Here is a 72089-nt window from a genome sequence, read left to right as displayed (position 1 = left end):
CAGATTTTCTCTTTCTCCTGTAATTTTTTTTTTCTAAGAGGTTGCCCCTATTTGGGGAACATGAAGTTGGAACATTAGATTGGAAGTCCTGTACAAACACTTATAATTATGAGCATTGGCTTTGGGAACATGTCAGCAATGTTCTTGCAGTTTTTACTTTGTATATTTCATACTAAGTATGCTTTCTCTTTTAGGGACGCTAGGATTTCTAAAGTTAGTTTTGGGGCTTCCCAGGTGGAGCAGTGGTAAAGAATCTGCCTGCCAGTGCAGGAGACAGAGTCGCAAGTCTGATACCTGGGTTGGCAAGATTCCTTGGATAAGGAAGTGGCAACCAACTCCAGTATTCTTGCCTAAAAAATTCCATGGATGGAGGAGCCTGGTGAGCTACAGTCCATGGGGTTGCAAACAGTTGGAAACGACTTGGCGATTGCATTTGGTGAGCTTACTAAAGTAGAGAGTTCCAGGTTATATCCCCAGACTTATTTAATCAGTCTATCTAGGGGTGGGATTCAGGAGTCTGAATTTTTTTTTTTTTTTTTTTACAAGCTGTTAGTGTTTTGTTGTGATTTTTCAATCACTCAGTTGTGTCCAACTCTTTGCAGCCCCATGGACTGCAGCACGCTAGAGTTCCCTGTCCTTCACCATCTCCTGGAGCTTGCTCAAACTCATGTCTATCAAGTTGGTGATGCCATCCAACCTCTGTCTTCCCCTTCTTCTCCTGCCTTCAATCTTTCCCAGCATCAGGTTCCTAGCAAGTCAGTTCTTCACATCAGGTGGTCAAAGTAATGGAGCTTCAGCTTCAACATCAGTCCTTCCAATGAATATTTAGAGTTGATTTCCTTTAGGATCCACTGGTTGCTGTTAGTGTTAGGTATGCTCAAGCCTGAGAATCACTGCTGTTCTAATCATTAAGTTGACCTGAGACAGACCAAACAGAGAAAAACAAACTGAATTTTTGTATGGAAGGAAGTTCATAAAAATAGGAGATTCAAAGCAGTGAATAAGCAGGCACCTTTTATACCTCTTAGACAAAGAAACAGTAAATTTGTGAAGAATCGATAGCACGAAGAAGTGTAGGCTTGGGGCAGTAAATTACTGAGGAAGCAACAAAGTTTGTTTATACAACCTTCTTAGCCTTGAATTCCCTATCTCTGATGATAAGGATGTCTTTCTACCCTCCTGGTACATGGAGGGTCACTTCACTTGGGAGACTTATTTCCTGCTTACAGGGGATAAAGGAGGGTCAGTGTGTCTTGCACCAGCTGCTGCTCAAGGGGGTTTAATTCAGAATAATCTATATAGTAACATGGTATATTTTGAGGGGGCATATTTTGTTCCCTTTTTAAAAAATTCATTATTTTTGGCAATGCTGAGTCTTCGTTGCTGCTGGGGGGCTTTCTCTAGTTGTAGCAAGTGAAGGCTACTCTTTGTCGCCATACATGGGCTTCTCATTGAGGTGGTATCTCTTGTTGTGGAGCACGGGCTCTAGGCATGTGGGCTCAGTAGTTTTAGGCCACAGGACTTAGTTGTCCTGCTTCGTGTGGAATCTTCCCAGACCGGGGATCGAACCTGTGTCCCCTGCATTGGCAGGAGGATTCTTAACCACTGACTCACCAGGGAAGACCTTGCCCCCTCTTAATAATAATAATAATGGCTATATTTGCTTACATTATTTTTTTTCACTTATATTACAAAGAGTTCTACTGATTCATTTATAAGTGAGTTTGAATTGTCATTCTGTCTTTAATGATGAGGTCCATGACCTTGTGTTAGTCGATCAGACATGTCCAATTCTTTGGGACTCCATGGACTGTAGCCTGCCAGGCTCCTCTGTCCATGGGATTATCCAGGCAAGAATATTGGAGTGTGTTGCCATTTCCTTCTCCAGGGGATCTTCCTGAGCCAGGGATTGAACTCAGGTCTCCTCCATTGCAGGTAGATTTTTTTTTTTTTTTTTACCATCTACACCACCAGGGAAGCCCCTTAGATGCCAAAAAGACCATGAACCCAGACACATAGTCACCAGTGCAGAAATATTCATTTTTATTCTTACCACATTTAAAGCTAGCTCATATCTTATTTTTATGTATATCTATATATATATATCTATATATATATATATATATAAGAAAGGAGAAAGAAAGAGTCTTCAAAGAGAGAAGCGAGATTGCGGTACACGTTTCTTTCCTCTGCAGGCTGGTGTGCCCTCTGGGAGCCATGCGTCACTGGCTGCCTTGTGCATCTCTCTGGAAATGTTGCAGCCAGCAAGCCACAGTGAGGATGCCTTTTTCTGGGCAGAACTGCCTGCCAGGGACTTCAAAGCAGAGGAAAGGAGCCCCGAGTTGGAGGGGATCAGTATCTGGGATCAGTGAGAGCCCATCCTTGGGCTGGAGCCCAGATCTTCTCTCTGAGTCAGACCATTTCTGCTTGGTCTGTGGGAACCCAGCTGAGTTAGGAAAAGAGCAGCCTGCTTGAGAAGCCTCAGAGCTAAAGGCTCAAACACATTAATATTAGGCTTCTTCCTATCTTGGTGGTCCCCCCAACCCCCCAAAAAAGAGCATTCCAAGGAGATCTCTGAGACCTAAAAATACACCTTTAACTGGGCCTTTCTAAGGAGACAGTTAAGATCTCCCTAACACGTCTGCAAACTGTGTAAGAGCAGTCAGTGATTTCTTAGCTGGGTATTTCCTTCAAATACCCTGGGTATGTCCTGGCTCTTATCAATTTCAGATATTTTTCCAAGAACCCCAGGGAGATTTGCAGAGGGATAATCCAGTTCACTGGTAAAAATGAAACCACTACCACACAGCCGGTGATGCAGTCAATAAAGCAAGTTTAGAAAAGAGGCACCAAAGAAAACCGGAAGGTTTGGTATCTTAAAGAGAAAAACCACAGTGATACAGCTTCAATCTGCTGGATTGGTTACGAGGTTTCTCCACGCACTTACCCAGGGTTTCTGTTACTAATCAGAGCCCTAGTGAGTTGCAAGAAAAACCCAACCACCAGCAAGCTTGACTCTGTTTCCCCTGCATTGAAGACATTAACTTGTATCACTCCATGTATGCTATTTTTCCCCTTATAATCTTGCCCAATTTTCTCCATTTAAACATTGGAATAAAAACCACCACTTACGATGCATGCTGGTTTCATAAATAAGGGCACTAAAGTTCAGAGAATTAAGTACGTTTTCCCAATCACACAGCTGCTGCTGCTGCTGCTGCTGCTAAGTCACTTCAGTCCTGTCCGACTCTGTGCAACCCCATAGATGGCAGCCCACCAGCTAGGGAAAGGCAAAAGAAAGAATAAATGAATGAATGAAAAAAGAAAAAAACATCTGGATGTAATGTAACTAATACCAAAATCCTCGTTCTTTCTTTTGCCCTAGACTTTGTATCAGAGGGGGAAAAAAAAGATACGAGTTACTGTGTGATTGGTTATATTTGATTACAGTGTATTTGTGAGAACAATATAGAGCAACATTTCTTTCTATTAAGCTTCTCTAAAAGTAATTAAAAAGAGATATTACTTTGCCAACAAAGGTCCATCTAGTCAAAGTTATGGTTTATCCAGTAGTTATGTATGGATGTGAGAGTTGGACTATAAAGAAAGCTGAGCACCAAAGAATTGATGCTTTTGAACTGCAGTGTTGGAGAAGACTCTTGAGAGTCCCTTGGACTGCAAAGAGATCCAACCAGTCCATCCTAAAGGAAATCAGGCCTGAATATTCATTGGAAGGACTGATGCTAAAGCTGAAACTCCAATACTTTGGCCACCTGATGCGAAGAACTGACTCATTGAAAAGACCCTGATACTGGGAAAGATTGAAGGCAGGAGGAGAAGGGGGCAACAGAGGATGAGATGGCATCACTGACTCAATGGGCGTGAGTCTGAGTAAACTCTGGGAGTTGGTGATGGATAGGGAGGCCTGACGTGCTGCAGTCCATGGGGTCGCAAAGAGTCGGACACGACTGAGCGACTGAACTGAACTGAAAAGGAACTGTATGTTATAGTAATAATAGATGGGATTTATGGGTCACCAAAGTTATAGATGGGGAAATAGTGGAAACAGTGTCAGATTTTATTTTTTGTGGCTCCAAAATCACTGCAGATGGTGACTACAGCCATGAAATTAAAAGATGCTTACTCCCTGGAAGAAAAGTTATGACCAACCTAGGTAGCATATTCAAAAGCAGAGACGTTACTTTGCCAACAAAGGTCCATCTAGTCAAGACTATGGTTTTTCCAGTGGTTATGTATGGATGTGAGAGTTGGACTGTGAAGAAAGCTGAGCTGCCAAAGAATTGATGATTTTGAACTGTGGTGTTGGTGAAGACTCCTGAGAGTCCCTTGGACTGCAAGGAGATCCAACCAGTCCATTCTGAAGGAGATCAGCCCTGGGATTTCTTTGGAAGGAATGATGCTAAAGCTGAAACTCCAGTACTTTGGCCACCTCATGCGAAGAGTTGACTCATTGGAAAAGACTCTGATGCTGGGAGGGATTGGGGGCAGGAGGAGAAGGGGACGACAGAGGATGAGATGGCTGGATGGCATCACCGACTCATTGGATGTGAGTCTGAGTGAACTCCGGGAGTTGGTGATGGACAGGAGGCCTGGTGTGCTGCAATTCATGGGGTCACAAAGAGTCAGACACGACTGAGCGACTGAACTGAACTGAACTGAAAGTTAGCCTGTAGACGAGGCTCTGCTCTTTGCTAGTAACATGGTTCTGAATAAGCCATCCCTTGACATCATCCTCCTCATTTATAGAGTGAAGGTGTTGAGTTAAACCACCTCTAAGACCATTGCTTACTTTGAGAATTGACCCACATCAGCTCAGAACAAAATTGAAAGGTGGAGTTAAGTGATAAACAGCTACACCTACACAGCGACATTTGACCTATATCATGCTGCTATCATCTCCATCACTATCTTTATGTGAGGGGCACATTCTCAGAAAGGTCTTCTCTGAGCTTTGCAAGATCTAGTTCATAAGTGTCTTTCACTTCCCTTTACTTCCTCCACCTTGTTCATTTCCGTCGGAGCGCTCGTCAGAAGTTGAACTATGGTATGTTTGTGTGTATTTGTCCAGTGCCTCGCTGTCCCCAGGTGATAGGCTCCCAGAAGGCCAGTGGGCTTGTCCATTGTTGTTTCCTAGCACCTCGAACTGTCCCTGCCATAGACCAGCCACTCAGGTGTTTGGTGAATAAACAAATGAGTGATCAAATTGCCTTTTAAATCATGTGGTGGTTATTCTCTGCTTCTCACTTGCAAAGCTGACTTTAGAAGCAGTCCCCAGGGGCAAAAGGCAAGGAAATATTAATTTCTGTGCATTACAAAGAAAATCAGAATGCTGTTGATTACAATGTTGACAGTAGTTATTGGAGATCTGAGTGTTAGGACTGTAGGTAAATTTCATTATCTCTATTTTCCAGAATGTTTTTAGTGAACATAACTTGCTTTGCCATCAGATTTAAGTTTTCACAAAGCGCAGAGTCTTGGTGTGATCTTTAATTTGAAATTTTTCTAGTAGTTAAAGCTACAACCTGGGCACCAGGACAGGGGTGCTTATGGGATCCGTGTGGTGTGTTGGAGCTTCTCCATCTTTAATTAGCTAAGAGGCATCTTGGGGCTTCCCTGGTGGTCCAGTGGTTAAGGACACCAGTTTGATCCATGATCTGGGAAGATCCCACATGCCTCAGTGCTACTGAGTCCATGTGCCACAGTTACTGAAGCCCGTGCACCTAGAGTCTGTGCCCTGCAATCAGAGAAGCCGCAGCATTGAGGAGCCCGTGAACCATAACTGGAGAAAGCCTGCACATAGCAACGAAGACCCAGCACTGCCATAAATGAACACTATATAGAAAAAATAGAATAATAATAAGTATCTTACTCTTTCAGCCCTGCTTGGAGGTCTGTGCCCAGAATATGCTCGTGAATCTTTAATCTGATGGGTGAAGCCAGAGGACCTGATTTTAGTTCAGTTAGCCAAAACCACCCAGAGTGGCAGGTTTCAAGCAACCAAGGAGGTAGGGGCTGGGGGCACTCAAACTGGTGTGGCCTCTGAGAGCACAGCTGTAGGCAGAAGTAGGGAGGACTGGCCAGTGTCTTCCTGGACAATAAACAGCAGCAGATGGACAATGCGGGTTGTCCCTGGAGGCTACTGCTCCCCATAAGTCTCTTGAATGAGTGACTTAGCACCAGCTAAGTCCAAGAATATTGAGATCTAATGGCTGTATGTTTTTTTTTTTTTCAGTTTGTTTAGATATTTAATTTTTAGATTATTAAAATTTTTTTTTAATCAGAGTACATGTAATGCATAGCTTTGAATGTAGCAAATGTGAGTTAGAATTTTGGTTCTGGGTATTATTTGACTAGTCTCAGATAAGTTACTTATCTCTAAATTTCCTCGAATGTCGAACAAGCCTAATAACAGTTACTTTCAAGGTTGTTGTATGAATGATAATAATGGACAAATAGATGAAAGTATTGTGTTTTGTAAAGGTATATTAGTATAATGTAAAGACATGTAATAATTGATTTCACTTTTCTCCTAGTGTCAAAGCTGTGGGTTATTGATAACACTTGATGTTATTTTTTTAAAAAGGACAGTGTAAAAAGTAAAATGAAAACCAAGTAGTTTTTCCCCCCTTCTATAAATAAAGAAACCGAAGCTCCACAAATGTATTAATTTGCTTACGGTCACATGGACAGAAAGTAAAGCAGAGGTTTGAGTGCAAACAACTTTTTACTTGCCCCATATTTCCATTCTCCTGAGCTTTCTGAGTTCAGATCTCAGAGGACCAAGCCCCCTTAAGTGTGTGTGTGCTCGATCATGTCTGACTCTTTGCAACCCCATAGTCTGTAGCCCGCCAGGCTTCTCTGTCCATGGAATTTTCCAGGCAAGACGACTAGAGCAGGTTGCCATTTCCTACTTCATGGGGTCTTCCCGACCAGGGATCAAACTCATATCACCTGTGTTTCCTGCATTGGCAGGTGGATTCTTTAGCGCTGAGCCACCTGGGGAGCCAAAGCCCCCCCATATACTGAATGAGAATTCCTCAGGGGTTTCCTAAGAGGCAGTGGGCAATACTGATTGTAAACCCAGCCAGCATCAGCTTGGAAGTCAGATTATGAAGCAAAGTGTCTGCTGTCTGTGCCCCCAAGGGGCCACTCTAGGCTATAGCCTGGCTCTCAGGACACACCCCTGATGCCCTTCCCCACTATCCATGGCTTTGCTGTTAGAACAAGGATGAAGCTCCAGGGGTGACAGAGAGATCGTGGCCCGTGAACACCCTTCAATGTCAGAGATTTTCTTTCCTTTTTTTTTTTTTTTTTTTTGAGATTTTCTACTTCAGTAGAAATAAGAGCTATTCTGATGGATTACTAATATTAGAAAAGGTGGGTAGAGCACAAAAACAAATAACCTAAAATGTGTCAAAAGTATTAAAAGTTCATGGACATAGCTTTTGCTGGGCTGATAAATATTTAACAACCAGCCTTGTGAAAGCCCTGCCCTGGTTTGTAGTGTTTGCTGGTTTCTGTGGTGTAAAAACTCCCACGATGGCCTATTTTAAGCTACTAACTCGAGGCCACTGAATGCAGAGTTGGAAAAAGACATCTGGGCACCCATCATGGTGTTGTGTTTCCACCACGGGTATGTAGTAGACATGAATGACCTCAAGAGCTGAGAAACAATTCCATGCAATAGAATCAGGACGTGGTAAGTTTTTATTATTTATCACTTTGTCTTTTATATAGATTTAATTTACTTATAATTTTATGTTTAGTCTTGACTGTACTTAACAACCAGGTCTCAGGAATCATGAGGAGTTTATCGCCAGCTCTGTGAGCTGATAGAAATAGGCTCCATTCCAGCATGTCTATAGGCATCTGGGCAAGGACTCCTGTTTTGGAGAGAGTCTTGGCCTAGGGGTGTTGCGCTGTGTGCGAGAGCTGGGTGGACAAGAGGGAGACACTGCCCATCCATCTGCCCTCAGCAACCAGGAGAAGATCTCAGGATACCCTTAAGCCCAGCAGTGCCTCCAGGCACCTATCACCCGACCCAGGACCAGGGTGAGAGGGGCAGGAAGTCTCTCTGGGCTCCCACAGACCCCAGGAAGAATTAAAGCTGGCTTCCCTTTGTGCTTGTGAGGCTGTGGTCAGTGGTGTCTGACTTTTTTGTGACCCCGTGAACTATAGCCCACCAGGCTCCTCTGTCCACGAAATTTTCCAGGTGAGAATACTGGAGTGGGTTGCATGCCCTCCTCCAAGGGATCTTCCCGACCCAGGGACTGAACTCGAGTCTCCTGCATCTCCTGCATTGGCAGGTAGATTCTTTACTGTTTCAACCTGGGAAGCCCATTTTCCCTTTAAGCATAAGCAAAACTAGTGTTCCATTTCTGAGGTTTCCCGGGCTCAGTCCTCTTCCATATCTGTACCCACTAGGAGACAGATGAAATGCCTTCACAACCTCTCTTCCCATGATTAGAGACAAAAGATTATCAATCTAAAGACCTGGAGGAGGTGTATGGAGGTTAGTTGCTCCACGGCAAGTGGAATCTTCCTGGACCAAGGATAGAACCTGTGTCTCCTGCACTGACAGGCAGATTCTTGGCCCCTGGACCACCAGGGAAGTCCTTGCAATTGTCTTTAGTGCTGTAACTGCAAAGGAAAACCCCAAATGTATTTAACTCACTTGGTTTAAAGCAATCATATGAGAATAAGCACCCAACACCCTTTTTAAAGGGCTGTTTGAAATAGTAATCCAGCCAAATTTCTAATGTGTATTGTGCAAAGAACACCATTCCAAAAGAAGTTAGTAACGATTGTTTTTGAAGAGGATGCTATTATAGTGACTTTTTTTCTACCTCTGCATTTACACTTGCAGATCAGGCTGTACTTAATTTGTTAAAACAATTCCTTGCGTCGCTGGGGCAGTAAGTTGCCAATAGTCCCTCATATCGTGTTTGCAGGTGACATCTGGTCCTGGGATAAGGAAACTCTGGTTAACAAGGAGTCATGGGAGATGCCTAGCAGAGAATGCCCACAAACACATCAGGGACTGCTCCAGTGCGTGGGCCCACACAGTTAGGGGGAGTCTCGTTGCTGAGTCCTCCTCCCCCCTCTACAAATGTGAAAACTGAAAGCAATTGCATCTGCCGGAGGAGAGAGCCCCACATGGTTCCTTGATGGGGGGGCGCATCCTGAGCCGTGTGGTAATCTCGGAAGCCGGAGATTAAGAAATGCTGCACTGGGAGTTTCCATTCAGGAGGTGGAAGAGACAGGCACAGAGCAGAAGTTTCTGTTTTCAGAGTGTGGCACATTTGAGGAAGTCACAGCACAAAGCAATGAATGAAAAAAGAATACATTTCATATAAAACGGGTGCAATTTAGGTACTTTGAGAGTCTGGAGTTTGAGCTTTCTGCACATTAAGAGCAGGTGTCTGGTTCACACCCAGGCCCGGTATACACAGGTTTATTCAGAGGTAAACACCAACCACAGCTGAGAGAGACCAGGAAGCAGCGGGTTTCTCACCCCAACCCCCACCGGAGGACTCCATCTCTGCCCCAGGCCCATGGCCTTCCTATCATTGCTGGTCCCACTTTGCACCATGAGAGCAAAAGTTGGTGAGTACAGTGAGGTCCCCAAAGGGGTGTGTGTCTGTGTGCGTGTGCGTGTGTGTGTATGTGTGTGTGTATGCACTCAGCTGTGTCTGACTTTTTGTGACCCCATGGACTGTAGCCCTCCAGGCTCCTCTGTCCATGGGATTTCCCAGGCAAGAATACTGGAGTGGGTTGCCATTCCTTCTCTAGTCCCCAAAGTTGAGGATAAGACAAAGGAAAGAGGTGGACAGAGAAAACTGTCCCCTTCATCCTGGTCTGTCCTCTGCCCTGAGTCCTAGGAGGGATCTGTAGGGGAAAGCCCTGCACAGTGATGTGGAGGAACATAGATACCCTTGTATTCCTTAAAGGCGCAATGGTCAAGAATCCACCTGCCCATGCCGGAGACTCACAAGATGTGTGTTCAATCCCTGAGACACGAAGATCCCCTGGAATGGAAACGGTGACCCTCTCCAGTATTCTTGCCTGGAAAGTTCCATGGACAGAGGAGCTTGATGGGCTACAGTCCATGGGGTTGCAAAATGTTGAATGTGACTGAAAGACTGGGCATGCACATATTCCTTAAGGCAAGGGTCCCCAACCTCCAGGATCTAATGCCTGATGATCTGAGGTGGAGCTAAGGTGATAATAATAGAAAGAAAGTGAACAATAAATGGAATAAATTTGAATTATCCTGAAGCCATCCCCATTCCACCTCCACTGCCTGCAACCCCCACCCGCCAGTCCATGGAAAAGTTGTCTTCCACAAAACCAGCTCCTGGTGCCAAAAAAGTTGGGGACTGCAACCTTAAGGCATTTGGGGGCCTCTGCGGTCCTCTCTGGGATGCTATAGGGTGACTAAGGGGTCAGAGCGAAAGGTACTGTTGCTCATGTGGTCCCCACAGGTCTGATGGAATCCCTATTCCACCCCAAAATGCTGAGTGAGGCCAACAGGTCCATCTGCCAACAGCTGCAGGGGGCCCAGCCTGGGCTGGAGGAAACCTTTTATGTGCTAGAGGAGCAAGGCCAAAGCCCATGGAGCATCAGCAGCAGAGGTGGGGCAAGGAGTGGGGCAGGCGGTCCAGAATCTTCCTCCCGCCCCACCATGCTTCATCCTTCCGTCTGCTGTGTCTTTTTAGCGGCATCGAAGCTAAATACTCTGACAGTGCAAGCAAGTTTTCACATTACAGCCTCGATACTTAGAAAGACTTAATATGAAAACATTCAATTATCATTAAAATTCACTTACCATAAGAAACCTACCTGTTGAAATGAAAAAAATCAAGACCTACTGGATTTTTAAAACGGAATTTCAACTGTTCAGAAAATTTAAAGATTATTATAATGGTTTTATATTTATTACTTATGTGTCTGCACACTTTCTCATCTGAAGGTTATTATCAGAAGTTTAAAGAGGTCATTGGAGAAGTCAGTGGCACCCCACTCCAGTACTCTTGCCTAGAAAATCCCATGGACAGAGGAGCCTGGTAGGCTGCAGTCCATGTGGTTGCAAAGAGTCGGACACAACTGAGCGACTTCACTTTCACTTTTCACTTTCATGCATTGGAGAAGAAAATGGCAACCCACTCCAGTGTTCTTGCCTGGAGAATCCCAGGGACGGGGGAGCCTGGTGGGCTTCCGTTTATGGGGTCACACAGAGTCGGACACGACTGAAGTGACTTAGCAGCAGCAGCAAAGAGGTCATTATTCAAACCTCTTAATGGCTAAGAGGTTTTACCCATTACTTCTGCTTTACTGACTATGCCAAAGCCTTTGACGGTGTGGATCACAATAAACTATGGAAAATTCTTCAAGAGATGGGAATACCAGATCACCTGACCTGCCTCTTGAGAAATCTGTATACAGGTCAAAAAGCAACAGTTACAACCAGACATGAAACAACAGACTGGTTCCAAATTGGGAAAGGAGTACCTCAAGGCTGTATATTGTCACCCTGCTTATTTAACTTACATGCAGAGTACATCATGTGAAATGCTAGGCTGGATGAAGCACAAGCTAGAATCAAGATTGCCCGGGGAAATATCAATAACCTTGGATATGCAGATGACAACACCCTTATGGCAGAAAGCAAAGAGGAACTGAAGAGCTTCTTGATGAAAGTGAAAGAGGAGTGTGGAAAAGCTGGCTTAAAACTCAACATTCAAAAAACTAAGATCATAGCATCTGGTCCCACCACTTCACGGCAAATAGATGGGGAAACAATGGAAACAGTGATATATTTTATTTTGGGGGACTCCAAAATCACTGCAGATGGTGACTGTAGCCATGAAATTAAAAGATGCTTGCTCCTTGGAAGAAAAGCTATGACCAACCTGGACAGCACATTAAAAAGCAGAGACATTACTTTGCTGACAAAGGTCTGTCTAGTCAAGGCTGTGGTTTTTCCAGTAGTCATGTATGGATGTGAGAGTTGGACTATAAAGAAAGCTGAGCTCCAAAGAATTGATGCTTTTGAACTGTGGTGTTGGAGAAGACTCTTGAGAGTCCCTTGGACTGCAAGGAGATCCAACCAGTCCCTCCTAAAGGAGATCAGTCCTGAATATTCATTGGAAGGAATGATGCTGACGCTGAAGCTCCAATCCTTTTGCCACTTGATTCTTCAAATAACTGACTCATTGGAAAAGACCCTGATGCTGGGAAAGACTGAAGGTGGGAGGAGAAGGGGATGACAGAGGATGAGATGGCATCACCAACTCAATGGAGATGAGTTTGAGCAGATTCCGGGAGCTGGTGATGGGCAGGGAAGCCTGGCATCCTGCCGTCCATGGGTCGCAAAGAGTCGGACACAACTGAGCAGCTGAACTGAATAGGTAAATATGCATGTGAAAGTGTTAGTCGCTCAGTCGTGTCTGGCTCTTTACAATCCCATAGACTGTAGCCCACTAGGTCCTCTGTCCATTGAATTCTCCAGGCAAGAGTACTGGAGTGGGTTGCCATGCCTTTCTCCAGGAAATCTTCTCAACCCAGGGATCCAACCCAGGTCTCCCACATCATGGCCAGATTTTTCACCACTTGAGCTATCCAGGATAGTGCGTAAATATGTATAGCTGCAACAAAAGCCAGATAGCAAAAAGTTATGCTGATTAAATCAGGCTCAAGTTCCACTTAACTTTAAAAACATCTTATTTAAAACTTTACTAAAATTCAAGATTTAATGATCTTTCTCAAACACTTGTATTTTATTGCTATTATAATTTAAGAAAATGAAATATTGATACATTTTTCTTCAAGTCACATATTGCTGTTGTTTAGTCGCTCAATTGTGTCTGACTCAGTGACTCCATAGACTGTAGCCCACCAGGCTCCTCTTTCCATGGGATTTCCCAGGCAAGAATACTGGAGTGGATTGTCATTTCCTTCTCCAGGGGATCTTCCCAACCCAGGGATCAAACCTGTGTCTCCTGCATGACAGGCAGATTCTTTACCACTGAACCACCAGGGAAGCCCAAGTCACATATAGGTATCCTCCAATTTATTCCAGCTTATCCCAGTATTCTAGGAAAATACTATAATTTTTATGAATATGAAAAAGACTGGAAAGCAGTGTTCTGTATTTTATTTATCAGTATAGATCTGGTTAGGGTTACACAGACTGATGCCCTGACTGAAGCATCTACTGTAGTTAATCACCTTGGTCCTGGGGGTGTAAATGAGCTCTGATTTCCGCACTACAAATAACAAGTCTATTACTGTCCTAATGCACCTGTGGAAGAAGCCTCTTCAAGTAAACTGCAACCTTGCAGCTCAGTTTTCAAGTGCATTTTGCTGGCTGCAAACAGCCATCTCTGCTTTAATCACCCCTCTCTGGCTGTGCATGCTCCCCACTTGGTGGCTTCTCCTCAGCAAGCTGAAGCCTCACTTTTCCAGCACATTGAGCAGGATTGCTTTTGCAGCCTGTGTAACAAAGTCTTGACCGAGAAAAATGCAAGTAGTCTGCAAACTTTTTCTTTCCCTTCAATTGTTTTCTCTCTCCAGTAATCCGGGTCACCAGGGCCAATCTGTTAGACATTAAAAAGTGAGTAAAGCCTCTTAATTCACCCCACCAGATGAAATCTGCGATTGCATAAGCAGTGAAGAACCAGAGAGAACCCCCCTGGAGCAGCTATTTCAGCAGCTCCCTAAAATCCAGCTATATTTGGAAGATCTCTGTGTAGGAACCAAGGCTAATACTTAGTTCCCAGAAGATTAGGTGTGGTTTTCATGAGCTCATCAAGAGGGCGGTTCCATGTTTCTATTTTTAAAATGTTTATAAAACTCACCCTTCCTTGGTGGAAGACAACAGATAAGAGGAGAGACATTTCTCATGTTACAGTTAGAGGCAACAACCCGGCCAATCTTGTTCCCAGAGAAAAGACTAAGTAGTAAATGCTTCAGTTTCAGCCGAGACTGGGATAATCTGCTCTTGAGTTCTGGCCAAATTCCATGGAGTCCGTGTCCAGGCCAGTCAGGCTTCTCCCAGCCTGGGCGCCGGCAGTCTCTGCGGAGTCAGAGCAACTGGGTCGGTCCAGGTAGCACGCCCTCCTCCAGGAGCAGAAAAAGCCTAGTCCCCTGGATCAGGTTGGGGGTGGGGAGTGGTTCAGCACTGGGGCCACCTGGAAATGGCACATGCCCATGTCATTCATGTCGCAACACCCTAGTATTTAAAATAATCTGGGGGATGCCTTAGTCCCCAAACAGTCCTCACCATTTTACTAAATTCTTGGGCCCCTATCAATCACCTTGTTACCATCGTGGGAAACAGGAGCACAGAGAAATGAGGCTAGCACATCTCAGTTAGCCTCCCTCCACTGGCAATTCTCAGATGACTTCTTTGGGTGGGAATAACAGTTCACTATCCATAGGAGAAATATGGAGAGTCTTAGAGCAGGTCCGATGCAGTCTTGAAAGACATTTGAATCTGGACTCCACAAGGCACATCCAAGGTCTGGGTCGCTAGCAGGGAGAGTGGGTGTGTGCCTAAGAGCAGCAGTCCGCAACCTTTTTGGCACCTGGGACCAGTTTTGTGGAAACAGTTTTAAGATCCTGATGCTGAGAAAGATTGAAGGCAGGAGAAGGGGACAACAGAGGATGAGATGGATGGCATCACCAACTCAATGGACATGAGTTTGAGCAAGCTCCTGGAGATGGTGATGGGCAGGGAAGCCTGGCATGCTGCAGTCTATGGGGTCGCAGAGTCCGACTGGACTGAGCGACTGAACTGAACTGAGAAGCGGGTGGTGGTGGATGGTTTGGGGGGGTGATTCAAGCGCATTACATTTCTTGTGCATTTTATTTCTATCATTATGACATCAGCTCCACCTCAGATCATCAGGGATTGCATCCTCGAGGTTGAGGACCCCTGCCTAACAGCATCTCCTTCGGCCTGTCTTGCAAAAGGTACCCAGCAAGACTCAGGCACTATTGGCGGGAGCGTGAGAGCAGGTACTCAGTAGGTACTGGGAACGTGGATTTCGCAGAGGGGCGCTGTTTCCCTAGAATCTTCTTCCGGCTTCCCTGGGAGTAAACGCTTTCCACTTGGGAAGGACGATCACTCTAGATGAACTTTGAGCTTCTGCCCCAGCAGGATAGACTCCCAGATTCGACGCTGGGGTTAGGAGGAAATCAGGGCAGACATACTTTGGTGTCGGGCAGCATCACCAATAACTAGTTCCAATGAAGGCCGGAAAGAGCGAAACCAGGTTTTGCTGGCGGCGATCCCGGCCCGGGTCCAGGGGTTCGCCCTTACCCCATACCAAACTCCCCTGGTTTGGGCTTACACTGCGGCCGCCTCTCGCGAGCCCTGGAACTTGAGTGGGTGCGGGGTGGAGGAAAGCGCGGAGCACCGCGCTGTGTCTGTGACCTGAACCGAAATCTGAGCCCAACACCAGCACGTTAGGAACTACGATCTTCCTTCGGGGACAGGGTGCCGAGTTGCGGTCGCCCTTGCCAACTCCGCATCCGGGTGCCCTCTAGCACCCTGGCTGCCGGGTAACCCAGCTCAGAGGGAACTCGTGGGTGTTTTCCCAGGCCTAGGGCCGGTGCCGCGCGGTACTCCGTGTCCCCGGGAGGCGTGGCGAGGCCGATTCCGCTCAGGGAGCGCCCCTCCCCTGCCCCGCCTCCAGCTCCGCCCCGGGCCCCGAGGGCAAGTCGGGGGAGGGGGAGGACGGAATTTCCCAGCGCGGGGGTTCGGGCTGCCCCGCAAGCCGGCGGGCTCTTTCTGTTTACGGAGAGAAAGGGGAAATGGAAAAGGCGGGGAGGCGGCGGCTGGAGTCTGCTGCGCCGCCCCTCGGCCGGCTCAGACGCCGTGACTCAGGGGCCGACGAGGGCGGCCCGGGAGCGCGAGCTGCTCCGGGCTCATTTGGCAGCTCGGACCTGGACTGCTCGCCACGCTCCGGGGCCGGTCGCCCTGGCTCCCTCTTCTGCTGTCGCCGGGCTTGGGGACCCCGGAGCGCCCGGCTCCCGGGGGCTGCCCACCAGCTGCGACGAGAGCCGTCGGGGGACCGCGGCGGGAGCGCTCCGCTCGCGGGACCGCGCGGAGGCCGCAGGTAACGCAGACTTTGGGGGCTCTGGGGTATCGTTAGATCGCAGCCCTGCTGGGTGCCCCGGGGGTTCCCACCCTGAGATCCGGGGAGCCCCGGCATCAGGGCGTGGGGCTGCGGGGTGTATTCCGGGGCTCCAGGAGGTAGGAGCTGCCCTCTTCCAGCTGCGGCGCTCCTGTGCTGCTCGCGGGTAGTCGCTGCAGCCGGCACAGCTGGAAAGCACCTTGCGCAAGGGTCTCTCGGGGCGCCGCCCCCGACTCCTCCCCCTTCCTCCTGCTTCCCGGATCCCGAGTGCGCGGGCAGAGCAGGTCCCGGCGATGCACCCGGAGGCTGGGGCCTGCTGTCACTGCGCCTCCCGCCGCGTGCGCCACCTGCACAGCTGCTCTCTCCCTGCCCAGACCCGGTGAGTGCACCCCGGAGGCGGGGGCCCCCAGCTGCCCCTCGCCCTAACGAGGGTTGCTCTTCTAACTTAACTTGCAAGCCCTTTAAGGCTCCCTTCTCTTTAAGGAAAGAGACGGGAAGAAGGGAGTAGGGGTGGGGGCTGGCGGGACCGAGAGACATGGAAGAGCTGAAACTTAAGTTTCATGCTTGTTCCGTGGACCGTCTTCTGTGACTAATAGGGTGATTATAGCAGAAGACCAGTGCTGGGTTTTTGGCCTAAGAAAGAATCTTCAGGGGAAAAATGTTATTTCACAGATGTTTCCCCGTGGAAATTCAGTATTCAGGATTGCGAAGTTTAAAAGGAAGAACGGCATACAGATTTTCCCAAAAGTTAACTGTCTTTACGTGAAACACTGCAGTCTGTTTCACTTTGGGAAAGACATATTTTGGACTGCTCTTGATAAAAACAGGGAAAGAAGAGCTAATTCAGTTGGCTTCTGTATCTGTGGCCTGAGTTGTAGGTACTTGCCAAGTAGAAGGTTATCTGACTCGGCAAACGCCCCCAGATCTGATGGGTGGAGGTTTGTGTGCAGTGTTTCGGACTGAGGTCTCCTGTAAGGAAAATTGGAGAGCTTCATTCTGGGGCTTTTTGAGAACAAAAATATCATTAGAGAAAGTCTTCCTGGATGTGTGCCCCGAGGGGCAATGTAATATTTTGGCAGAAAAATGTTTTAAATGGGAAGTACCACAGGGTATAATCATCCTTTTGTTAAGTAGGAACTTAGGCCAGTCATGTTGGCCATTTTCACTCACACTTGCCAGGAAACCCTCAACTTTTGTTTGTGTAGATAAAAGAAGCCAGGAGTATGCCATTTATGTTTAGGAAAAGTATTTCCTCTTGATTGTATTGCCAGTGTCAGAAATAATTAAGAGCAGATAATTTTGACTGTGGTGGTGGTTTAGTTACCCAGTCGTGTCTGATCCTCGTGACCCCATGGACTATACCCTGCAGGCTCCTCTGCCCATGGGATTTTAGACATGGACAAATGGGCAGAATTTTGACTATATCTGCCCATTTGTCCATGTCTAAAATTGGTATACTCCCCAACTGCAGTAACAACCAGTGATTTAATGCAGATTTTTTTTTAAACTGTAAACTGTGTGGAGAAGGGTCCTTGTGGTTAACGTGGAATACAGATACCTTCACCATTCACACTTTTTCTAGATGGCTACTGATGGTGAATAACTAGGAAATTGTTAGCATTTTGTCTGCCTAGTTAAGGCCTGAAAGTGCTACAGCTTTTGCTCAGACCTTTAGTGGATGAACTGGTCATCAGGGTTGCCTCGGGAGCGCACAGATTTGCGTGAGAGGAGGGTGGCGTTGCTAAGGAATTAGTGGCACGGAAGACACACTCCTTCACCTCCCTGCCCTCCCTCTGTGCATTCCCTCCCTCCTCTAGCTTCCAGTTTACGGGTGTGTGTGTCTCCGCCTCTTAGGTTTTACATATAAATGCTCCAGACTTTCTGGAGAATATAAGAACCAAAACCTGCCTTTCCACTCTCTGGATCAGCTGACCTGTAAACTGTATGGACCTTTTTCTCTCTTTCTTTAACCCTGTTACCCCTGGGAACTTTATTTTCTCTCTGGCCAGCCTTTTGAGAAGTAAACCTAGCAGCTTTGGAAGTTTTTAGCCAGTGGGATCCAAAATTGGGCTGTTTTTGTTTTAATTCCGTTTTTGGTTTTTTTTTTCTGTAAATTTTGCAAGTAGAAACTGCAACTAAACAGCCCCATGAAACCCAAGTTGAAGGTTCCTCCATTAACCTAAGAAATTCCTTTCAGAATTCAACAGACTCCAAGACCCTAAATCAGTCTTCCTCCAAGACCCGCTAGGTCTCAGAGAGGGGGGCTTCCTTTGCTCTCTAGATGCAACTATCAGTGATAACAGCCATCAAAACGTTTCATAGGTTTCTTTCTTTTTTTTTTTTCTTCTTTGTCTCTTATTTTAGAAACGATCTTTAAAACCTTGCTGCAAAGAAGTGGGGGAATAGGTAGCCACATCCCATTTGCAGATAAGAAAGCTGCTCTGTTGAGGTATCTGCAAAGCCAGGAATCAGACTCGGTCCTTTGCTTTCATGCACATCATAGCAGCTGCAAAAGACACAGTTGATTCACTGTGTACCAGACTCTGCACCTAGGACCTTGTGCTCTTGAGCTCCTTTGATCCTCACAACCACCTATGAAGGACATGCTGTTATTACTTGCATTTTACAGATGGGGAACGTTGATGTGCAGTGGGGTTAAAGAGGGCTTTGCAGGTGGTTCTGTGGGTAAAGATTAGCAGACAGAAAAGGAGAGGCTAGAGATTGGATCCCCTGCAGTCTGAGTCTAGGTGGGGTGTCAGACTGCAGTATCTTACCTTCTTATCCCAGACACTGTTTGTAGAGCAGAAATTGATCCCCCAGTAACTTAATAATGGCACAAAATTGCATGGTTCATTTCTCCAGTGAAATTCACCAAGAGGTCTGTGTCTGGGTCTTGTGGGCAGGGGACCCTGAGGTGGAATATTTCCCTGGGTTTGGTGTGTGTGCTCCAGGTTGATGGGAGCCTGTGGCTTTTATTATCCCAGTGTGCATTGAAGGCTTATGCTTTTAAGAACCTGAAACATCTCTCAGAGAGAGGCTGCTTCCAGGAGTGCAGTAGTTTAAGTAGACATACATACCTTTCTATTTTCTTGGTCCCTTAAGTCCTTTTATCTTTAACCCTTTGGGATGGGATTGTTCTAAAATCCTGTGTTACAGCCTCACAGTTTACAATTCATTTCTCTTCATTTTCTTATTTACAGATCCCCAAGTATGGCTCCTGATGTGTGTAAAAAACTGAAATACAGTTTTGGCTAAGCAGACTTAGTTGACCTTGTCTGTGTCTTGCTTATGATAGATTTGGCTGCCCTGGCCTCTTACCACAACTTCTAGAGAGTCATTGATTTAGATGTTATATGAACCCTCTTGAGTCTGTGAAATGCATGCTTTGTCCCGTTAAAGAGTTCTGGTCACAGGAGGGGACAGCTGATTACAGGTTAAAAGAATCTTCTCCTTTCTCATAGCCATCCTCAGCAGAAGGAGAATTTGAGGTTTGCTGTCTTCCTTCTAAGTGAGCCGTTTAATTTATTTGCATCAGAATTATTCCTGAAACTTGACTTACCATCACCAAATTTGCTTAGATTAAAATCCATTTGAGATGCTTCTGGCTTCAAGACCTGAATTTTATTTGCAAAGCTAGCTCCTGAATTTGGTAAAGGAAATTTTTTTTAAAGTGTATTTCTATTTTTATTTTATGTATTTATTTATCTTTGGCTATACCATGTGGCTTGAAGAATCTTCATTCCCCCACCTGGGATTGAACACAGGATCCTGTGGTAAAAGGGCTGAGTCCTAACCACTGAACTGTCAGGGAATTCCCAGAGAGTTTCTTTTCTTTTTAAATTCACCCAAGGCCTAAAAGTCACAGAGATCATGCAGAAAGGGTTGCCCCTTTTGGGAGAGCAGCAGGTTGGAAACTGTCAAGACCCAGGCGCCTCAGCTCCTGCTCCTCAAGTTCATACTTGAATTTAGTGAACGTTTATTTTCAGAGGCTACAGCTGATGCCAGCAACTCAGTGAGTAAATGGGTAGGTAGTGAGTTCACTGGATCTCAGGTTTCCTCTCTGTAAAATCAGCGCCAGATTAAAGGTTATCTCAGGTCCCTTTCTTCACTGTCTGTGCACTTGACCTCACACACCCTGTGGCTGGAGCCCCTATTTTATGAACAAAAGCATATAGAAGTCTGTACCCAGTCCATCTTGTCAGTTTCCTGTTGATCGCAAACACACACACAGTAAAGTAAGTAGTCGCGCTTTCTTCTGCAGACTCTTTGGAGAGCCCAACAGTGATGGAGTTCATGAGCACCGGGAGTGACAACAAAGAAGAACTCGATTTATTAATGAAACATTTGAATGTGTCCGATGTGATAGACATTATGGAAAATCTTTATGCAAGTGAAGAGCCAGCGGTTTATGAACCCAGTCTGCTGACCATGTGTCAGGACAGTAACCACAACGAGGAGGAGCGGTCTGAGTCTCTGCTGCTCAGTGGGCAGGAGGGGCCCTGGTTGTCCTCAGTCAGATACGGGACCGTGGAGGACTTGCTTGCTTTTGCAAACCACATATCCAACACTGCGAAGCGTTTATACAGACGCCGACCTCAAGAATCTGGAATTTTGTTAAATATGGTATGTTTTTTCCTCATCAGTTGAGTGCTGTGTGTTCAGCTTCCTACTCCTGCTACATTTAATGCTGAGTGGGATTTGAACCTTGTTCAGACTGGCTGCCAGGTACAGTTTTTAAAAATGGAATATCTGTAAGAATGACCTCCGTGTGAAAGATGCAAAAAATACAGCCTTCATTAAAAGTTTTGTTTAAACAATCTTCTCCATATTTTAGAAGTAGTTCTACAAATAGGTAATTAAGAAGAATGAATTTTAATTTCATTATTCACTAAAGAGCTCACTTGTCAATTAAGTCAAAGAGAAAGGCTTTGAGACTCATGTGAGAGGGGAATAAAGACTTTGTCTTTATATATATATATATAATATAGTATAGTTTATGTATAATTTTATGTTACAGGTGTACAATATAATGATTCACAATTTTTGAAGGATATACTCCATGTATATTATTTTAAAATATTGGCTATATTTCCTATGTAACACAGTATATCCTTATAGGTTATTTTACACATAATAGTTTGTACCTCTCAATCCCCTACCCCCTTCCTTTCCCTCTACCCACTGTTAGCCATTAGTTTATTTTCTATGAGTCTGTTTCTTTTTTTAATATTTATTAATTTGTTTTACTTTTTAGATTCCACATGTAAGTGATATCATACAGTGTTTGTGTTTGTCTGACTTAATTTCACTTAAAAGCATAATACCCTCCATGTTGTTGCAAATGGCAAAATTCCGTTCTTTTTTATGACTGAGTAGTATTCCGTTGTGTGTGTGTGTGTGTGTGTGTGTGTGTGTGTGTGTACCACATCTTCTTTATCCATTCATGTGTTGACAGATGGTTAGATTGCTTCCACTTCTTGGCAATTGTAAATAATGCTGCTGAGAACACTGGGATGCATGTGTCTTATTGAATTATTGTTTCCATTTTTTTCAGATATATGCCCCAGAGTAGAGTTGCTTGGGAATATGGTGGTTCTCTTTTAAGTTTTTTGAGAAACCTCCATCCTGTTTTCCATGGTAGCTGCACCAATTTGCATTCCCACGAACAGTGTAGGATTCCCTTATCTTCACATCCTCATCAGCATTCGTTATTTGTGTTCTTTTCGATGATAACCATTCTTTCAGGTGTGAGGTGATATCTCCTTGTAGTCTTGATTTGCATTTCCCAGTGATTAGAGATGTTGAGCATTTTTTCCTGTGCTTGTTGCCTATTTGCATATCCTCTTGGGGGAAATGTCAGTTGAGGTCTTCTGCCCATTTTTTAATCGGGTTGTTATTTTTTTGATGTTGAAGAACTGTAGGAACTGTTGGTATATTTTGAATATTCACCCTTTCCTTATTGGTAGTATCATTTGAAAATATTTTCTCCTGTTCAGTAGGTTGTCTTTGTGTTTTGTCCTTGGTTTCCTTTGCTGTGAAAAAGTTTTTAGGTTTAATTAGGCCCCATTTGTTTATTCTTGCTTTTATTTCCTTTGTTGTAGGAGACAGATCCAAAAAATATTGCTATAATTTATATCAAAGAATGTTCTGTTTAATTAACATTTTTGAAGGCTGAATTTTTGTGCCCCTCTTTTGTTACATCTTGAAACATCATAGTATTAGTACTGGCTAAATTCAATTCTTGTAGAAATGTAGTTTGTGTGCAGTAAGTAGTTATCCAGAGATGCTCTCTCTTTAATTGGTGAGGTATGAATGACAAGGGATATATTTGTTTAGTTATCCTAAGTATGCAAATAATCTAAAATATTGTGACAACACTTAGTTGCTACAATAGAAGATCAGGTGATGTATTGGGGTGTGGTTAGTCTCTTAGTGTGTCAAAGGTGAAGGTAGGTGCTGGCTAAAGGTGATCTAATTTTTGGAAAAGAACAATTCTCAAAGGAGTGGGAACAATTCTCAAAACATGCTTACTGATGATGAAAGCACCTCAGTTTCCTTTGGTGCATATAAATGGAAAGATGGTTAATATATGGAGGGTGGCGTTGAACAAGTAGAGTCTGTACCAAGTACCTAATTATTATTATTATTTTTTGTGTACCTCATTTGTTTAGTTCAAAACAACACAGTGATTTAGGTCAGCTATGTAGCGAATTGTTTTGTTAGAAGCCAGCTGTGTTCACCTATCGCTCAATTGCCAGCAAGATTGCAAAATCATGTTTTACAAAAAAAAGTAAAGGTTACATTTTGCATTGTTGTATGACTTGCTTTGGTCTGGATATGCCAAAGTGTATTTGATACTTAACTTTGTCTTGAGAAGAGTACTTTTTTTCATACATGGAAAGTCATAATTTGAACTAGGGGTCATACCTGTTTGTCTTAGCTAAAATATAGCTGGAGAACTCTGGTTCAAAATAACATATATGTCTATGATCAGAAACATAATGGTTTATGTGTTTGTTTTTTGCATACTTACTTGTTAAAATGATTATTTTAAAGGAAACCATACAGAATAAACACATTGTTTTTGCTTGTAAATATGTAGAGACTTCCCTTCTTTCCCCTGGCCAATCAGACTGATGAGAGATGGGCCGTAGAATTGGGAATGTGCGGAAGGGAATTCGGGGAAATTTCATTTCTCTGCTTTACAAGATGATGGCTAGTCATCTACTGAACACGTTGGTTCCAAGTGTACCTTCATACGGACCACATGCTCCCTTCCAGGATTTGTCCATTCGTTTGCTAGACAGAGCTCAAACATCTACAGGGCATGAGGTGCTTTTTCAGGTGCTAGAAATACAGTTTGTGTTTCCTGGTCGCTTTCTGTGTGCTGAAGGAGGCAAGTAAACATGTAATTATAATGCAGTGTAACATTTCTCAATACAGCTACGCCCTGATCAGGGGAATGGTCAGGCAAGATACCTCACATAACCATGAGGGTTGATAGGAGGAAGGGAGAACATTAGAGAGGCCTCCAAGAGGAATTAAAAAATAATTTTTTTTTCCCCTTGTTTTTGGCCACACCATGCAACTTGCAGGATCTTAGTTTCCCAACCAGGGATTGAACCCCGGGCCCTGGCAGAGTGGAACTGCTGAGTCCTAACCACTGCCTTGCCAGGGGAATTCCCCCCAAGAGGAAGTGATGTTTTAATTACTGAGTTGGAATCAGCCAGATGAAGGGGATGGAGAGCAGAGAATGTTCCAGATGGTGAGATTGGAGGCATAGATACATGGTGTGTTGCTGGCAACTAACAATCACAGCACCATGGAATTAGACAGGGTGGAGGGCCCAGGAATTACAAAAATAACCTGTAGCACAGGCATGTGAAACGGTGGTCTGCATGTGTGTGCAGGTAGCAGCTATTTTCCTAAAAATAATATTTATAAAGATTCCTCCAACATCCACAGGACCTGGGGAAGAAACGTGAGGAGACTAAGCCAGGGAATGCTTTGTATGAGGATGCTACAAGTTACCTATAATCTAGACCAACTCTCACCCACATCTGAGATTAATAGCCTAAAATGAATTCTCAACACTCAACTCTTGGGTGATTATTGGGAAGCTGAAGATCCCTAAGGAGCTCACTCAGAGGTGTGGGTGTGTGATGCTGAGTGCTGCTCCTCAGGGCTTAGTCACGGATTCCTGGCTTCTCAGTCTTAAAAAACCTTAAAGATACTTGAATCAAGCTCTATCTCTGAGGCTTGGCTCACCCCATTCATCATCTCCAATAATTGCTGGGGCATTTTCGCCTTTGCTTGGAAAACTGTGACGAAGCATGCATCATATTCTGGGGTGTGTGTGGTCATATCAGGCCAACTGATTGCAGAGAAGTCCTTCCTTAGACGGCACAAACATTTATGTGTGAGCCCCCTTAGTCCTAGCCCTACTTCTTGGCCATAAAAATGGGATGAATCTCATAGGTATATGCTGAGTAGTGGTAAAGAGGCCCTTGAGTTAAAGGGCCCGGCATGTATCTCAGCTCTGAAATGGCTTAGGTGACACCAAGCCAGCTACTACAACCTCTGTGCCTCTGTTTACTCATTTGTAAAATGGGTAAGTGGCCACATTCACTCCACATGGTTGTTTGGGGCAAATAATTACAAGTGACCTGTGTGCACATGGTGAGTGTTGAAAGGACACAGGCCGCTGTGGTTGTCACGCCCCTTCCTTACGACAGTCCTCCCAGTGTTTACAAAGCTGCACGTCTTCCCTCTTCTTCCCTCGTCCCCACGTCTTCCCTCTTCTTCCCTCGTCCCCCACGTCTTCCCTCTTCTTTCCCCATCACCCCTGGCTGTGCCTGCCCCTTCCTGTGCACTGTGCTGTTAACTTTCCTCCTCCTTGGGTCTCAGGCCCCAGCCAGTGCCCATCTGATAGCCCAGAACTTGAACCCGGCTGTCCCTTTGCTGTGGGACCAGCAGGGGAGCACAGAGCCAGCTTGGCCTTTGTTCTAGATCCCTTATCTCTCTTCATGTAGCCCAAGGTCACATCCATTTTCTAGCTACCACATCACCCTTATGGAATCATTCTCACTGACTTACCTACTCAAATGCTGTTTCTGGGCTGGTGATGTGTCATGCCAATGGCAGTGATCAGGATAAATAAATGGACAGCATAGGGGCTTCCCAGGTGATGCAGTGGTAAAGAATTTGCCTGTCAATGCAGGAGACTCAGGAGATGTGGGTTCAATCCCTGGGTCAGGAAGATCTCCTGGTGAAGGAAATAGCAAACCACTCCAGTATTCTTGCCTGGAGAATCTCATGGACAGAGGAGCCTGGCGGGTGACAGTCCACGGGGTTGCAAAAAGTTGAACATGACTGAGCTACTGAGCACGTGCGCACACACACAACACACACACACACACACACGGACAGCTTGCCTCCAATGTCTGCACTTGAATGTGGCTTTAGTACATGGAAGAGTTGACAGAGATAATGGACAACAGAGATTTCCAGAAGATTATTTACTTGGGCTGCTAGAAAGAAGAAGAAGAAGGGGAAAAATATTTCAAACCCAGATAGGGAAGGTCTGGGACTTGGGAAGATCCCAGGACTTGCAGAACCACATACTGGCCAACACGTGTGTGTCACCCTGCACGTTCAGGGTCTGTCATCAGAGATGGTGTGGAGAACTCTCAGGGCGTTCAGAGAAGAATGTGGGGAATGGTACACTGGGGTGAAGGAACTGCAGAATTTGATCTAAAGAGGAGAAGGCCAAGCCGTCTCAGTGGACTGTAAATTAGGCATTTGGTCACTGGGTTCAACTTTAATTACAACCTCTGGAAAACTGAAGGCTCTTATCTAAAGAATAGGAGCTGTGGCTTGAGGTCAGACAGACCTGACTGTCACTGCCTACTGAATTCCTTAACCTCTTCAAGTCAGTTTCTTCATCTCTAAGTGGAGATAAAGAGAGTCCTTACGTCACAGACTTGTGCGAAACTCATGTGTTAGTGCTGAAGTACTCAGCACAGTGCCTGGCCCAGAGCTAGCACTCAGAAGATGGCTAGTATTGTTACTCTTATCCTCTCAGCTAAGAGGACACTGGGCCAGAGTGGGCTAAAGCAGATTGGAGTTGAACAAAAGTAAAACTTTCAAGTGAAGTCAGACAAAGACAAATATCCCATGATGTCATGTATATGTGGAATCTAAAAACATGATACAAAGGAAATTATTTACAAAATAGAAACAGACTCAACAGATGTCGAAAACAAACATATGGTTACCAAAGGAGAAAGGTAAACAAACATGGTTACCAAAGGAGAAAGGTGAGGGGAAAGGGAGAAATTAGGAGTTTGGGGTTAGCATGTACAAACTGCTACATATAAAATAGATAAACAACAAGGACCCGCCATATAGCACAGGGGATTCTACTCAGTATCTTGTAATAACTTATAATGGAAAAGAACCTCAGAAAGAATGTATATGTGTTTATGTAACTGAATCGCTATCCTGAACACCTGAAATTAACACAACATTGTAAATCAACTATACTTCAGTGATTAAAAAAAAAAAAAAAAAACTAAAAAAAAGTAAGATTTTTTTTTCGAAGGCTGCTTAAACCCTGAAGTGAGCCCTGGAGAATCAAGAGCAATTGGATCTGTAAATATTTAATAACAAGGAAGAGGCGGTAAAGCCAGTGCAGCTGAGTGCCAAGAGCACAGTTCTGTCTTGAGGACTAAACCCACCATGTCCCCAGCCTCCTGTAGAAGTGGCCTCCAGGAACTTGAGGTGACGCTTCTTGAAATGAGGTCATATTTAAAACTTGGCAAGACCATGGTCTCTGCTTAGTTATGGTCCCTCTCGAGTCTTGCACAGCGGTCAGGCTCAGTAAATGCTAAAGTTTTGAGTGTGAGTAACTTCACATTTCTAAGTATGAGCCTCTTTCTCTGTTTCATCCCCTGACTAATAGTGCACATGTCTGTGGGGTGTAGTTACGATTAGCAATAATTGGTCCTGAATGAATAACCCTTACGGTCACCAGGGTTGTTCCCAGAGCAGGGTCGAGTAAGCAGCCCAGTGGGTCTGGAGATGAATCGCTATCTTCTCTCCCCAAGTGATCCGCATTCCCCTGCAGCCTCTTCCGTTCTTGAAATAACTTTGTGTCACTTTAATAGTCTCATAATTCCCGAAGTCATAATATTACTAATGACTTGTAGGTAAAACCTGTATTTTTGGGATTCTAGCCGGAGAAGACAATGGCACCCCACTCCAGTACTCTTGCCTGGAAAATCCCATGGATGGAGGAGCCTGGAAGGCTGCAGTCCATGGGGTCGCTGAGAGTCGGACACGACTGAGCGACTTCACTTCCACATTTCACTTTCTTGCATTGGAGAAGGAAATGGCAACCATCTCCAGTGTTCTTGCCTGGAGAATCCCAGGGACGGGGGAGCCTGGTAGGTTGCCGTCCATGGGGTCGCACAGAGTTGGACACGACTGAAGCGACTTAGCAGCAGCAGCAGCAGCAGCCCTTGAAAAAAACCGTACACCATTTTTTTTATAAAAAGAATGTGCTCCAGGTCACCTCTCTTGTGAACTTATTAACTTGTTTTCATTTTATTTATTATTATTTCTCCCTTTAATTTTTCACTCTTTAAAAATTGAGATAGAGTTTCTATGCAGTAGAATACACAGAGGGCTTCCCTGGTGGCTCAGATGGTAAAGAATCTGCTTGCAATGCAGGAGACACAGGTTTAATCCCTGGGTCAGGAAGATCCCCTGGAAAAGGAAATGGCCACCCACTCCAGTATTCTTGCCCGGAGAATTTCATGGACAATGGAGCATGGCAGGCTATATATAGTCCATGGGGTCACAAAGAGTCAGACATGACTGAGTGACTAACACACACACACAGAATACAAAGATCTTTAATATCCAGTTTTGACATGGGTACATACCCTTATAATCCATACTGCTATCGAGATATCTCTCTCTTAATTTTTTAGTTATTATTTTTATTTATTTATTTGAGTTGATTTACAATGTTGCATTCATTTCAGGTATGCAGCCAAGTGTTTCAGTTATGCTGTATATTCTTTTTTAGATTCTTTTCCCTTATAGATTATTGCAAAATATTGAGTGGTGTTTCCTTTGCTACACAGTAGGTCCTTGTTGGTTATCTATTTTATATATAGTAGTGTGTGTATGTTAATCTCAAACTCCTAATTTATCCTCTCCCATTTCCCCTTTGGAAACCGTAAGTTTGTTTTCTGCTTTGTATATAAGTTCATTTGTGTCTTTTTTTTTTTTTAAGTTTCCACATGTAAATGATATCATGTGGTATTTGTCTTTCTCTGTTTGACTTCACTTTGTATCATCTCTAGATCTATCCGTGTTGCTGCAAATGACATTGGTTCATTCTTTTTCATGGCTGAGTAGTATTCCATTGCATATATATGTACCACATCTTTATCTATCTTAGGTTGTGGCTCTCAGTTTTTGAGTTAGCTGTCTTGTTCAAAGTGTCTGCTGACACTCAGAGCTCAGGGACTGTCTGTCTCTTGTTCTTGCCTCCTCAGCACCAAACATAGAGCCTGGCCCATATCATGCCCTCAGTAAACATTAAATGAGTGAGTAGATGAGAGAGAATTCTGCCCTTGCTTTATTTATCTCAACTTACAGCTCTGGCAAAACACATTGTTTCCCAGAATCCTCTGTGATCATCAGTTCATTTCCGCACTCTCTCTGTGTGCGTCACCTCTGAGTAATAGTTATGCAGACTAACAGGTTAGCACATTTTAATTGGAAACCAGTCAGCTTGCGTGTACAGGTTACATTTCTGCAATCTTTATTTTCAGCCTTTTGATCACAACAATCAGGGTGCCTTAGATAAACCATTTTTAAAGTTCTCTTTCGCAATGAATTACTCACATGCAGATAGAAATACGATCAGGCCTGGCCAGTGACGTGTTTCTGTTACATGCTTTCTCTGTCTTGCTGAAGCTCTAAATATAGCCTCTGTACACTGTTAGGATTACATACAGTGACATTCATTTTTAACACTGCATTTAAGAATGTGTTCTAACATAACCAGTTCCTGAAGGGTGGGTCTTGGAAGAGAACCTTGCTGAAATTCTCACCCTCCTGCATGTTTGCTTTGTTGTAGGTAATCACTCCTCAGAATGGACGCTACCAGATAGACTCTGATGTTCTGCTCATCCCTTGGAAGCTGACCTACAGGAACATTGGCTCCGATTTCATTCCTCGGGGGGCATTTGGGAAAGTGTACTTAGCACAAGATATAAAGACTAAGAAAAGGATGGCATGTAAATTGGTATGTACTTCATAACCAGACACGGTGCCCTGAGTGTTGGCGTTGGGGCTTTTGTGTGTTTCTTTACCCAAAGCTGGCTACCCTTTGACTGCCTCTTGTTTGAGGGTACTCAGTCCAGCAAAGCATCTGTGTTTTATAGATAGGCTTCCTACCTGGGATCATTCAATCCCCAAGTCTACTTAAGTACAATAGTTAAGTTTAGTCAGTTTGCGCTGGTAAAAAAGAAGGTACTAGCTTACTTAGCGCCAGCTTGGATGCCTGCATCCTTCTTGTGGTAGGATGGGGGAGGGAAGCTCTCCTGCAAGAGCAAATTTATTTGCTGCTGTTTTTAATCTCACCCACAGGGGAGGGGACTAGGCAGGGAAGTAGACACTGTTCAGAAAGCCACAAGACTTCTCAGGACTACAGATTAAAGGGCTGAATTTATTTATTTATTTTTAAAATATTTATTTATTTATTTTGGCTGCACTGGGTCTTAGTTGCTGCATGTGGGATCTTCGCTTTGGCATTCAGACTCTTAGTTGCAGCATCCTGGATCTAGTCCCCAACCAAGAATTGAACTTGGGCTCCTGCATTGGGAGCGTGGAGTCTTAGCCACTGAACCACCAGGGAAGTCCCCAAAGGCTAAATTTAAATAGACCAGTATTGAAGATACCCCATCTCTTCTTATTAAACATTCAGCACCCGCTGAGGTGCCCTCATTTTGGAATACTGGCCTAATTTGCCAAAGTGAGCAGGCACACACCCTATAACCCAGCAATTCCACTCCTGCAGGTGCCTGACCAGTAGGCATGCATCCACGATCCCCAGAAGCCATATGCTGGCGTGTCCATAGCAGCACTGTGCAATAGCCCCAAACTGGAAAGTTTGCAGATGTTGAAATGTGGTATATTTATACAATGCAATGCTGTCCAGCAAAGAGAAGAAGTGATTTACAACTGCAGTGATGTAGATAAATCTACATTAGGTGAAGCTAGAACAGCTGGACACAAAACAGGATCCATTCTATGAGATTCCACTTATACTGAGTTGGCCAAAACATTTTTTCAGGTTTTCCCATTATATCGTGTGGAAAAACCTGAAGGAACGTTTTGGCCGACCCTATATAAAGGCCCAAAAGGCTAAACAGACATGTTGGAAATCCCATCTCTGGGTGTCCCTGGGGAGCGGTGACAGGTAGGGGCCAGCAGGGGGTTTCAGGGATGCTGGTGAAGTTCTGTTTCCTGATCTACATGGTGGTTACATGGGTGTGTTCGGTTGAAAATTTATTGAGTGTGATAATCTGTTTTGCATTTTTGTGTATGTCTCTTACACTTTAAAGTTTTTTAAGGGCAATGAAATAGACTCACTTTTGATTTAACAAAAAACAAAATAGAAAATAATGACACTATCATCTCAGTCACTCTTTTCATCATGAGGGCCTCGTTTGTGCCTCCATAAAGGTTGACCCAGAGCATCTGTTATTAAGGGGAAAAAAGGAAGTAATATAGTAGTTATTTGAAGGTTGCATTTAGAAAGAGATATGTCCAAGTTAAAAAAAAAAAAATCTGGAGACATTTTTTTAAAGCTCTTAGAGCCAGAAAGTGTTCTGTTTTTCAGTTTTATCACAAAAGACATGGCAAATAGCTTTGTGGGCTGTTTTCCTTGCAGTCCTTATATTTAATTTTTAAGCTGTGTGTTTTCTTAAAAAAGAGAAACATGTAAGATGATTAACAACCCCAAACAGTTCATAAGGATGCAGGCTAAAGAATGAGACCCCTTTCCTTGCAGCAGTTACCATTAATGGGTTCTTACACGTCCTTCCAGAAAATTTCTATGGACATGTGTCTGTATAGTGGAATATTGTTTTACAAATGCGAACATAATATATGCATTTCTGCATCTTGCCTACTTCAGTCTAACAGTTTATTTTGGAGGCATTCCTGTCATGTAAGAGTTACTTCTTTCTTTATTAATGACTATTGATTTTCCATAGAATAGATGGTCAGTGCTTATTTAAATGCATTGTTAGAACGTGAACTGTGAGACTAGAGACAGTGTTTTATGACAAGGAAGACTGAAAATAATGACCCAAAATCTAGGTAGCATAGAAATTCCATGTATAACAGATGGGAAATTACCTTCTGTGGGTCAATCGTGAACAATTCTTTCATTGGTGTCTCTACTCTAAATGAAATTAGTATTTTATTATTTTGTCCTTTATTTTCTTATTTTGAATTTTTTCACCTTATGCAGACATTAATGTAAAGGCAGATCCCAAGTAAACATTATCTTTACTCTGGAGTACAATTTCATAATACATCAGAGTATCCTTGAGGGCATTTGTTTGCCTTCTGGCTTGTAAGTTGACCTATATTGTGTATATTTTTCATTGTCCTGGGGTTGTTGAGGATATTCCTTGTGCTTTTGTGTTCTAGATCCCAGTAGACCAATTTAAGCCATCTGATGTGGAAATCCAGGCTTGCTTCCGGCACGAGAACATCGCCGAGTTATATGGCGCCGTTCTATGGGGTGAAACTGTCCATCTCTTCATGGAAGCAGGTGAAGGAGGGTCTGTCCTGGAGAAACTGGAGAGCTGTGGACCCATGAGAGAATTTGAGATTATTTGGGTGACAAAACATGTTCTCAAGGGACTTGATTTTCTGCACTCAAAGAAAGTGATCCACCATGACATTAAACGTGAGTTATCTTTGGATGTGTCCCTTTTTGGCTTAAACAGACTAGCTGGACTTTAGGCAGATGGGCTCTTCTATTCAATATGAAGGTCCTTGATGGCATGAGGACTGCCCATGGGTCAGGAATATCCCCTAGAAGGAAATGGCAACCCACTCTAGTATTCTTGCCTAGAAAATTCCATGGACAGAGGAGCCTGGTAGTCCATGGGGTTGCAAAGAGTCGTATACAACTGAGCAACTAAGCATGAGTATGGTTGTTTTCTAAGAGTAAGAGATTGTGGGGAAATACATAAGGGAGCTCCACTATGAATCCTTAATATCTAAGCATAAAGTGGGCTAGCAAAACTTGTACTGAGAAAAGTTGGGTATTTTACTTTTTAGTTTTAGAAAGTGGCTTGATAATAGTACACAGTATATAAAATATAAAAAATATTTCCCACCTTTATTGAGAAATAATTGACAATATAACACATGTTTAAGATGTACAGTGTAGTAATTTGATACATGTATATATTGCAAAGTGATTATCATGATAAGGTTAGTTAACACATCATCCATCTCATGTATTTATAATTTTTTTGTGTGGTGAGAACTTTTAAAATCTGCAGCTTACAAAAATACCATACAGTATTGGAAAATACCCTGATGCTGGGAAGGATTGAAGGCAAAAGGGGAAGGGGGTGGCAGAGAATTAAGTGGTTAGATAGCATCACTGACTCAGTGGACATGAATTTGAACAAATTCCAGGAGATAGTGGAGGACAGAGGAGCTTGGAGAGCTGCAGTCCATGGGGTCACAAAGAGTCAGACACCACTTAGCGACCGAACAGCAACAATTGTTAACTATAGTCACCATGCTATACCTTACTTCTGGACATATAGTCCCAGAAGTTTTTCATCTCGTTACTGGAAGTTTGTACCTTTTTTACCACCATCCCAAATTCTCTTTCCCCAACCCCTGGCAACCACTTTGTTCTGTGTTTCTATGTTTGCTTGCTTTTTTCTTTTTTAGACTCCTCATAAAAGTTAGGTTGTATAATATTTGTCTTTCTCTCTCTGATTTATTTAGCCATCAAGGTTCATCCATGTTGTCACAAATAGCAGGATTTCCTTCTTTTTTATGGCTGTATAATATCCCATTATATTAATATGTATCAGGCAACATATATGTGTATATCACAAAATTTGCATATGTATAAATCTTCTTTATCCATTCGTCCATTGATAGATGCTTAGCTTGTTTCCATGTCTTGGCTATTGTAATTTGAGGATTATTAATGACTACCTTCATTTATATCCACTTTGACTGAATTCTTGACAAATCTGAAGTGATTTTTACCTAAACTCGCACCCACATTCACCTTTCCCTTTTGAATATAATGCACTCATATCAATAAAGGAAGCATTTCAATGTATCTTTATTTGAAACCCAATGTAAATAATGTTTCCATTTTGTTTATGGATAGATACACAATTTTTTACTAAAATTTCTCCTCTCTTTATTCTCGCTCTCTTTATAGCTAGCAACATCGTTTTCATGTCCACAAAAGCTGTTTTGGTGGATTTTGGTCTAAGTGTCCAAATGACCGAAGAGATCTATTTTCCTAAGGACCTCCGTGGAACAGAGGTAATTATGTTCATCCAAAAAATGGGCAATAGCTTTTTTTTTTTTTTTTTAGTATTTATTTATGTTTTGCTGTCCTTGGGTCTTAATTGTGGCATTCGGGGTCTTTCTTTGTGATGCATGGGCTTCTCTCAAGTTGTGGTGCTCAGACTCCAGAGCCAGTGGGCTCAGTAGTTGTGGGACATGGCTTCGTTGCCCTGAGGCGTGTGTGATCTTAGTTCCCCAACCAGGGATCAAACCCGCATCCCCTGCATTGCATGGCTGATTCTTAACTACTGGACCACCAGCACAGTCTGGCAATATCTTATCAACAGGAAAGATAAGATGTTCTATCATTACTGCAGAAAGGACAAAGAAGGGGAAGAAATCCATTACATTAAATCATTATTATCATGGGAACCTTTTTAATAAGCGTTCACTCTGTGTCGTGTGCTCATTTTAACACTTTATTTGGATTGTATTATTTTATCCTCACAATACTATTATCATAGGGAAATACTATTATTACCATTTTAAAATAAGAAAATAAGCTTGAAGAGGTTAAGATAAAGTGCCCAAAGTTATTTAGCTACTGACAGATCAGGGAATCCAATCTAGTTTTTTCTGAGTCTATAGTCTAAGGTTTAACTGCTGTGTAACTAATATGTACATTTTCAGTATAACAGTATTACTGCTTTGGTTCAGTTATAGCCATAATCGTCATGATCATTAAGAACAACATTTATTGAGATCTGATATTTTAGGTCTTTCTTTAATCCTTGGACTCTTAAAAGAAATCTCACTTATTAGAGCACGAATGAATCTTATTTGAAGGTATAAGCTTACTATAATATTCAACTCATTTGTGAAACAAAAACAACAAAAACAAAACTTTCCTGAATCTAAATGAGATTCAGAGAAATGCATTCATGAGCTTTCAAATAATATATTTAGCATTCACATTATTAGGCTGCATCGTTGATTCATATAGTGAGTGTCTGTTGGACATCTGAGCATTCAGGCTGCTGTGTATGCAAGGGATGGAACCCAAGACAAAGCCAACAAGGACTCCATTCTGGAGTTAGGACCGATTTTAAATTTACCTGGATTATTAATAAATGACCAGCCATTTAATTCACAGTCAGTTATGATGGGTGTGGGGTTGGTTGCATCTGGGAAGGTACATGGGGGTAGAATCTGCCTTCCTGGCCCATCTCCATGACAATGAGGTGTTTAGCTATCAGAGTCCCTCAGCCCCATGTCCTTCTCTGTTGAAAGTGCCCTCAGGAAGCGAAGAGGGGGCAGTTGCTGAATCTTTGCTTCAGACAGGCCAGATTACCAGGCCAGTCCCGGTATTAATCAAAAGATGAACTTTATTTTAGCTAGTAAATGTATTTCATTTACTATTACAGTGCAAGGGTTTCCCCAGTGGCTCAGCGGTAAAGAATCTGCCTGCAATGCAGGAGACGCAGGAGATGTGGATTCGATCCCCGGGTTGGGAAGATCCCCTGGAGGAGGAAATGGCAACCCATTCTAGTATTCTTGCCTGAAAAATCCCATGGACAGAGGAGCATGGTGGGCTATAATCCAAAGTGTTGCAAAGAGTCAGACACGACTAAGTGACAGAGTAGACATATGCACGCAGTTGCAAAAAGAATTGTCTGCATTTTAGGCTGGGATTTTGTCAGCCTTTTTTTAATCTTCCCCCACCCCCCTCAAACTTTAACCTTTTTAATTTGTATTGGGGCATAGCCAATTAATAATGCAGTGGTAGTTTCAGGTAAATAGTGAAGGGACTCAGCCATACATATACATGTATACACGATGGCACCCCACTCCAGTACTCTTGCCTGGAAAAGCCCATAGACGGAGGAGCCTGGTGGGCTGCAGTCCATGGGGTCGCTAAGAGTCAGACACAACTGAGCGACTTCACTTTCACTTTTCACTTTCCTGCATTGGAGAAGGAAATGGCAACCCACTCCAGTGTTCTTGCCTGGAGAATCCCAGGGACGGGGAGCCTGGTAGGCTGCTGTCTATGGGGTCGCACAGAATCGGACACGACTGAAGCGACTTAGCAGCAGCAGCAGCAACATTCTCCCCTAAACCCTCCTCCCATCCAGGTTGTGTAAGCCTTTTCTTAACTCTCTTAAAGCAGACTTTCTTGGGCAGCAGAAGAGATCTTTGGTTTTGCTTTTATTAGTGAACTTATTCTGGAAGAGATCTTTGGTTTTGCTTTTATTAGTGAACATATTCTGGAAAATACTTGGGAGAGGATCCTGGAGAGTTGTCTTCGAGCAAAATAATATTCAGAAAACTGTAGACCTTTTATTTTAAGCATGTTTTAGTCTCCAGATCTTGGGAATACTTCCCCAAAGCACAAAATCTAATAAGACTTAACACTTCTGACATGATTTCTTTGGAAATACTTCAGCATGTTTTGGCAGTTGTCAGATGTTCAGATATGTGACACTCTACTCCTTTTCCTGGAGCTAGTTTGAAAAACAAACTATTTATGGTTTTAAAAGATGGAAAATACCTTTCTCTTCCCGGCAGGATGATCAAATTGGACATTTTGCAATAACTGAAGAAAGACATCTCCTTTCTGGGATTTTCTATCAGAAGAGTGTGTATTTGAGTATGAGATAGCAACACAGTGTCTATTCCTGAATAGGAGTTTGGATTGAAGTATTTTCACCAAATGTTAATTGCTTTCTATGAAGTGCTAAACTGGCCTTGGCGTTCCTAGCTATAAAAACTCTTCTGATCCACACGGGTTTGTTTATTGTATGTCTGGCACATGTGATTGTAGTGTGGTAGGAAGTGTGCTGATGAGTTGAGATGTAGAGGCCACTTCTCAGAAAGCTTGTTTTGACCTCTCATCCTTAAAGAGCAAGAAGGCATCATTAATCAGGGTCAGCCGTGCAGATTCGCCTTCCATTAGAACTTGATCATTTGGTTTTATCAGATGTCTTCTGAACCCCCGAGCCAAGCTTCCAAATACAGACGCTGGTCACCCACGGTCTTCCTATTCAGGGCATGATCTTGTAACTGTGCCATGCGATGCACATACAGGGTTAATCCAGCCTATCTTTAAACTATTGTTTTGGAATTCCCTGGTACAGAGAAAGAAGAAATAATGAATGTGAAAAAGTAATTAGAGTTCCCTTGATAGCCTTGTTCCTTTTGTAAAGTTCTTATATAAGGTCACATGTCATCATCAAGTACTAGGGGACATACAAACACATATACACACACACACAGAGTCTCCTTCCCTTTGTAATAAATGTGTTGGGAGGTAAAGGCCTTGACACCCCCACCCTAAGCCCTACCCCGCCAAGCTCTAGGCTCCTGGGTCCATGCCTAAGGGTGCACAACCCCCAGAGAGTCTGGCTTGGGTTCCCCTCAGGCCTGTTTTAGGAAGTGCCCTTAACCCCATGCCCTGCTACTGTGGCTCCCTAGAGCTGAAGGAGTCAGGAACTGGGAGCCATGGGGCTCTGGGCAAGGGATCTGCCTCTACCACATGCCACCCCACAACCCTGCCAGGGCCCCAGGCGAGCACACAGCTGCCACTGGTGACACCAGAAGTAACACTTTGCCTAATCCTTGCTTAGGAGAGTCGCCCAGAGTCGGGGGGAAGGGAGGCAGGCACCTCTGTTAACAGTTGTCCTGACCACTGAGTATGTTGCTCAACTTTGCGATTTTATTTAGTAGGAAAGTCCAAGGAGAGAGAGAGAGAGAGAAAAAAAAAAAAAAACTAGTAAAGGAACCAAGCCCAGGCAGCCCGGAAGTGTGTTGTAGGAAGTACTTGAGGCAAGTGAGGTGGGGAAACTGGGCAATTTCCCCAGTTTTTGTAAGCCAGTTCTTTCTTTATTTGCTCTGAAATGTATTCTGGGAATACTCACCCCCTCTCCATGTTCATGGCAGCATCCAAGGTTGTTAAAGCTAAATATTGACGGTGAGGGTAGGAACTGCACTGTGCCTGTACCAGCCATAAGGACAGGTCACTGGTGTTTGCTCTTTTTCTCTTTTAGAAACACACACTGCTTAGGGAAACCATTTCTAAAACAAGCCCTCCTTTTCCAGCATTGGCTCATAAAACCAACTTTCACAATGTGAACATGGCCTGCCTTTAATATTTAGTCACTGGGCTCCCTGTTGGGTAGAAATAAGAAGTGGTTCATAGAAATGACCCATTAGGATCACTTTTCCAATATTATACTTTATTTATTTGTTTTTGGCTGCTCTGGGTCTTTGTTGCTGCACAGGGGCTTTCTCTGGTTGCAGTGCGTGGGCTTCTCATTGCAGGGGCTTCTCTCTTATTGTGAAACACAGGCTCTAGGGTGCATGGGCTTTTCAGTAGTTGCAGCACATAGCTCTGTAGTTTATAGCACACAGACCCAGTTGCTCTGAAGCACGCGAAATCTTCCCGGACTGGGAATCAAACCCGTGTCCCTTGCATTGGCTGGCTGTACCACCAGGGAAGTCGTCCATTGCTACACTTTAAATTCTTCTCTTCTGTGTAGTCGGTGTTGATACTCTGGGACCTCTGCTGCTTTTGATGACTGAAGATAATTATCAGTTTGGCGTTTTAATGCCAAACATGAAATGAGGACGTGTATTTAAGTGTCCATTGAAATACAAAAGGAATTGGTATTTCATTAGGAACAGGAAACATTGATCCTTGCTTTGAAGAACTTTGAGTGGGAGTGCCAGATGTGTTCTCAGCCGTGGATGGTTTGCTGCCTGGTCTGCCTTGTGCTCAGTCTGTGGGGAGAGGTGCTGTGAGGCTGCAGGGTAAAGCTGCCTGAGGCCGCACGGGTCAGTGCTACTCCTTTGCTGAAGGGAACACAGCAGGGACATGCTGTTCTCAAGGGATGAAGTGTGCAGTGGATACAGCGAGGGGCATGTACCATCTTCCAGAACTGGGTTAGGGAAATGGTGCCTAGACCCATGAGGGGGTCAGACTGACCTTCCTGCTTCTCTTTCAGATTTACATGAGTCCGGAGGTGATCCTCTGCAGGGGCCATTCGACCAAAGCAGACATCTACAGCCTGGGGGCCACTCTCATCCACATGCAGACGGGCACCCCACCCTGGGTGAAACGTTACCCACGCTCCGCCTACCCCTCCTACCTGTACATAGTAAGTGGGGGCAGTGGGGGGAGGGTGGGGTTAGAGCATCTCACCTGCTCAGGAGAGCTGCTCTCTCTCTGATAGCACACACATCTGATGGGATGATGGTGAAGTATGACCATCATCCTCTATGGTAACACTACTATATGCTCAGTATGCTAACCATGGTATGCTGACCATATACTAGGCTTACTAACTCTCCCACATGGAGGGATCACTGTATGGAAACCCATCCAGCTATGCCCAGGCAGAAATTATACGCTATGCTGTTATACACGATGCCACTGAAAAGCATCAGAGTAGCATAAATCATTGAACTGAGGAAGTTGTATATGTTCTTTGAACACTTTCCAGAAAGACGGTATTAGATTCGAGATCCCCAGGGCAGCCTGGCACATAGTGAAACACGCAGCGCCCCCCTACCCCCGCCCCCGCCACTCACCCGCCTCCTTTGACTATAGAGAAATTGAGAGGCAGGTGCTTCCCCGTTTCTGCACAGGGGCCTTTGGGCATTGCTTCTATGGAAAGCTGTGTATTCAGACCCCGAGTGTTTATCTCTGACTGCATTTAACCAAAAGATGGGTTTCACTCAGTGTCCTTAGGAAATGTTACTGAAGGGTATGAGCTGTATTCACTTCAAAACAAAAGACTTTCCAGGTCTTGTAACTAGAATACCTGTCCTGTCGAGGGTATATTTTCATGCCGTTGATGCTAAGAGAGCTGGTTTGTTCACAGATCCACAAGCAAGCACCTCCTTTGGAAGATATCGCTGAAGACTGCAGTCCTGGTATGAGAGAGCTGATTGAGGCTGCCCTGGAGAGAAACCCCAATCACCGGCCTAGGGCAGCAGACCTACTGAAACACGAGGCACTGAACCCCCCCAGGGAGGATCAACCCCGCTGCCAGAGTCTGGACTCTGCCCTCTTTGAGCGGAAGCGGCTGCTGAGCCGGAAGGAGTTAGAACTTCCTGAGAACATTGCCGGTATGGACACCCTGCAGTGTGCGGTGCCCTGGCTTCCCTTCTTTTTCTGTCTCCATCCACCTTCTAATAGAACCCATGAACATGCCTGGAAAAACAAATAGAATTAGCAGGTGCAAGCTAGTATATGTAGGATGGGTAACAACAAGTTCCTACTGTATAGCACAGGAACCTATACTCAGTATCCTGTGATAAAGCATAATGGAAAAGAATATGAAAAAGTATATATATATAATATTTTTCATATTCTTTTATATGTATATATAACTGAGTTACTTTTCTGTACAGCAGAAATTAATAAAACATTGTCAATCAACTTGACTTAAGTAAAATTAAAAAAAAAAACTGAAGTGACTTGCTGCATGCTATAAGTTGTTGGAGAGATTTCAGCAAGAATGTTAGCAAAAGCATATACCAAAAAAAAAGAAAAAATTAGCTAGGAATTCCTTGGCAGTCCAGTGGTCAAGATTCCATGCTTCCACTGCAGGGGGCATGAATTTGATTCCTGATGGGGAAGCTAGGATCTTGCAAGCCATGGGGTGTGGCCAAAAAAAAAACACTCACAATTAAAAAAAAAATCAGCTAATTTACCAGCAAGCCTAACTGGTTTCCAGTGCAGATGGAGGTAATGCTATCTTTGAGAATTATCTCTGCCTTGCTTTCTTTTGCAACAGAGAAGAGTGTTTGCTTTTAAAAATAGATCAAGCATGACAGTTTTGCTGTTGGCAAAGAGTGGGACTCTGTACAATGCAGTTATGATAAACTATGCCAGTTGTTGGTTGGAAACATCACAGCACTGATAAAATATTGAATTTGAAGGCAACCTGCATTTCTGTCTTCCTCTGCTCAAAAATCTCTCTTCCAGCTGTGAAACCTTCCCATTTAGGAAAAACGATACACATTCCAGGAACATTGGATATGCATGGAGAAGGGTTTCTATTTTTATTATGAAATCTGTGATGTTCTAACTCTGTCTGGGTCCAAACCCAGATGTCAAGCCTGGAATGCTTGTTTGCATTTCTTGGCTTCTTGTCTGACTTTCCTGTATTTGAAAAGAATCGTCTGGGATGTTGGAAAATGGGCCAGGATTTCCAGCTAATTTCTTATGGTTGTTGACTCTTTTTTTAATTCTTTTGTCTGTGCTGTATCCCATAAATTAGCCCATCGTGTTCAACTCTATGGCTTTTAGAAAAAATATTTGGCTGTACCCTGAGGCATGTGGGATCTTAGTTTCCCAACCAGGGATCGAACCCACAGCCCCTGCACTGGCAGGCAGAGTCTCAACCACTGGACCACCAGGGAAGCCCCCAATTCTATGGCTTTTTAATAATAATTCAACAGAGTTTTAATGCTGTTCCATTCAGAGCAGGCAATGGCACCACACTTCAGTACTCTTGCCTGGAAAATCCCATGGACGGAGGAGCCTGATGGGCTGCAGTCCATGGGGTCGCTAAGAGTCGGACACAACTGAGCGACTTCACTTTCACTTTTCACTTTCATGCATTGGAGAAGGAAATGGCAACCCACTCCAGTGTTCTTGCCTGGAGAATCCCAGGGACAGGGAGCCTGGTGGGCTGCCATCTACGGGGTCTCACAGAATCGGACACGACTGAAGCGACTTAGCAGCAGCAGCAGCAGCAGCAGCAGTGTTGTTTTTGTTAAGTTGAGGGAACAGGCATCTATTATTGAACATATCCCCTGATCACTTATTTTATTTTTTCGATGTTTCCTTTTTCAGACTCTTCGTGCACTGGGAGCACTGAGGAATCGGAGATGCTGAAGAGGCAGCGTTCTCTCTACATAGACCTTGGGGCCCTTGCTGGCTATTTCAACCTTGTCCGGGGTCCGCCGACCCTGGAGTATGGCTGATGGCTGGTGGCGTTTGCCCTGAATTAGGACTCAACATTCATAGATCTCTGGGAAGCTGATTCTGCCAACTCTGCATAGGATCTTCATGGAGGGAATTGTATTTTTATTGGCTGGGCTCTTCAGACTCGTGAATGTGACTCCATGTGGCTCCTGTGTGTTGATATGTGAAGCTACCCTTGGCCCGCTAGGCTGGAAAGTTCTCATTTCTCAGGTGGCATACCTGACTCTAAGGAAGCTGAGAGTTCACGGAAGGATCATTTCTCAGTGACTGATTCCATTCACTGTGCACTTTGCTCAAAATTTTAAGAATACCAATCACAAGAATAATATATTAGCCTACAATGACTGTTCTTGGTTCTATTAATAATTTAACGAAGGGAACTTCTTTTAACTCAGTGTATATATGGTGTATATTGGTATATATTGTATGATAACTCTTCAAGCCTTTGTAAATGCTGATAGAAATGAAAATCTTTATATTTGGGGTAAATAGAACAACTTGAATATTATAGCGATAAGCTGAGCTAGTGTCTTAAAAATGGCTAACCGGTGAATTGGGAGCCATGTAACAGCTGCCACTAGTGACAGGTTTGGTTCGGTTCCTATGGAAACATTTTGTACTGTACATGCTATGCTTCAGACATTTGAAACATGATGTTTTGAATGTGGATAAAACTGTGTTAAACCACATAATGTCTGTACATCCCAAAGGATGAGAATATGACCTTTAAGAAAAATGGAACATTTATAAATTCTTAATGATGCTACTTTTATAATTCTTACTTCTCTATTTTCTTGAAAGCATTTGTATATTAAAATAGCATACTGTGTATGTTTCATATCAAATGCCTTCATGAATCTTTCATACATATATATTTTTAACACTGTAATGTATGCGAGTATTCCTCCTTCAAGTATGTTTTTACATCATGCAAATGAAAATGATACTTTTATCCAACATGACCCATCAAATCAGCTGAATAAATTCAGTATTTTGCCTGAAGTCTTGTAAAGAGTGTGATTCTCAACGGGCCCAGGGATGGGTTTTAGGGGTTGGAATAGAACTTGGAGGAGAACGTGTGCCATGAGGAGGCCAAAAGTGCCCGAGAGCTTTGTGAGCTTTGCATGTTGTATGTGTGCATCTCTGCTGTTGCTGCTGTATGAAGCCATGGTTGTCATCTGGATTGTCATCTGGATTATGTATTTTCAGTACATCGTGGTTGGGAAATAATTCTCATTGTGGTTGGGAAATAATTCTCAGCTGCTGGTTTAGGCTAAGTGTGGTTCGATTTTGCATCTTATTTTTATACATTTATACCATCTCTGAATACCTGCTTGCATTCTCCATGCCAATTATTGTCAAGCTCATAACCAACTTGCCTTTGTAGAAGGTAGATTTCAATCATGTCTAGAAACTCTAATGAACACTGTTGAATGGGGGTCTGATCCATCGTTCACTGAGTGAATAGTGTTAAACACTTGGACCAGTGTTATATAAACATACCCTCCCTGTAATTTGCAACACTGCACTTGTGAAAGAGGCACTGTTACCTCTGCTTTGTTTTTGTTTTTTCAGAAGAAGAAACTGAAGCAGAGTGAGGTTAGCTCACTTAATGATGAAGATCTCAAAGCCCGCCAGGAGAGAGACGGGAGGTATTTGCATGTGGGCCTTTCTGGATCACATGCTTAATCTCCTCCTCAGATTGTTCTTGTGATAACGATAGACCAACAGAAGTGACAGAAAACTCAGTGTCCCTAAAATTCTGGTCTCTGAATAAGGGCAGAGATAGATTTACCACTAAGCTGATACAGCTTTGGCCTCAGGGGTCCTTGCTTGTGGGGACCCCTCTGTGGCCCTATGCCAACTTCTGTGCCCTCCCAGGCTGGGCCCAACACACCTGGACTTGCATAGAGCTGTCAAGGTGCACAATGTCCTTTTTTATTTGGCTGCACTGGATCTTAGTTGTAACATGTGGGATCTAGTTCCCTGACCAAGAATCGAACCTGGTCCCCCTTCATTGGGAGCCCTGAGCCTTAGCCACTGGACCCCCAGGAAAGTCCCAAAGGTGCATAACTTTTGATGATTTTCTTGAAAAACCTAAACAGCCCATGTGAATTGAGGTCCAGTTAACAAATTCCACTTGGGGAAGAACATTTCTTTTAAGTAAACTGGAGCTCTCATGGAAAGATCTGGGGATGTTTGTCTGCTAAGAGGTGGTCAAGGGTAGTGGGGCTGAGAAGGTGGTCAGAAGAGCACCCAGGGGAGTTCAGGGCTGGGACGTGAGCACCGAGGACTTGCACAACTGCCCACCCAGAAAGCCATGAGTTGTGGCTGGGATGGGCCACCAGACAGAACATCAGCTTCAGAGAAGCCAGGCGGCCCCAAGAAGGTTCTGAGGGAATCCACTGCTCACCTCCTTCCTGGAAGATGGGCAGTGGGGCTGTCAGACCCTAGGGTAATGAGGACAGAATGATCATATCCTGAAACCAACACCTGCCCACCCGGGTACTTCCTGCTTCAGGCAGCAAGGCTGATTGTGTGGGGGAATTGGAATGCGTTACGAGAAGAGTCGGACACAACTGAGCAACTTCCCTTTCACTTTTCACTTTCATGCATTGGAGAAGGAAATGGCAACCCACTCCAGTGTTCTTCCCTGGAGAATCCCAGGGATGGGGGAGCCTGGTGGGCTGTCGTCTATGGGGTCGCACAGAGTCGGACACGACTGAAGTGACTTAGCAGCAGCATGGAAGATGGATGGGACCTTTCCATTTGGGGCTTGGAGACGGTCTTGTCTAAGCTGCTCTTAGACTGGTATATAGACCTGTTTGGGGGGCGGTCACATGGGCAACGCTGGAACCTGATCCTCTGATGATCACAACGCCCTTATGTCTGCCTTGAGGTCTGAAAATAACTTGAAACAGATCATGAAGACTGCCCACCCAGAATGTGCGGGACCTAATGGGGGCTTGCCGAGCCTCAGAAAAACGGCTTCCATCTAGGGGGTCAACCAACACATCCACACCCCTGGTGCTAGTTCTACCGGATGTATGCCATGTCCTGACACAGCAAGACCTGAAGCAGTGGGCTGATTTCTATCAGCCACCGAGTTCCTCCACTATCTGACATACCGAAGTCAATTGATCTTTCATTGATAGCACTTTTCCGTGGCATAACTGAATGTGAAAGCAATGTTTTCTAGAGGGCCTGGGGGATTTTTTTATTTTTTGTAGATCTGCAGCATGATTGGAAACAAAGATTGTTTGATGCCAGCGTCCAGGGCCAGACCTAGGGGCAATCGGAAAGAAATGTGCTGCCCAGCAGGCTGGCAGTTGAGTCAAAGCCTTATGGGGACTTTCTCTGGGCAAAGAACTGGGCTGGCCCCTACAGGGGACACAAGTAGGAGAAGGTTCCAGCCCGCCGGACCAATCCAGTCCCTGCTGAAAGGAAGTATATCCCATTTTGGAATTGTTAGGAGTTTCTTTGTTTTAATGTATGACTTTCTGTTTCCCCAAATACTTTTTTGACTAAGACTAACCTTTTGCCTGGGAGCTAGATTTTTAAATGTTGATTTAATCTCAAGTGCACCAGAAAGTGATCATTGCAGTAACAGGGTTTCAAAACTTCACTTTGAGCCAGAGATGAGGATGCAAAGTGGCTGCACACAGAGCACTTTTGTCCCAGATTTCACATGCCCTTGCTGTGACTTTTGTTTGGCTTCCCCCTAGGGAGGGCAGGCAGGTGACAATGTCAGGAGGAGGGGACATCACACAATTATGGGTCCCAGTGAAGAAGCTATGGGAAATCTGCTTTGTCTCACTCCGAAGTCAAAATGAGAGACGATGGGGGGAAAGGATAGTTAGGGAATTTGGGACAGACATGTGCACACTGCTATATTTTAAATGGATAACTGGGGCTTCCCTGGAGGTCCAGTGGTAAAGAATCCACCTGTCTATGCAAGAGACATGGATTTGATCCCTGATTTGGGAAGATAGCACATGCCATGGAGCAACTAAGTCCATGTGCCACAACTACTGTGCTGGTGCCCAGAGCCTGGGAGCTACAACCACTGAAGCCCGCGTGCCCTAGAGCCTGTGCTCTACGGCAAGAGAAGCCACCGCAGAGAGAAGCCCACACGCTGCAACCAGAGCGTAGCCTTCACTCACCGTGACTAGAGACAAGCCCTTCCAGCAGTGAAGATCCAGAGCAGCCAAAAATAAATAAATAAAATGGAAAACCAACAAGGATCTACTGCATAGCACAGGGAACTCTGCTCCATGTTACATGGCAGCCTGGATGGGAGGGGAGTTTGGGGGAGAACAGATACATGTACATGTTTGGCTGAGTCCCTTTGCTGTCCGCCTGAAACTACCACAACACTGTTAATCAGCTCTACTTCTATAAAAAACAAAAATTAAAAACAAAACAAAGTGAGATCACATATGAGGACAGAGCATGTCCTTCACTTATGATCAGTGCTGGGGTAAATTCTAAGCACTTCTCCTTCAGACATCTGTTTCATCAGAAATTGCAGAGATAGAAGTGATAAAGGCGAGCTTATCTGGGTGTCCAGAGCACTAAAGCTGATTTCATGCTGCTGCTGCTGCTAAGTCACTTCAGTCCTGTCCAACTCTGTGTGACCCCATAGACGGCAGCCCACCAGGCTCCCCCGTCCCTGGGATTCTCCAGGCAAGAACACTGGAGTGGGGTGCCATTGCCTTCTCCGCTGATTTCATGAGATCCTGTTAATTCTGGTGACCGTACAAGTGAAGTGAACTGGAAATACAAACAGCAAGGAATCAGCTGGAGGGCAGAATATTCTTCTCATTACAGCCCTCTGTCCACGCAGAGGTGCCCTGAGTTGTCTTGGTAATTGTATTATCCTTGGAATAACCCTGAAAATCAGAAGAGCTGGGCAATTGCTCTTCAACTGTTGACTATCATTCTTGTTTCCTAAACTCATGCTAAATTTCCTCTCTATGATGCTTAGAGTACTTCAGGTCTCTTTTTCCTACATGGATGTAGAACTCCAGGAGTAGGAATCATTTTGCATTTCATCGGAACATGTCTCCTTAGTGGTCCAACTAAGCTCCAACTGACTTGGTTCTTCTGAGCCTAACATTCTTGCAAGGCATCCAAGGGATGAAAAGGAAGAACAATCTCAGGAACAAGAGAGCAGTGCACCCGAGGGGTGGGGCTGATTTCTAGGTCAACATGGCTTCTCATGAAAGCACGTGGGTGGACTCCGGGGACCATGAACCCACAGGCAGTAAGGATAAAGGAGAGGTTATAGAATGACAAGGGCTGGCGTCAACTTTGGGCCTCAGCAGAGCCTCCCCACTCTCTGCCTGGGTATTTCTTCTGCTTGGAAATTCAGGTCTTGCCAAAGCTTTGCTTCCAAAAGATGAGAAGGCTGGGTGGGGCCTCAGGGGCCCAGGCGACGCCCTGGATCTCTCACAACTTCCCTGTGTGGACTTATCTGTGAGTCCTCTCCAGAGCCCGTGAGCAAGAAAGCCCCAATTGTTTCTATCTTAATTAAACTATACAGGAAAGAGAGAGTGCAAACAGGGTAATTAATTCAGATTTTGTCTCTGAAACCCCAAGTTCCTTTTGTCCCCTGGCCAGCGGGCAAGAATGAACAGAAAGATTTTGGCAAATACCTTCCTCATTCTCCTCTGTGGCCCTCCCTAGGCCCCAGCCAGCTCTCCAGAAACAGCTGCTGCTCCTAGCGATATTCTGGGCACACACACATGTACGCTTAGCTAGCACCCTTCCTTGGAAAACAACAACAACAAAACACATAATGTCTACTTAATTTTACATCTTGGTTTTTGACAGAAATATTTCCCAGCAGTGACAGAAGGAAGCATTTAAATAAGAGTGATCATATTTAACAAGTGTCTTGCATTCGTCTTAGACAAAACTTTCCCTAGCTGTTTCTGCCTGGTGGAGGGAGACTTCAATCTGCCCCACCCCAGTGTCCTTCCAGCTGCTTTTGGAAATGGAGGGGTGGAACCAGAGGAGTTGGACCAGAGGGCCTCCCTATTCACTCCCAGCTTTTGATATCTTTTAGGTTCCCTGAATATTCATTGAAGGGACTATTGCTGAAACTTCAATACTTTGGCTACCTGATGCAAAGAGCTGACTCATTGGGAAAAACCCGATGCTGGGAAAGACTGAAGCAAAAGGAAAAGGGGGCTACAGAGCATGAAATTGTTAGATAGCATTACCCACTCAGTGGACATGAATTTGAGACAATCTGGGAGAGAGTGGAGGACAGGGAAGCCTGAAGTGCTGCAGTCCATGCATGGGTGGGAGAGTCTGACATGACTTCACGACTCTAAGTAACAACAATAACAACAAAGATTCGTTGAACAGGAAAGGAAATTGAACAGGCCACGTTTATGGAGCTGCCAAAGGTCTGAATCGAATTGTTTGCAGGGCAAGATGGGAACCAAGGCTGCTGACTTCTAACATGAGGTTCTTGCCTTCAGACCACATGGCTGTCCTGAGGGGCTGGGGAATCCCAGAGCAGAAGTGAGACAACACTTTACACACCCATTAGCTCTGGGCTGTGCTGAATGGACAGGGCTGGACTGGACCCATCAATCAAGTTCTCTTCTTGAGGCTGGATCCTGTCTCCAGCTGAGGTCATGAGATGCTACCCACAAGAACAGGCTCTGGGGCAAAGGACACAGAAAGGAGGGACTCTAGACATGGAGACAAATATCAAGGTGATATTAAAGGGGAAGAATTGCTGGTGTTTGATGCAGAAATAAAGTCATGAGCTTCTCACTGATGTTAGCAATGACAAAGTACGTTGCTATGTGCCCTCTGTTCCCCAGAGCTGTGGGGTGTAGTGGAGCAGACAGTCCTAATCCAAGGAGTGAACTTTATGGTATTCAAACTCCTTTTGATGCAAACCGTACTGTAGTTTTGACCTTGACCAGATTTCTAGTCACCAGTTCTGATGCAGGGGATGCTTTTCCCCACAAGACCCCCCAGTTCTCAGGCGCCAGCTAGTAGTCCTACCATTCAACACGATTCTGACACTTTCTTACTGGAGATAGCATCAGGTCCCAAGGTAAGGGGCTCAGTCCTACACGACTGCCCCCTACCCCGACTCCCAGATCCCTGGGTTTCTGGGATTCCCACAACCCCTTCCTGGGGTTTGATTAATTTGCTACAGTGGCTCACATTACTCAGAGAATCATTTTCCTTACTGCTGCAGCTGCTGCTGCTAAGTCGCTTCAGTCGTGTCCGACTCTGTGAGACCCCATAGATAGCAGCCCACAGGGCTCCCCCATCCCTGGGATTCTCCAGGCAAGAACACTGGAGTGGGTTGTCATTTCCTTCTCCAATGCATGAAAGTGAAAAGTGAAAGGGAAGTCGCTCAGTCGTGTCCGACTCCTAGCGACCCCATGGACTGCAGCCCACCAGGCTCCTCCATCCATGGGATTTTCCAGGCAAGAGTACTGGAGTAGGGTGCCATTGCCTTCTCCATTTCCTTACTAGATCACCTGTTTATTACAAGGCATACTGAAGAAATAACCAGTCAGATGAAGCAATCCTTAGGGTGAGGTCCCAAACAAAGGGACCTTTGTGGAGGTCCTTCTGTCCTTGTGGAGTTTGGGACATTGCATGGTGGCAAGGGGAAGGGTCTGGCTGGAAACTTGGAAGCTCTCTGAGCCCCTCCTTTGAGGTTTTCTTTCTTTTTTCTTTTTTGGCTGCACTGTGCAGCACGTGGGGTCTTAGTTCTCTGCGTGTGTGCTAAGTCACTTCAGTTATGTCTGACTCTTTTGCGACCCTACTGACTGTAGCCAGCCAGGCTCCTCTGTCCATGGGATTCTCCAGGCAAGAATACTGGAGTGGGTTGTCATTTCCTACTGCATTTAGTTCTCTGACCAGGCATCAAATGTAGCCCTCTGCATTGGAAGTGTAGAGTCTTAATACTGGACTGCCAGTATTAAGGGAAGCCCTTTTGTGTTATAATGGAGGTCTTGTTTCACAGATGCATTTACTGAATCATTGACCATTGATGAGTGATTCAACCTCCAGCCCTTCTCCTCTCCTAAGAGGTCAGGGGGTGGTATAATTCCAGGCCAGTAGAGTGAGGGAAGAGGGAGTGAGACAGAAAATGATGAGAAGCAAATCAGTGTATTACTGAATTGGCTACAGCTTCAGGAAAAGACACAGGTGTCCTGTCTTGCTGGTCAAGGTTTGCCTGTGAGTGTAGGCCTTTCTGCACTGCTGGGTTCAGTCTCTAGGTACCTTTAGGCAGTTTCTGATTAATCAGGTTCCATTTACCTCAGTTTAGCACTTCACTCAAATCCATAAGTGAGGGCTGGGACTGAGAAAACCCACCACTTGACCATCTCTTCTTATCCTGACATGTGCATCCCAGGATATTACCTTTGAAAGAATAGACCAAGGATGTGATACTGAAAACTAGGCCTCTATGCACTGGTGCTGAATTAAAGCTCAGAGACAGAGTTCAGGTGAAGTAGAATAGCTTTATTGCTTTGCAAGGCGAAGGGGCACACAGTGGGCTTGAGCCCTCCAAAAACTGTGTATCTCAACCCAGGAGGATCTGGTGGAGGATTTACAGCAACTATTCAAGGGTGGGTTTGCTGATAAGATTAGTGTGTGTGCAGGGCCTACATTCCTTTAATCGGGCCTCAAGTGGTCTCTTGACAAGCTTCTCTGGTTCTTGGGGCTATCAAACCATGATCTTCTCTTTGGAATGAAGAATGCTAATATCTTCCATTTGGTGGCAGCTTTAGTTCTCTGCTGCTGCTGCTGCTAAGTCACTTCAGTCGTGTCCGACTCTGTGTGACCCCATAGACAGCAGCCCACCAGGCTCCCCCGTCCCTGGGATTCTCCAGGCAAGAACACTGGAGTGGGTTGCCATTTCCTTCTCCAACGCATGAATGTGAAAGTGAAGTCGCTCAGTCGTGTCTGACTCTTTGCAACCCCATGGACTGCAGCCCACCAGGCTCCTCCGTCCTGGCAAGAGTACTGGAGTGGGGTGCCATCGCCTTCTCCATTTAGTTCTCTAGAAGAAATCAAAGATGCTATTATGTGTATCCCTTCAGGTGGAACCAGGACCTGCCACAAATCTGCACTATTGTTTTTTGACAGCTCCTGTCTTTCTCCACATCCTTTCCCTTCTTTGATTAGCAACCATTGAATATGCCCTCTGGGGCTTCCCTGATAGCTCAGTTGGTAAAGAATCTGCCTGCTATACAGGAGACCCTGGTTTGATTCCTGGGTCAGGAAGATCCCTTGGATAGGCTACCCACTCCAGTATTCTGGCCTGGAGAATTCCATGGGGTTACAAAGAGTCGGACATGACTCAGCGCCTTTCCCTTTCACTTTGGGACTCAGGGAAGGTCATGGAGGCTGATGCTTATTCCCTACAAACAAGAAATGGGGGACAGAAAGGCTTCTGTTCCTAGAAGCCCCACAGTGTCTTGCTCAGTTTCAGATGGGATAGTGGGAGGTCTCCTCCAGCATGCAGGGGATGGCGGGGCATTGTCTACAAAGACCTCACAAACCATGATGGAATCAATACAAGCAGTTGTGCTTTGACTACTACTATACCCTGCGTGATAAAATGATCCTTCCTAAAAAAAATCTTTTGTTGGTCTAAATTCTAAACAATTGCTGTGGTGATTGCTGCTTTCTATAATATATGTAAGCTAAAAATTATCATATTTTAATTACTTATCTTTTTTTGTTTTTTAAAAAATTAGTTATTTTTAAAACTTGTGGTAAAATTTACTACATAATAGGCAATTTCCCATTTTAACCGTTTTGAAGAGTAGAGTTAGTGTCATTACGTGCATTCATGTTGTTGTGCAGCCATCACTACCTTCCATACACAGAACCCTTTTTCAATTTTTGCAAAATTGAAACTCCATCCCCATTAAACACTAACTTCCTGTTCCCCTCCCCCAGCCCCTGGTGACAACCCTTCTACTTTCTGTCTCTATGAATTGACTGCTCTACATACCTCATAGTAGCACAGTCATTACTTTATATAATAAACATATGGTGCTAACTTATGGAGCTAATTGCAAAGCTATCCCCACAGAGAACTCAGTTACCTATATAGTTTCAAGAGTAAGTTTCCAACATGACATAATTGTTGACATTACTCAGTCACAGTTGGTGTCTGCAGCCTCTGTGGTCTTAGGTATATCCACGTTTAAACCAATTCAAAATAAACAATGACTTTTAGAGAATAGTTTTAGAGAAGAAGAAATAGATCTGAGTCACTTCAATTCTATCACTCTGAGTGACCACTTGGAGTTCCTATTTGTGTTTAAAATTTGAAATAGTAAAATAGAATGTGAGCTATGAGGTAAAATATTTTTGTCTGGTAGGTGTAAAATTTGGTTCACACATGAAATATTTTAAATTTGAAAAAATCTTTTAAAATTATTTTTTCTCTTGTAATTACTGATTGTTATAATTAAAATTTACTTTTTCTCTTTTAATTACTGTTTGTTGTAAAACAAAAAATGGACCAAGAAATTGGTGAGCTACAGTCCATGGGGTAGCAAAGAGTTGGACACGACTGAGCACCTTTCACTTTCACTTTTCACTTCTGTTTAAGGGAAACGAAAAAATAAAATAAAACAGGCAGTTGATATTTGATAATATTATGATTTCATAAATGTCTACTAAATACCAAGATTACAGAGAACATAGGTGGTTTATTAAAACTATTTTCTTCCGATTTTATTGAGATGTAATTGACCTATTATGTCAAGGCTGTATATTGTCACCCTGCTTATTTAACTTATATACAGAGTACATCATGAGAAATGCTGGACTGGATGAAGCACAAGCTGGAATCAAGATTGCTGGGAGAAATATCAATAATCTCAGATATGCAAACGACACCACCCTTATGGCAGAAAACAAAAAAAGAACTAAAGAGCCTCTTGATGAAAGTGAAAGAGGAGAGTGAAAAAGTTGGCTTAAAACTCAACATTCAGAAAGCTATGATCATGGCATCTGGTCCCATCACTTCATGGCAAATACATGGGGAAACAGTGAAACCAGTGACAGACTTTATTTTGGGGGGCTCCAAAATCACCGCAGATGGTGACTGCAGCCATGAAATCGAAAGATGCTTGTTCCTTGGAAGAAAAATTATGACCAACCTAGACAGCTTATTAAAAAGCAGAGACATTCTTTTGCCAACCAAGGTCTGTCTAGTCAAAGCTATGGTTTTTTCAGTAGTCATGTATGGATATGAGAGTTGGACTGTAAAGAAAGCTGAGCATCAAAGAATTGATGCTTTTGAACTCTGGTATTGGAGAAGACTCTTGAGAGTCCCTTGGACTGCAAGGAGATCCAACCAGTCCATCCTAAAGGAAATCAGGCCTGAATATTCATTGGAAGGACATGATGCTGAAGCTGAAACTCCAATACTTTGGCCACCTGATGAGAAGGACTGACTCATTGGAAAAGACCCTGATGCTGGGAAAGATTGAGGGCAGGAGGAGAAGGGGACGACAGAGGATGAGATGGTTGGATGGCCTCACCAACTCAAAGGACATGAATCTGAGTAAACTCCAGGAGTTGGTGACGGACAGGGAGGCCTGCAGTGCTGCAGTCCATGCGGTCATAAAGAGTCAGACATGACTGAGTGACTGAACAGAACTGAACTGAATTGACATATAGCATTATATAAGTTTAAGCTACCATTCTGGGGCCCAGATTGCTGCTGGATGCATCAAAGAGATCTTGGAATAATTGGACATGGATGGACTGAGCATAAACCTCTGCCATGGTCAGGGCAATGTCCCCTCTATTGCTCTGATCAGTGTGCACAGTGGTGTCCAGCACAGTTGTAAGAAATCATTCTCACAACTTTGCCAAGTTTACTCTCTTGGTTGTGTTTCTTCAGGTGGGATATTTTTGGAATTATGGGAAATTTTAATAAATTCTTAGAAGTCTCACCCCATCAGTGAAAAATGGTGCAGACTGTAGATATCAAATAAAAAGCCTTTCCCAAAGAAGATGGGGTCAGTATGAAGCTGTCCATGCCACAGATTATTTTGAAAAATTAATCCTGACTTTGAAGTTAGGAAGATCTGCTTAGATTTTATGAAAATGGCCTTTAACTCTGCAACAACAAAAAATGAACAAGTAATGTTGACATAGAAAATAGAATTAAATATTGAAGAAGAATACATAGCAATGACAAAAGATGCTGGCCTACATTGCCACAAGAAACCCAAAGTGTAATGTGTAAATATCCCAGTCATTTTCCCCAAGAACTCAACACTTGTTCTAAAGGAACAGAGCAGGTAATGTCAAGGTTTACTCTCTGATTTTTGGAGAGGAAGAAAAACTTCGAAAGATTTTAGCAAATATGGAGGCAATGTATAGTGTCTTCTGGAGAAGATACTTGGAAGACAATGGAAGTTTTTCTTAGTATGAAGACTTTTGAAAGCCACTGGGATCAATTCCCAAGAACAAAAATACTGGCAGTGTTGCTATTTCTGGAGTTTATTGTGAAATGGGATTCATGGAAATATCTGCTAAACTGTATTCTTTTCCTAACTGTTTGTATATCTATTGTCTCATGTGGAAGGAGCATTTTGCAATTACAATTAATAAGCATTGTTCTCAAATTCAACTATAAGAAGAAAAATGGAAAATCTGACCATAGCATAGAATGTATTGCACATATTCATGAAGAAGATCAATCAAAGCTAAGTCTGTTATTGACAGATTTGCAGGAGTTATGACTGGAAAGCAGAAACTATAATTTATTATTGTCTACTGCAACAGTGAAAAGTAGAAATTCTATCTCTTTAAAAAATAAATTAATGCAATTAAAAATATTAATCATTCCTTTTTTTAAAAATAAATTTTTATTTTTAATTGTAGGATTATTTCTTTATAATGTGTTGATTTCCTTGGTTCAACAACGTGGATTAGCTATAAATATACATATATTGCCTCCTTCCCACCCTCCATCCAGCCCCAGGGAGCTCAGCCTGGTGCTCTGTGATGACCTGCAGGAGTGACATTTTTTTTGAACTGTAATACTTATTTCATTCTTAATTTTTTTATGGGCATGGCTATTATACAGCCATGTATATATTATGAAATTTAATGAAAGAACATTTTCATTGTGCTTCTATTCTGGTCATAACTACACATTATTTCATTTCATAATTATGACTGAAAATAATTTTGTCATATAGAGGAAGGGAGTGTTAAAACATGATCTGCTCTAGGCATTATGTTAGGAGTGCGGTTGTGATAGAGTCGTCTTTGCACGCTGCACAAAGAGGTCTTTTTTAATTGAGATATTCAGAATATTGTATCTTCTTAACTCTTGATCAAAGTTTGAGGTTGGAGCTGGGACCTGGGTCATACTTGACATCTTCCATGTCCTGGGACAGTAGAGTGTATCACAAACCTCGCTCATGATGGGTTCTTCAATGAACACTTTTTAAAAAGAAGTAAATGAATGAATAAGTGAATGAAAAACTCTTCTTTCTGGCAATCCCCTTCTGCACAAAGAAGCTTGTGGAATTTTAATAGGATTTAGAAGAGATTTAAAAATACACACACAAAAAATTTGCAAAGGATGAAATTGTTTATTAGTGTAAGGTTTGTGAGCTCTATAAACTTTGGTGTGGTTTTTAATACCGCGGTTATATACAGTCTAATTAGCAAGAAAGTACGAACCATGAAAACGGTGTTCCTTTAATGAATAAAATTTAATTTGAGAGGAAGCTAAGTTGTTAGGAAAGATGACACAGTAACAAGAACTGCAATCAGCAGAAAACAACATGAAAAAGAAGGGACATTATCTGAATAGTTGTAGAAACTCTTATGTGTGTTATGGCACTGCTGTGAAACTTAATAGAACTTTTGGTTCAAAGCTTCAATTGTGGATCCATCACATTGAATCTAAAATAATCCAGTAACTCAAGAAGGGTGATAGTTGCTTCCTTCCTCTTCTGCACTCACTGATGGTAATTAAGAAGTAAGCTGGGAAAGCTAAAAAAAGGTACAATGAAAAAGAGGAAGTGTGTGAAAACGGCTGATGTGAGATTTCAGTCCATTTTCAGTTTGTGTGTGTGTGCTGTCCATACACCACTATGGGCTCTCACACTAGGACTCCCAGCTCCTTTCAGAAACACAGGAGAACCTGTCCACTCTTTCGACTCTTTGCGACCCCATGGACTATAGCCCATCAAGTTCCTTTGTCCACTGAATTTTCCAGGCAAGAATACTGGAGTGGATTGTCATTTCCTTCTCCAGGGGATCTTCCCAACCCAGGAATCAAACCCTTGTCTCTTCTGTCTCCTGCATTGGCAGGTGGATTCTTTACCAACTGTGCCAGCTGGGAAGCCCCTTGTGTGCATGCTAAGTCACTTCAGTCGTGTCCAACTCTTTGCCACCCTATGGAATGTAGCCCTCCAGGCTCCTCTGTCCATGGGATTCTCCAGGCAAGAATACTGGAATGGGTTGCTAGGCCCTGCTCTAGGGGATCGTCCTGACCCAGGGGTTAAGCCTGGGTCTCTTACCTCTCTTGGACTGGCAGGCAGGTTCTTTACCACTAGCTCCAGCTGGGAAGCCTGGCAAGCCCCGTAGTTCCTACCAAGTATGTAGGCTAGTTAAGGGCTTGGATTGGAAGCATGAAACGTGAGTAGAGTTGGAACAAAAAGAACTTAGGGTGAATTATGTAGAAGAGGCTATTGAGTTAGCATCTGCAAAGGGTTTCTGTTAATGCAGAGGAGAGACCAGGAGAAATGTGTTGACTGCAACATTATTTATAACTATGAAATATCAGGAACAGCAGGGAAAGGATTAAGTAAGTGATGGTACCTCTACTTGTGAATCTCCATTATCAAGAAAAGGTGTATTATGAAGAGTTAATAATTAGACAAAAGAGTTGATCCCTGCTTCATTACTGCAATTACAGCTGTCTTATGGGAAAATCTAATTAGACTCAAAAGGAAGTGTCTGGCTCTCTTGAGATAAAATACACATTCAATAACCTGGCTCATACCATCTGTTATTGCCTCTCTAGAATCAGCATTTACACTTCTCTTGTGCCCTTCTCCTCCTTGCTGCATACATGTTATTCCCTGTACCTAGAAGAGTCTTCCCAGGTAACCCCTGATAATTCTTTCTGTCTTAGCTGGGATCTCACTTCATGAGGTGGGGGGTGGGGAGAAGACCTTCCCTGACCACCCCCTCCAGGACAAGATTTTGTGCTATCTATACAGGATCATAACTGCCCTGTTACCTCTGACATTAGACCACACGTTCAAAGAGGGTGAGCAGCATTGTATCCCCAGGACCTGAAACAATCCTTCACACACAAAACACTCAATGAATATCTGGAAAGTCTTCATATTAAGTGAAAATGGGAGGATCCATAGTTGTATGTATAATATAATTACAACTATTCCTTTAAAAAAAACTATCTTTCAAACAACAGAAATGATACATTGTATAACAAAAAGTTGTTTCAATTGCCAATTTTCTATTGCCGCCATGTATTATTTTCACACCCCCCCCAAAGGATACTCTTGTTATTTCAAAAACACAAGAGAAAAGAGGAAACTCTCTGAATTCAATGGTGCTGTTGAGAATGGTGTTTCAAGCATAGTACCTATATCTATGATTTGAGTTAAAAAAAAAAAAAAGGCTGTGGTAATCTCTGGGTGGAGGGAAGTTGCATTTATATAAACGACTCATATGTAGGCCACAGTGGAGATGGGCCCAGAGTGAGAGGGGAAATGAAACAGAGGGCTGGTGGCATCTGCTGGGAGGCAGGCAGGAGAGTGCTCCTTGGAAGACAGAGGACAAGGCTTGCAAGACAAGTTTTGCACAGGAACAGGGGTGGATCAGTGGATCCGGAGGAAATTGAAGGGATGCTGAAGAAGTAGCTGGGGAAAGCATGAGAAGAATGAAGGACAAGCAGGAGCAGATAATCTCCAGGCAGGCAAGGATGGGCTCTCATGATTTAGATCCATGAAGGGAAAGAGGGAGAGGGAAACCCAGAGGGAAAAGTGGTCAAGTGGAGATGATGGAGGTGGTCATGGTGGGGGTGTGTGGATCTGTGGATCTAGGGCACATGGACAAACAAGGTCCTCAGAAAAGATCCCAAGAGAAAGTCAAAGAAGGAGACTCAACTTGACCAAAGGCATCATCATAATTTATCTGAAAAGAAGTTCAAGGTACACAAAAGAAAGGTGTCAAAGGTGAAGGAAACTTGGGAGTTCAACTCAGATGAATCAATCTCCCATGTGATGAAACTCAGCTGAAAGTCAGCAGGCATGTGACTACCCCAGCGTGGGACCCGGAGGGAGGAACTGGGGAGAGGGACGCGGGGGTGGAGATGAGAAGCTGTTTGTTGTACTAGAACCACTGGGTGGAGGTGAGCATCCCTAACAATTTCTGACTTGTTGGGCGGCAGCTGGGGCAGTTATGTAATGACCACTCCCAAGGACCTTCCTAAAATAACATAACCTCAGCAGCAGCTGATAATCACAAAGAAAACAACAGCACAAAAGGAAATCAGGGCGAGTTTTACTGACAGAGTGTTCCACCTTCAGCAAGAGAAAGCATGTCCCCCAGGGCTCAGGAGAAGAAACATGGAAGATGGTGGATGGGCCCTGCGGGGTCCAGGAGACTCGGGTCGAGGACTCTGTGGGACTGCCCGCCAGCCACTCCGATCTCCTGGAAACAGCCCCTGCCCTTCTCGCTCCGGCTCTGGCTGATCCTCTTTAGGGCTGGAGAGTCAGATCCAAGCTGGTTCCTGTCTGAGTTTTGGGACTGGAGACCCAAAGCCATGCAGTTAATCATCTTAGTGTCAAAAGCACTGAGGTGTGTCAGATGTTCACCAAGCATATCAGTTAAGTAAAATGAATACTTCCACACCCAGGCCTCAACAAAAACGGACAGAAGAATCTGAGAATGCACCAGAAACCACCTGTGTACGTACACTACCAGTGAACCTGTTCTCTGTCTCAAGAACCAAGCTGTTGCAAGATCTCGCCCTGTGTCTGAGCAGTGATGTCATCACTACTCCAGGCAGGATACCTGCTGTGCCCACTCCCTGTCCCTGGCCGAGTGTGACCTCCAGGGCTTCTAGTGGTCAAGCCCCAAGTTCACACCTTGGAGCTGATGGAAATGTGGCTTTGGCTGCACACACACACACCACTAAAGTGTAAAACCTAGGAGCACAGAAATCACATTTCCTGGCATGGGGTGATGCTGGTCGTCAAGCAGAGAGACTCAAACTGATGACCTAAGTAGGACAAGAGATGCAGACAGTCTGGGGGGCCACTCAGATCTCTTGTTTCAGTTTATTCTCAGGCTCAGCTGCATCTCATCATCAAAATTTCTCTTAGATTCTTGAGTCTATGAATTCCCCTTTGGAACTAAACTAGCTTGAGTTGGAGTTCTGTCTCTTACCAGCCCAACAACACACAGAGGCTAGTGAAATCAGCTTGGGCACTCACCGAAAAGCATCTAGCTGCCAAGGAAGAGGAGCACAAACCTAACAACAGAAGCAGGCTAGTAAGGGTCTGGTGGGAGGTGAGGACCCAGAGGTTCTTGCCTTTTTAAAAATGATTTTTCTTTTATTTTTAATTGTAGGATAATTGCTTTATAATGTCTGTTAGTTTCTGCTGTACAACATGAATCAGCTATATGTATACATAAATCCCTTCCCTCTTGACCCTCCCTCCTACTCCTCTACCCCACCCCTCTAGGTCATCACAGAACACCAAGCTGAGCTCCCTGTGTTATACAACAACTTCCCACTAGCTATCCATTTCACACGTGCTAGTGTACATGTTTCAATGCCACTGTCTCAGTTCATCCCACCCTCTCCTTCCCCAGCTGTGTCCACAAGTCTGCTGTCTGCATCTGAGTCTCTCTTCCTAACCTGCAAGAAGTTCTTGACGTTGGAATTATCCCAGTGAATACTGCTGTAGGTAACTAGATCAAGCTAGAAAGCTGGGACAGGGTGAATAAAGGAGGTACCTAAAAGAGCTGGGAAGCAGGTGGGGGCACCAGCAAGGATGCAGATGCTGCTGTTACCCGTGACCACGACCATGAACAGGAGAGCAGTTTTAACCACCAAATTAGGGAGCTCATCATTTAGAGGAGGAATTTGGCTGATGTTGGGGATGGTCAGACACATGCAATGCACGTAACTCAAGCACTATATTCAAGGTATAGTGCTGCCAATCTGCAAGATTAGGACATAAATGCAACTCGTAAAAGAAAACTATATAAAATGTCAGCCATAGAGCAAATCATATGTCTGCACACAATGGGGTGACCATAGAACCCCACCAGCAACTGTCCCGGTATACTATTGTTTGGGCATAATTGTTCACAGCTCCCTCCTTCATTCAAAAAGTATCTGTTTGAAGGATAAATTCTATGGTCACCCCAGTGAATGGCTAACTCGATCCTGTGTCACCATGGAAGGGAGGGTTGGATTTCAGCGTCCTAACATGGAAGGGCAATGGCAACTTTTGCCCTGAAAGCTACAGGGAAGCCACAGAGAGCAGTGAGAGGAGGAGGAGGAGGGAAGTGGCCATTTGGGGAAGAAAGAAAAAAGCAAAACTGCTGGCCAGTGTCGGTAGGAAAAAAGAGGAAGATATAAGAAACAAATCAAATGATTTGGAAATAAGAAAATCAGCATCCAAAAGAAAATTGCCGAGGACAGAATGGGTGGAGCTGCCGGTGAGGTCTGGTGAGCTCCAAACACAGGACACGTGGTCCCAGGCACAGTGGGATGACTTTGGGGAACACTCGAGTGTCACAGATGGAGATGAGTGAGTCACAGAGGTAGAACCAGACCGGGCAGAATCTGGGGCTGGGTGAGCTTGCCGCAGGCACTCAGGTCAGTGTGTATCACTGCCAGGGACCAGAGCTGTGCAGTGATGATGAATAGTGAGTTCAGGACTAAGGTCTGGTCAAGGGATAAAGCACCAGGTAGCCCTCTGAGGGGTCTGTTGTTCTGAAGTTGTGCTTTTTACCCTGAGAAATTCAAGGTTTCTGGTCAACCCTAACTCTGGGATAGACACCGAATCCTAAAGATATGAACACCTTAGATTGACTCCTTAGCTCAGCAGGACAAGGAAGATGAGATCCAAGGAGGTGAAGTGGCTTGTGGTGTCCCTGCACAGCCAGACAATGGCAGACCTGCAGCTAGGACCATGGTAGCCTGATGTTCATGGTGATGCATGTGTGGATCATAAAGGACACACTGGTCCTTGAGATTTTTCCAAGAAACCCTTCCGTTAGAAAATCAACCTTGAGTCCTAAAACAGTAAAGGGCCTCAGAAACCTTGAAATAAAGATCAGTTAAATTCAGGACCTTCTGAACTTATTTGATTATTCTGTCTTTTTTTTTTTTTGGCCCTGCCCCCCAACGTGGAACATGGAATTTCATTTTGAGAGGCACATCTAACAACACACATTGGAAATGCAATCCGTGTGGTCCTCGGCTGCTTAAAACACACCCAATTTTCCTGGGGTGGAGGTGCTGCCTTGTCTCCTTGGAGCCTTTGTGATTCAGGTCTGAACATACAGTCATGCTCTTCTGGTCAGTAAACATCTCAACCCTCTGGACTTTCTTTAATTGCCACCTCTTATGAAACTATAAGCTGGATCTAGCCAACAGGTATGAGACCCCTTGATACCCATGGCTGTCATTTCCTCCCTAAGATCGATGTTTTATGAACTTTACTTGGTATTTCCCATCATTCCAGACATGAAACCTACACTTCTGAGGAATGTAACCACATGCAGAAAAATTAATACACTAGAGATACTGCAACTCTAGGAAAGGAAGGAAGGAAACATTTATTTATTGAACATCTAATAAGTGATATGTGCCATGTGAGATGTTTTACATTGTTTTGCTCACTTGGTGTCTTTCCTTTGCCACAGTGTTTTCCAATCTAGACCGTCTTGGAAAGATGGTTTAATAATTCATGAAAACATACCCACAGGCTCAGAATTTTCCTTGCAGTGGGAGTGAAGTGCATGTAAAAAGGATGGGGTTGGACCCAGAAAATCTTTGATGTAGGAAAAGGTTTTGTGCAGTTGAGATACCATCTCCCCTTCCTACCTGGTCTCCATCCTCGCTGGCTTGTCCTGCTTCTTGGTTCCACTTAGTAGACTTATGCATAGAAAAGTACCAGGGAGTGAGTGTGGCATATTTATAATTTGAATAAAAACTAGATGGAGGGACTTCCCTGATGGTTCAAGGGCTAAGACTCTGCACTCCAAATGCAGGGGGTCCAGGTTCCATCCCTGGTCAGGGAACTTGATCCCACGTGCTGCGGCTAAGAGTTCGCATGCCACCATTAAGATTCGGTACAGCCAAATGAACAAAAAACTAGAAAGAGGGCAGTGCTTGAGGAAAGGGAGTGAATGATGGATGGTGACATTTCTGGCCTTGTGGGGAAGGCTGTTCTGCAGGAAGAACACAGGAACAATAATCCCTCCCAAGTCCCTCAGAGCACACTCTGTGGGCAGCTGTGTGCTCAGTCATCTGTAAGGTGGAAGCAGTGTGAAGATGCTGGTGTGGTGTTTTTGCATCTCACACCTTTACTGGCTCTAGCACAGGCTGGTTTAAAGCAGCTTTCAGGTGCCTGCAGGACATCTGCACACCCTAAAGCCCTTGTTGGAGACTGGTCCCTGGATGGCTTGCGCCACTGTTTCCTTTTTCTTCATCTTCCTCACTGGTCTATGTTCTCAGATTTCCCCAAAGTATAGAATGTAAAACTTGGGTGTAGCTGGAGAATAGTTTTTCTTGATTTTGCTCTGCTCTTCTCAGTTGCTTCAGCCATGTCTGACTCTTTGCAACCCCATGGACTGTAGCCACCCAGGCTCCTCTGTCCATGGATTTCTCCAGGCAAGAACGCAGAGTGGGTTGCCATTTCCTTCCCCAGGGGAATCTTCCCAACCCAGGGACTGAACCTGCATCTCCTGCATTTCCTGCACTGCAGGCAGATTCTTTCTGTGCTGGGCTACCAGGGAAGCCTGGGGATTAAAGAAAGTGTATGAAAAGGTCCCTCCCTGGAACAGTTGAACTGTGAGTAGCCCTGCTGGGTCAGGAAATGCAAGCAGATGGATGCACTATTGCTCTGGAAATCTGATTTGCCTGCATTAACAGAAGAAAAAACTTGAAAGTTTATATATGGATGAGATTTGGGATTTGCACCAAGCTCTGTTCACAGTTTTCCTGCTTGAAAAGCTGGATTCCTCTTGAAAAGTTGAAATTTCATTTCAAAAGGAGAGAGAGAGAAAGGGGGAGAGAGATTGAATCTTCCTGGCTATGTGATGCGAACCATCTGGTCAGTCAAGGTCAGGACTGGTCCCAGTGGAGGCCCCCAGGGCATTTTTGGAAGGGGTATTGGGGAATCACTCTAGCGTGCAGCTCTGTTCACATGGCCTGAGAGAGAAATTTCCCCAGACCGGTGCTGACCACTGTTTACTTCTCAGAGGGACTCTGGGCACCTTGCCCTCACCACTTCCTTCCCACGCTCTCCCTTGCTTTCTCTGCCAATCTATAAACACTACAGTATTAACACCTAAGTCTTCAGAGAAATGAATTCTCCTCATCTAAAAAAGTGTTATTCTAAACTATTGCCTATAGAACTGGCTGTGCATGAGTGCTAAGTCATTCAGTCGTGTCCAACTCTTTGCAACCCCATGGACCATAGCCCGCCAGTCTCTCCTGTCCATGGAATTCTCTAGGCAAGAATACTAGAGTGGGTTGCCATGCCATCCTCCAGGGGATCTTCCCGACCCAGGGATCAGACCCACATCTCTTAGGTCTCCTGCATTGGCAGGTGGATTCTTTACCACCTGCAACACCTGGGAAGCCCATAGAACTGGCTAGTTAGAATTTATCAGTTCAGTTCAGTTGCTTAGTTGTGTTCAACTCTGCGACCCCCTGGACGGCAGAAAGCCAGACTTACCTGTCCATCATCAACTCCCGGAGCCTGTTCAAACTCATGTCCATCAAGTTTGTGATGCCATCCAACCATCTCATCCTCTGCCTTCCCCTTCTCCTGCCCTCAATATTTCCCAGCATCAGGGTCTTTTCCAATGAATCAGTTCTTTGCATCAGGTGGCCAAAATATTGGAGTTTCAGCTTTAGCATCAGTCCTTCCAATGAATATGCAGGCCTGATTTCCTTTAGGACTGACTGGTTTGATCTCCTTAGAGTCCAATAGCTGTTCAGAACTAAATGGAAGAGTTTAGCATCATCTTATGTATTTTTTTTAGTTTCATGGCCACAAATGCCTGAACCACGAATTGAAAATATGCTATAAGGTGAAAGGATCGATGATCACAGCAGAGAGAGGTCTGGGGAAGATTTACCAGGATTCTGTTAATTCAGAGCTCGAGAGGTAATCTTCCAAGAAAGTAAGATGATGGTCCAAAAACCCCACAGCTGCCGAGGGCCAAAACCAGAAGAGCCTAGGTGTTTCTGACAGCTGGCTCCATCCTGTTTCTAGAACAACATGGTTCAAAAGACACTGAAGGAAAGTCTGTTATATCATAGTTTAGAATGGGAGGCTGAGGATGGATGCATTCAAATTATAGATATTTTTGAAAGAAAGATATAAAAAGTTTAATGTGATAGTAATAGGGAACCTATGAAGATTTCAGCCTGGTGGATTTATCTTCAGAATTCAACAGAGTGCTCCAACAGAAGCCCATTTCTCCAGGGACTACACATTCTCAGGGGCAGACCCTGCCATCTCGGGACTTGTGTGCAGCACAGGTCCTCAGAGTGAAGCTGCTGTAGCACTCCCTTGTCTGGGACACTCCAATGTCCAAATAAAAAAGTAAAGAAATGGGGACTTCCCTGGTGGTCCAGTGGCTGAGACTGCACTCCCAATGCAGAGGGCCCCGGTTTGATCCCTGATCAGGGAACTGGATTCTTCCTGCAGCAACTAAGATTTTGCATGCTGCAATGAAGATCATAGATCTTGTGAAGCTAAATAAACAACAAAAAATGCAAAATGATAAAAAAGAGAGGTAAAAAAATAGGCATAAGAAGAACAAACTACTATGTATAAAATAAATCAGCTGTAAAATTATGCAGTACAGCCTGGGAATAGAGCCAGTATTTTATAATAACTTTAAATGGAGTATAATCTAGAAAAATATTGTATCACTTTGCTATACACCTGAAACTAATGTAATATTTTAAATCAACTATACTAAGGAGATCCAACCAGTCCATTCTGAAGGAGATCAGCCCTGGGATTTCTTTGGAAGGAATGGTGCTAAAGCTGAAACTCCAGTACTTTGGCCACCTCATTCGAAGAGTTGACTCATTGGAAAAGACTCTGATGCTGAGAGGGATTGGGGACAGGAGGAGAAGGGGACGACAGAGGATGAGATGGCTGGATGGCATCACTGACTCGATGGACGTGAGTCTGAGTGAACTCCGGGAGTTGGTGATGGACAGGGAGGCCTGGCGTGCTGCGATTCATGGGGTCGCAGAGTCGGACACGACTGAGCAACTGATCTGATCTGATCTGATCTGATACTTCAATAAAATTTTTTTAAAAGGAATAGATGAAAAGAGAAATATATATGTTATTCTTTTAAGGTACTTTTTTCTAAAGTATTCTTTGATAAGCTTTGTTTCAGGACAGGAAATAAAAGAAGTTTGCATTTCCTTTCACTACAGCAGTGACCATACCAACCACAGTTTCTGTGGTCAAAACTACCGTTCTCTGATTTTTCTGATGCCCTATTTTCACTGCTATGAGTTAGCATCTATTAGCATTAACTATAGGAGAAGGCAATGGCACCCCACTCCAGTACTCTTGCCTGGAAAATCCCGTGGATGGAGGAGCCTGGTAGGCTGCAGGCCATGGGGTCACTAAGAGTCAGACACGACTGAGCGACTTCACTTTCACTTTTCACTTTCCTGCATCAGAGAAGGAAATGGCAACCCACTCCAGTGTTCTTGCCTGGAGAATCCCAGGGACGGCGGAGCCTGGTGGGCTGCTGTCTGTGGGGTCGCACAGAGTCGGACACTGAAGCGACTTAGCAGCAGCAGCAGCAACAGCATTAACTATTCTTCTCCTAAAAGGCGTTTACTATTTATTTAACATCCACAGCAATCAAGACAAAATTCAAAATAGATGCAGACAATACCCAGAGGATACTGGGACACAAAGACCAGAATCTTCATTTATTTATTTTTTGCTGAAGTAAAAGAATGATAACCCCTTCCCATCAGGTTTTTGATGTTGCTTTATGAAGACAGCGTGCCAAGCAAACGTAGCAACTGATAAGACCGTTTCAACAAAGGGGTCATTATCTTCAGACTTTTAAAGTAAATGTTCCAGTTTGGCATAATTTTATTCAGGTACCCTTTCAAGAGAGCCTGTGTTTATATTTTGTATTTTACCTGAGTAGAAAAACATCTCGTTTCTCGTACTTAGGAAGTGGTTTTAGCACTTGGAAAGACCTCAGTCACAGGGTGTGATAAGCAGGGCTGGCACAGCTGGAGGTTCTGACAATACCTGCCTGGGGCAACCCACTGTGAGGAGAAACCATCCAGAAATCACACACGTCAGTGGCTAGGGTTAAGCCGTTTGGGGATTTGCATCAATTTGCCCAAATGAATGACGAAAAACCAAAGAAATCACTCAGTCTAGTGTTTATACATCAAACGGTTTCTTATAAACCTTTGGTTGCAACTGTTTTTCACCTATTAAGACAAGTCTCAAAACTCCTGAAAGTTTAGCTAATTTACAGTTTATCACAGTACCATTTTTTTAAGGTGTTTTTTTTTTTTTTGATGTGGACCATTCTTTAAAGTTTTTTTTTTAATTAAATTTTTTTTCATTTTTGACTGTGCTGAGTCTTTGTTGCTGCACACGGGCTTTTTCTAGCTGCAGAGAGCAGGGGCTACTCTTGTTGCAGAACACGGACATCGCACTGTGGTGGCTTCTCTTGCTGCAGAGCTCGCGCTCTGGGCCTGTGGGCTCCAGCAGCTGTGGTGGACAGGCTCAGTTGCTTCTCGGCATGTGGAATCTTCCCGGACCAGGGCTCGAACCCCCTGTCCCTTGCATTGGCAGGTGGATTCTTGACCACTGGACCACCAGGGAAGTCTCATCTTTTAAAGTCTTTATTGAATTTGTTGCAATGCTGCTTCTGTTGTTTATGTTCTGATTTTCTGGCCCTGAGGCGTGTGGGATCCTAGCTCCCTAACCAATGATTGAACCCACTCTCCCCACACTGGAAGGTGACGTCCCAAACACTAGATCACCGTGGAAGTCCCACAACAGCATTTTTTTCCTGCTGTTCTCTTTGACTATTCTGCTTCCTTTGAGCCGTTTTCTGTATCTCAGCCTTTGGGATCAGCATCAGGCTTCTTTGGCACAAAGCTGCTGGAGGACTTTGCATCCTCTTTTCCCTCTGCCTCTACTAAATCCCATGGATGCAGGAGCCTGGTGGGCTACAGTCCATGGGGTCGCAAAGAGTCGGGCATGACTGAGCACAGCACAGCAGTGCTTTAGTAGCTCTGGGGTCATCCTGCACCCCCTCTATGTGGCCAAATTTCAGTTATCACGAGACAGTTGCATTTGAATATCTGAATGATGTATCAAAGTGAATTTTCCAGTGAGAGACTGTTCGACACACACACACACACTCTCTACTCTCTGACTGTTCCCTCCCTTGTTTCCTTGGCTGCTCCATACTCAGCCCTTGTGGGGTTCCATAGGGCTCTGCCCAAGGTTGGTTCTCTCTTCCTGAAACACCTCACTTATTCCCAAGGATTTGAATTACCACGCGTCTATGTGTTAATGACTCAAATTTGCCAGATTTTTCTATTAAGTCTGTGAATCTAACTGCTTACTTGACATCTTGACCCAGAAAACTTTCAGACAACGTAACCATCATCACAAAAATGGAACACATTCACACCTTCTGTTCCCATCCTGCACTTAGGTATGTGCTTTATCCAAGATGCACAGCCATCCTCCAAGATGCTGGCCAACATCCAGGACACCCGTTTACTTCTCCCTCCTTTCCCCTGTCTCCCTCCAACAAGTTCTCAGCATCCTAGACACGAATCGTAGGCGTTCATCTGAGACATCTTTGCAAAGGGAACAATTCAGTCTTCCCGTGGCTCCTAAGAAAATATCCCGAGATGATGTGGCTGACAAGGTCATCTGTGTCCTCACTTCTCTGCTTGCCTCCCCTGCGTCCTTGTCCTCCCTGCTCGCCACACTCCAACCACACTCACCTTGCCCAACCCCATGTCAGACACACATGAGATGCTCAGTCCAGCTCACTGGGTTAACTCTCACCTCACACCTACCTAACTCTTCTCTCCTCCGAGGTCGCCTAGGGTCCTTCCTGTTTCTTTTTACTTGTGTGTGTGTTAAGTTGCTTCAGTCACTTTGTGAACCCATGGACTGTAGCCTGCCAGGCTCCTCTGTCCATGGGATTCTCCAGGCAAGAACACTGGAGTGGGTTGCTATGCCTTCCTCCAGGGGATCTTCCTGACACAAGTATCAAACCTGTGTCCCTTGCATCTCCTGCATTGGCAGGTGGGTTCTTTACCATGAGTGTGGCCTGGGAAGTCCCTTTCTTTTTACTTGGTTCTTTTTATTGTATATTTTTGTATGGCAATATATTTTTAAAATTAATTCTTTGTACATGTTTGTTTGTTTGGCTGCATTGGGTCTTAGTTGTGTCGTGTGAGATATTTCACTGTGGTTCTCAGACTGTCTTTGGTTTTGTGTAAGGGTAATTGCCCCTTGGCATGTGGGATCTTTGTTCCTGGATCAGGGATTGAACCCATGTCCTCTGCATTGCAAGGCAGATTCTTAATCACTGGACCCCCAGGGAAGTCCCTTGGCAATGTATTTTTAAATAAAAGTTATAGCTGTGCATGGTTTAAGAGCTGAATTGTTTTCACGGTTTTTAACTCCCAAATCCCAGTTCCCTGAACTTCCCCCTCCATTTTCTGCTCCCTAAGGCATCTACTTTCAGCAGTTTTAATTGATTCTTTTGGTAACATTCACTTCATCACTAAATAACATCAGTTCAGTTCAGTTCAGTTCAGTCAGTCAGTCGTGTCTGACTCTTTGCGACCCCATTGACTGCAGCACGCCAGGCCTCCCTGTCCATCACCTGGAGTTTACTCAAACTCATGGCCATGGAGTCGGTGAGGCCATCCAACCATCTCATCCTCTGTCGTCCCCTTCTCCTCCCGCCTTTAATCTTTCCCAACAGCAGGATCTTTGCAAATGAGTCAGTTCTTCGCATCAGGTGGCCAAAGTATTGGAGTTTCAGCTTCAGCATCAGTCCTTCCAATGAATATTCAGGACTGATTTCCTTTAGGACTAACTGGTTGGATCTCCTTGCAGTCCAAGGGACTAGCAAGAATCTTCTCCAACATTACAGTTCAAAAACATCAATTCTTGGGCGCTCAGCTTTCCTTATAGTCCAACTCTCACATCCATACATGACTACTGGAAAAACCATAGCCTTGACTAGATGGACCTTTGTTGGCAAAGTAATGTCTCTGCTTTTTAATATGCTGTCTAGGTTGGTCATAACTTTTCTTCCAAGGAGCATGCGTGTTCTAATTTCATGGCTGCAGTCACCATCTGCAGTGATTTTGGAGCCCCCCAAAATAAAGCCTGTCACTGTTTCCACTGTTTCCTCATCTATTTGCCATAAAGTGATGGGACCAGATGCCATGATCTTACTTTTCTGAATGTTGAGTTTTAAACCAACTTTTTCCTCTAACATACTTACTTACTAAATAACATATTAACTACTTAATTTTCCTGTTTAGGTGTCATCTATTGATTTCTCCATATGAAAGATGAGGATTTAATTCTCCTCCCAAACAAACCTTTGTGATATCCTTGGACACTTTCTAATTCCCTATTCTTCCAACATGAGTTATAATTTCAGTTAGGTTACCCTGTGTGGTGTTTGCATTATTATTATGTTACTATTTAAAGTTGAGCCAAATGGTTGTGGATGAACAATGTTGCCTGCTGTATCAGTGAAAAAGGATGTTGCTGCCATCAAGCCAGCAGCCACTGTAGCTGCCGGACTGTGTGTACCCTGAGGGGATTCAGGATGGAGAAAGTAGGAAACTGGCCCTAGACAGCTAAGGTTCATGTCAAAGGAATGAATTCAGTGAGCCCAGACTCTTGTATTTTCCCATATATGCAAAGTGTCAAATTCATTAACTTAAGATATCCGGTTTTCTTTAACTAACAGTCATCTTTGGATGTTCTGACTAACTGGTTTTTGTTACAATCCCCCCTATAGGTCCTGGCTCCTCCCTGAAATCTTCAGAGCAGTCCCTCAGAGATACCTGAGAGGCTGCCTTCTGGGCTTAAGTCCGCAGTATGTCTGCTGAATAAAACATAGTTCTCAACTTCTATTGTTGTGCATTTTTCAGTCAACATAGTAAACTAGGTTTTTCCTCACTAGGGTTAACTATTGCCTTTATAGAGGGCAGGCAGGAGGCTAACTGCTTATGTATTTATCACTAATTATCCACCTCTCACTTCCACGTGTGTTAGTGTTGCTCAATAAAATCAATCCTGGGTATCCTAATATTTTTTCTTCTTGAAAAAGCTTTTCCAGGAAACTTCTGACCTAAATTTGTTCTCGATTTGTGCCAATTTGGGTTCTTCAGGAAGCAGACACCAAGATGGTATTTGAAGGGCAAAGAGATTTATTAGGACAAATGCCTGGGCGAGGGGAACATAAAGGGGCAGGAGGAGGCAGGGAGAGCCTTCAGACGGGGATGCAGTTCTGACACCTGGGAAGGGAGAGGAGGAAGGAAGGAAGGTGTGGTAGGAAGAATCTCAGACTGCACTGTGGCTCCTGGAAACCTCAGGGTGGCAGCCGGAGTCTCCTTAGAAGAATGCTATGTCCGGCAGAAGAGACCAGCTGTAGGAACCCTGCAATTGCAGGAAGGGGGACACCTTCCAGGGCCTGAGAGTGGGCTCTTGTCTAACACTTGGAAGTGAATTCATCGAGGAGACACATGAGCTGACAAAACAAAGATTTTATTGTGAAGGGGCACCCAGGCGGAGAGCAGCAGGTTAAGGGAAACCAGGAGGGCTGCTCTGCCACGTGGCTCACAGTGTCAGGGTTTATGGTGATGGGGTTAGTTTCTGGGTTGTCTCTGGCCCATCATCTTGTTTGGCCCAAGTCGGTCTGACTTAGGGTTCTTCTTGGTGGCACTGGCATCTCCCAGCTGAGATGGATTCTCATGTGAAGGATTCTGGGAGGTTGGTAGGACATACTGTGGGCTGGTGCCTCCTCCCTCCTTTTGGCCCCTCCCAAATTCTCCCCGTTAGTTTTCAGCAGCAGCACCATCTTCCTTATCAGGACCTCCTGCTGTGAGACAACTCATCCAAGTGGTTATCATCATGTCTGGCCAAGGCAGGCTGTTTCGCTCAATGGTCCCCTAACACTGCCATGCTGAGGCATTGTCTGGGAGCCGCCAGCTGGAAGCTGTCACTGACTGCTTCCCTTCTGCAAGTTATCGCCTGAAGGAAGGGCTGAACAGCCATCCCACATCTTTACAGGCTGGAATGGCTCCTGGTTTTCTGCTCCAAAGGGCCACAAAATGAGGCTGGAGACCTTGAGAACTTTCACCATCTCATGGTTTCCATCTTATTTCTTAGCTGTTTGCTTCTTCATCTGAGTTCTTTCTCTGTAGCTTCCTGAGGAAGAGTCCATGAGTTTTTGAAAGCTTGCATCTCTGAAAATGTCTTTATTCTACAGGGAAGGAAAATTTGCCACCTCAAAATGTCTCCTTGGCATGCAAATTATTTTGAGCTGAAAGCAATCGAGGCCCCAAAGACACAGAAAGTCACTTTCCCCTTTCCCCTTACCTGCCTAAAGAATTTAGATAAAGGGCCTTTTTCCAGAATAGGTCTATTACTGGAGATGTTTGCAAAGATTACAGGCCAGGTGTGGTTGGGGAAATTTGGCAGGGCCCAGAAATCGGAGTCCACTCTGTGTCCCATTGTCTCTGCTGACCCAGCAAACATTTGTCTGCCAAACATTTGTTTTCTCATCTTCATGTCGATTGCTCCCTCCCCTTTAAAGTCCAAAACCACTACCCCAACATCCTCTTTTGGTTTCAGCTGAACATGCTCTTTAAGATGAGAGCTTTGGCCATTTTGGCAAATTACTCAGTTTTCCTGAGTCTTTCCTATGTGTGTTGTTGCTGTTTAGTAGTTAAGTCATGTCCGACTCTTTTGTGACCCCATGAACCTCCAGGCTTCTCTGTTCAT

The 72089-nt window shown here is 44.2% G+C and overlaps 1 protein-coding gene and 1 non-coding gene across 3 annotated transcripts; both read left to right on the top strand.

Annotated features, from left to right (window-relative positions):
* Positions 1–15752: 15752 nt before the first annotated feature.
* MAP3K8 (mitogen-activated protein kinase kinase kinase 8) lies at positions 15753–42761 on the top strand. 2 transcript variants are annotated; one of them, XM_070381826.1, is made up of 8 exons: positions 15753–16145; positions 20425–20786; positions 29320–29487; positions 31905–32166; positions 33682–33788; positions 38753–38905; positions 39632–39878; positions 41614–42761. In XM_070381826.1, the coding sequence occupies exons 2-8, from the start codon at positions 20448–20450 to the stop codon at positions 41742–41744; spliced, it is 1407 nt and encodes a 468-aa protein (XP_070237927.1). In that variant the 5' UTR covers positions 15753–16145; positions 20425–20447; the 3' UTR covers positions 41745–42761. The 2 variants fall into 2 exon arrangements, with proteins under 2 accessions (XP_070237927.1, XP_005889454.1); XM_005889392.3 differs by lacking the exon at positions 15753–16145 and adding an exon at positions 16396–16542.
* Positions 42762–62012: 19251 nt separating this feature from the next.
* On the top strand, positions 62013–62085 carry TRNAW-CCA (transfer RNA tryptophan (anticodon CCA)). Its single transcript has one exon. It is a non-coding gene; the product is annotated as a tRNA-Trp (tRNA).
* Positions 62086–72089: the final 10004 nt, after the last annotated feature.

Source organism: Bos mutus, chromosome 13, assembly GCF_027580195.1.
Source record: "Bos mutus isolate GX-2022 chromosome 13, NWIPB_WYAK_1.1, whole genome shotgun sequence".
NCBI classification, from domain to species: Eukaryota; Metazoa; Chordata; class Mammalia; order Artiodactyla; family Bovidae; genus Bos; species Bos mutus.
This window is presented reverse-complemented; position numbering and strand designations above follow the sequence as displayed.

Bases quoted from the DNA above. Each gene is read 5' to 3' on its own strand.
- MAP3K8 (XM_070381826.1), top strand. From the start codon at position 20,448: ATGGAGTTCATGAGCACCGGGAGTGACAACAAAGAAGAACTCGATTTA. The intron at 20,787-29,319 runs GTATGTTTTTTC...GCTTTGTTGTAG, and splicing joins CTGGAATTTTGTTAAATATG to GTAATCACTCCTCAGAATGG. The intron at 29,488-31,904 runs GTATGTACTTCA...TTTGTGTTCTAG, and splicing joins AAAGGATGGCATGTAAATTG to ATCCCAGTAGACCAATTTAA.